This window comes from Dromiciops gliroides, chromosome 1 (assembly GCF_019393635.1).
Source record: "Dromiciops gliroides isolate mDroGli1 chromosome 1, mDroGli1.pri, whole genome shotgun sequence".
In the NCBI taxonomy this organism is placed as follows: domain Eukaryota; kingdom Metazoa; phylum Chordata; class Mammalia; order Microbiotheria; family Microbiotheriidae; genus Dromiciops; species Dromiciops gliroides.
Window position 1 is genome coordinate 456,428,161 of NC_057861.1, and position 72,089 is coordinate 456,500,249.

Consider the following 72,089-nt stretch of genomic DNA (forward strand, 5'->3'; position numbering starts at 1 on the left):
ATCTTCACTAAAGTCCCTCCACCAAACCCCACAATCTTCCGATGGGACCATCTGATCTATTAGGGGTTTATAATATAACATCCCAGAAAGAAAATAAGGATGGAGGTTGCCAATAGAGGCGCATCACCTGAACTGATAGAGTATAGTCTCTTCGTCCCTATTTGTGGCTCGGACAAAATACCATCTACCCAAGGACACACACGTAATATGTAGTGTGAATTGGACAGCTTTGCATATATGTGCATAGAAAGATATATAAGACAGATGGAAAGGGGTATAGCTCTACATTCGTAATAGGAGTCTACTCCTATACATTTATTCACTTCTAGGGGTAAAGGCTTTTTCGTCGCTCCATAGGTTTCTTTCCATTAAGAGCGATTAGATGGTGTCTATTCAAAGTTGCTGATCCAGAGAGAAAATAGGAGTGGATAAAAAGGAGATTTCAAGTGACCCTCCTCGCCCTTTCACACCAACCTGAGCCCCAGAATAGCCAAGGATCAGCTAACACAAAAAGCTTTTCCCCTTTTCCTTTCAGCCTCAGAAGATTCCGTGCAAGGGGTTAACAATAAAACATAGAACTCTCCCCTAGTTTGGTTAGATCATGCCATTGGAATACTTTATCTAACTGCCCCGTTGAGAGGCTGTTTTTTTTTTCTAACCTCTTCTGAACGGGTAATAAAATATACGTTAGCATGGTAAAATTACATAATTATTTACAGCTGTCTATGGGTTTGCATGAGCTATTTGTAATGTTCAATCTATTCCATTGAAACTTTATCTATAGCATCTAACCTGCTTCGCAATGGTAGAAGACGCTGTAATAAACATATCTTACTGCTGACAGTTTAAAAGAAAATGTTAAGGTTTATTCTTTAGATCAACCCTTATGATGAAGTAAACTGGGTTGCATCACTGCTGTAGCAGACTTGCTGGGTTTGAGAACCCAACACTTTTGCACTGGTTTATCTCATAGGCAGAGAAGAAAGTGATATGCAACACTTAAAACATATTCTAGCGATCTTTAGTCGGGGAAATGTCCAACTCAAATTTACTCATGATGGACTAATCCCTGTAGTAAAAGAAATAGGAGCTGTGACAGGTAACTATTAAGGGAAATGATTATATAGTAGAGTTGATTGTATTGTCAGAACAATCTAACAACCTTCAAACTCATTTCAAAACTTCAACTTTTCATCCAAAACCAGCCCATTTTCCTTGAAAAGAATAACCAGGCAGTCATTTTTCACAAGTCAGGCATTTTCAAATGTAAGAGCCTGAAGGGTTTTCTTGGGGGGTGGGAAAGAGAGGTGTTTTTTATTCTATAAACAAGCTTTGGGGAAATGGCTTGATTTTTTTTAACTTTTATTCTACTCCAAAGTAAATATTTGGTTCTAGATTTATGAATATGCTAGAAATGACTGTCACTGATTTCTAGTGGAAAGTTTGATTTGCATGAAAAGGTCATAGCTGTGCCCTCTTGCAAGTCACCCCCAGAATGGCACTGATCCTCTGTTCTCTAAGGGAGGTGGGGAGGGGCAGTATTTCACTTATCCTGCTTGTTCCCAAACACTTATTTTAAATGCCTTGTTTGGGGTAGAAAATGAAGTTGTTTATTAAGTTAAAGCAGGTCTGCACTCAATCTCTGGATGTTGAAACTTAAAGGTGACAAAGAATAAAGGGTCAGGTTGACAGATAGATCTATGCTCAAACTGCTCAGACAGAATTCGTGGCTAGACTAATAGGAGCAAAGCTCCCAAGTTGTTCATTACACCTCTATTTTCCCGATGACAATATAAGGGAGAACTTTTTTGTAGCTCCAGAACTACAAGCTCAGCTTAGTCTCAGAGACTAAGGTTCCTTCTGAAAGAGAATAGTATTTTTTAAATAATAAAACCATAGACATTTATATGTCTTTCTTCCTTTTGTCTCCAAAAGTACTAAACCTAATACATAATTGTAAATATGTCTTCCTCATCTCCATTCACTTCTGGCATTAATTCCATGCTAAGAGAGACTAATTGATTCAACATCTTTAAAATAAGCCCTTTCATAAAGGTCTGCAGTGGGATCAGAGAGACTGACCTTTTTCTTTCTTTCTTTCCTTTTCTTTTTTCTTTCTTTCTTTCTTTCTTTTTTTTTTTTTTGCAGTGGTTGCCAGTATGTTCATTTCTCCAGATGTACTTGATAACACACAATTCTTCCTGTTATCTGGTCTCCCAAACTAAATAATGTAGCTTTTTAACTATATGAGAGGAATGGAATAGGAGAGAATTTTTCACAAGTATCTATTCTCCTAAAGGGCATCAAAGCTCTTGAAATGGATTTAGAAACTGTTCTTACAAGGCCAGCTTTATTAGTATGTTTTACCAAAAGGCCAAAATTAACGATTTGACTGGGTAGGTTGCAGGAGAGGAAAATAACAATATCAAAACATTCACAAGTATTAGTGGAAAATGATTCAACAGTCAGTTAACTGTAAGAAAGATTTTAGGAAAACAGTTAATCCTATTTTACTGTGTTTAGAAGTCGGGAACCAATCTCCTGGGGGAAAAAAATGTAAATCTTCCTGTGTAAATATATTGTGCATTCTCTCTCTCTCTCTCTCTCTCTCTCTCTCTCTCTCTCTCTCTCTCTCTCTCTCTCTCTCTCTCTCTCTCTCTCTCATCTCTCTCTCCATGTTCATCTATCATATACACTTTCTCTAACACATGCTATTTACTGGGATCCTGATAGGGGGGATTTGCTATTCTCTAGAAGGTTTGGGGTTTGTTTGTTTTATTTTAATCGATTAACACTCTGTGGTGATACCAGCAGAACAAATGTTGGGGGGGAGCACTAGGTATATTGACCACTTAGGTACTATCTTCTACCTCACCACTGGAAAGGGAGATCCACTTTTCCTTTGGCCTTGGAATTGACCACACAGACGGCCACCTCTTGCCTCAGCTGAGTTCAGAGGAAAGGCCTATAGGGAACTGGAAAGAAGGCAAGGGCATCATGGATGATGAAGTTCAAAGGAAATTCAGGCCAAGAATGGGTCTACTTCTGCAGAGAGGCCTAACTTGGCAGAACTCATAGTTTAAGTTCCATGTGAGGTCAAGCAATGCCCCCACAGCTAACCTAGTTGAGAGACAGAGTAATTTCACAGTAGCAATGAGATAGATGGCAGAGGACTATGGAGAAGGGAATATAGGGGTGGGAAGAAGCAATCATGTTCAACTGAACACAGAAGTTAGTCTGGACAGGAGAAAGGAGGGAGACAAAGGACACACAGCTGTGACTCAGTTTAAGCCTCTGGGTGAAAAGAATGACTGGAAACTCAGCTTGACGGGAGACTTCAGGGGAAGAGGAATATAGGAAAGTGGATGATTGAGAAACTGGGGGCCTATGTAAATAAACCCAACTGGAGAGGTGTTTGGAGTTCTGCAGTTTATTAACATAGTTGCATTCTTAAAATAATGGCTTCCACTGTATGACATAGACAGGTCTTATTGCCTTTAGTGTAACTACTGTGATTATATGGTTAAAACCAACAGACGCAGGACTATGGGGATGTTAAGTTGAAAAAGTCACATCGAATTGGGTTTCAAAAACCCCAGCACCGCTGCCTCTCCCCAGGACCTAAGCCACTGCTTTTATCTTACATCAGCTGGTGTCCTTGTTTGAGAGAGGCAGGGGCTTTATGAGGGCGGGTGGAAAGTGCTTCTGTATGGGGAAAATGGAGAGGAGCAGGTGAAGTCTAGGACAAAGGGTGCTAGAAAACAGAATTAAGGGGTCAGTTGAAGTGGGCCTGCCTGGCTGAGCCAGGCTTGGCTGGAGCACGCTAGGAGAAAATCAGTGCCTCTGCTTGCCAGGCCTCCTTATCTCTCCCATCTCGACCCCCAACCTCACACTGAAGGGCTTTTAATAAGTTGATGCAGATGTAACTCTGAGAATGAGGATGGTATGATGCTTCACTTCTCTTGGAAGGAGGGAAGTGCAAACAGCTGCTGAGAAACAGGGCTGTAGCCCTGGGGGCCAGTTTCCTGTCTGACACACAAGTAGAGGCCAGCCTTGGGCTAGGAAAGTCTTTAAAATTGCTTCCAAGGATAGTCAAAGCAAAATAAAATAAGATAAAATAAAAGTAATGTCAGATCTAGGATTTGACCCCACCAGCCATGGGTACATTTCCACTCACTCCCACCCTCATCTCCAGTTCTTTTTAAAACTATGAAAGGCCCCAAGTCCTTAATAGTTATCTCCTTAGTTCTGGAGCAAAAGCCAATCTGAAGGAGAGTGAGAAATGTCATATTTCATGAGTCAACCTGGCCCCTTGGAGGGCTGTATCCTTCCTGGGCCCTTCCTGTTGTTTTTTTTTTTTTTTTCTCTAGTGATTCTGGGTAAGGAGATCAGGTTGACAAGGGTTGTCCCAACCCTTACCAAGTGAAACATTGAAATACTGTCACCAAACCAATCCTCTATCTTACTGAGTGCTTGTTTTGCCATTGCAAACAACATTAGCAAAACAACCATTCTCCCCTCTCTGCCTTCTCCTCTGACCCAAGTCTGTGCTTCTAAGGCTAGAAAATGTACTTAAAATTTTTAATTGATGATATTCCCTTTTCCATTCAATTCCTCCATACCTTTTTCCATTTTCCACCTTAGCCTTAATATCCCTTTCAACCTTCCCACCCTTCATTACAACTTTAAGAAAGGAAGAATGCAGAAGGGGTTTCTGATTCTGACACAGGATAGTCAGAGTTTCTCTCCCCCACTGCTCATTGCAGCTCTTTTCTCAGTTCCTGGGGGTCGGTTTGATAGAGGTTCCTTTAATTTGCTGACACTATCACCCAGATAAAAGCAAGCTACCATCGATCTCTTCCATTAGATGATCACGCAACAACAGGACAGGTGACGACCAGAACATTCTCTTGTTTATCGCTCTTTGCTGGCGACCTGGCACCCTCTTAGTCACCGCTGCAAATCCTACTCAGTAAATCCGTGGAAGTGTATATCTATCTTAATTGCATCTGTATGTATAGCAAAACGTATGGTTCTACCTGTATAATGCATCAGCAGATGTTGTATAGGGTATGTGTCTGTATCTGTTTTAGTGTTTTGAATCTGGGCAGATGCTACCATAACATTCTCACATCTAGAGGACCGATAAGTGGAGCTTTACCTTAATATCCATTAAATTACACAGACTGAAAGCAGTAAGAAATACTATATAACTGAGTGACTCCCCACCATTCCAGCTTCCCCACACAGTGACGGGAGACAAGGGCAACCCTACTTGATACCGAGAGAAAAAAATAAAAAGTTCCCTCTTCGGTCCTTCTACAGTCTGAAGGCAGTGGTATTCTAAGGAAATAGAGATATATGATGCAGCCCTCTCATTCCCCCCCCCACCCCACCCCCCCGCCATTAGCAACATTGAGTTTAAGGGGGTGGGGTGAGAAGCAGTACTTGCCTGGTGCGGGGCAGGGCTTGGCCGGGTCTCTCTGGTGCCAGCTGTGAGCGATCCAGGATTCTGGGGAACGTCGGCAAGTAGAAGGACCGGCGCTTGCCGGATCTGTTCACCACTCTTCTCTCTCTCTCTCTCTCTCTCTCTCTCTCTCTCTCTCTCTCTCTCTCTCTCTCTCTCTCTCTCTCTCTCTCTCTCTCTCTCTCTCTCTCTCTCTCTCTCTCTCTCTCTCTCTCTCTCTGTCCCCCCCTTCCTCCCTCCCACCCCTTCTTTTTCTTCTCCTCTCCCCTCTCTCACACACACTCTCTCCCCCTCTCCATCTCCTCTATGTGAATTCTATCTTGCTCTGCTTCTCACTCTCAGGCTCTTCACAGTCTGAGTAAAATCTAGATCGTATACATCGAGCCTGCCTTTTTTTTTGTCTGATTTAATCTTGTTCGTTTCACCTTTTCACTGACCAGGAGACATGAGTGAGAGTTTATTTGGGGAGAGGGAGAGAGAGGAAAGGAGCCCACTGTTGCATAGTCAATAACATCCTTTTTATCAATGCAATATACAATAGGGGCGGCTTGGCCCAGAAAACCCATTGAAAATCTCCTCATTATCCGGGTTGGGGGGCTTGTGGGGACAGACAAATAAAACCGTTTATTCTGTTATTAAGAGTGATCGGTTCTGCTCATTGTCAGACCATCCCACGCTTCCACTATTTCAGGTTTGAAGGAAAGCAGAAACATTAAGCTCCCATCATACCATTAAACATCACAAATACACCTCTGCTGGGAATTTAAAGAGAAAACAAGTGTAAAAGAAAAATCCACTTTTATCAATAAAGCGTGGATACTTTACATCGACTTTTACCTGAGATGGTGTTGGATTTCAGAAGCTTTGGCCTCTGAGACCAAACTTTTACGTCTATCCCGCGTGGAGCGCCTACTCTTCTGCTGCTGCTTTGTCAGACACATAAATACACCAGAGTCTCTTTGAGCATGTTCTCAAAGGTGAGGGGCTGGGACTGAGGTATTGGAGAATATTCAACTAATAGAAATATTCTATTCTCCAGTACCAATCTCTCAAGTAAAAAAAAATTCCATTGAAAGAAATTTCAAAGTACTGTCTTCTGTTGCTGTAAAGGCACAGGCCTCGATGCGAGAAGGGGGTGGGGGGGGTGGGGGAGGGGTGGCATAAGTGAACGAAGCTGCCCTTCCTAGGCTCGATGTCTGTCCCGCTAGATGGCAGGCGAGCTCCAGCTATTCTTCCAGGCAAAGGCGCAGGGGGAGAGCCGAGCTTCCCCTTTCTCCTCTAACCAATCCAAATCACCACTTTTCTCTCTCCCTCTCCTTCCCCAACATCTCACTCCCTTTCTCCCTCCCACCCCACCGTCTCTCTCTCTCTCTCTCTCTCTCTCTCTCTCTCTCTCCTCTCTCTCTCTCGCTCTCGCTCTCTCGCTCGCTCTCTCTCTCGCTCTCTCGCTCGCTCTCACTCTCTCTCTATCTCTCTCTCTCTCTCTCTCGCTCGCTCTCTCTCTCTCTCTCGCTCGCTCTCTCGCTCGCTCTCTCGCTCGCTCTCCCCCTTTTCTATTTTCCTGGGAATCACTCACTTGAGCGCATTGATCCTTCCAAACAACAATTCGAGAAACTTACTTTTGTTTTATTAATAATTATTGAAGTGTTGCCGTTTGGCAGCGCCTAGGAACAAAAAAAAAGGAAAGAAAGAAAGAAAAAGAAAAAAATAGGGAGAGCGAAAAAAGAAACTCGATTGAAAGCGTAAAAAAAATTTTTAACCATATACATTTTAAGAAGAAAAGGTTGTAAATGAAAAGTGGATTTCGGATAGCATTTTGTGGCAAGGAGAATTCCAAGAGTGTGATTTATCGTAATTAAAGCCTATAAAACCAAGGCAGCACTTTGGGCAATAAATGGGGCACTCTCCTCATTGCAGCTGAGGAAAAAATAAAATGAGCAAGGGCTGAATTGGAACCTATTTCTTAGGTCATGCATATAGAGGGGAGGGGAATCAAAAATTCACTTTATTACGCAAATCATTAAAATGGTAGGTTTGTTCACTCCCAATTAAAATATTCTCTTAGTATTTTCCCCCATTGGCACTCTCATCACACTCTTAAAATCTAATATTAAAAAAAACTTTTCAGACGAAATCAAAATAATTTCCTTCTAATTCTCCTTTCCCCCTAACGCAGTGCCTTCTCCCCACCCCCTCGATTGTGTGTGTGTGTGTGTGTGTGTGTGTGTGTGACCATAGACGACCCATACTAATCAGGTCTCAAAGTAAATAGCAGCGCAGGGCGATCTCAATGTAAATTGCGCTTGTCAGAAGAACACCCCCTCCCCCCCAACCCCCCCCCCGCCCCTCTCTCTCACTTTCTCTCCTCCTCCCTTCCCCATCCCAGTCAGTAGGTAGCAAAGGAAAAAAAGGGGGGAGGGCGCGGAGGAGGGAGGGGGAGGGATATTCAACCAATGGAGTGAAGGAGGCTTGGCTAACCTTAGCCTCCCATTTTCTCTCCCCCCACCAATTCAGGCTCTGACCAGTCGTCGCCTTTGATTATCAGTTTGCCAGCAGCCCTTCTCTTGGCTCCCTTGACATGAGCTCCATATAAGGCAGCGATTCCATAGAAACGTGTCAGTTTCAATAGTAGTGTCAAAGTTCACTATATACAGACATTCGCGCAGATCCCCTTTCGGAAACATTGCTCAGCTAGTCCTCCCGTATAAACGCATTCAATTTTTGGGTCTTCTCTCTCCTCTCTCTCTCTCTCTCCTCTCTCTCTCTCTCTCTCTCTCTCTCTCTCTCCTCTCTCTCTCTCTCTCTCCCTCTCCCTCTCCCTCTCCGTCTCCCTCTCTCCTGTCTCTCTCTCCTCTCTCTCTTTCTCCCCTTTCATCTCTTCTCTCTCCCCCCTCTCTCCTCCCTGTCTCTCCCCTTTCTCCTTTCTTGCATATTCTATTAGTTTTTTTCTTATTCTTCTTCTCTCTCTTTCTCCTTCTTTTTTCCCTCCTCCTAGTCTCTTTTACTCCATTCTGGTTGGAAGAGAGAGGGTGAAACTTTAAAAAAAGAGAGAGAGAGAGACTCTCCCTTCGTAATCTTATTGTTATTATTATATAAATATATATATATATACATACATATATATTTAGAGGGAGGGTGTTGGTTGCCGGCTGAAGAGGACTTATTTAAAATACTAAAAAAGAACATTTTTGGGCGATCTCCAGTGTTTTTTTAATCAGCTCTGTGTGTTATAGCAGAAGAAACAGAAAGAAGAAGCAAGAAAGAGGAAAAGAAGAGGATTATTTATTCGACCTACTTTGGATGTCTCTTTTTTTTGTAAATTCTTATTCCTCATTTTAATTTTTTTTAACTTCGCTGTGAAGTCGTCTACGGCGTGAATTTATACTGTTTTTCTTCTTCTTCCATTACCTTCCCCCCCCCCCAAAAAAAAGGGCAGAATCACCAGCACCGCCACCACAACAAAAAAAGAGCAAACTGTGTAATCTTCATCTCCTGAATCCCGCTTTCCAGGACTGGTTTCCTGAATGGCTGGCTGCGTTTTGCCCTGGACCTGGCCCCCGGACACTTTCACGCCTTGATCATCCTGAGGCTTTTCCTCTCTTCCATCCTTCTGCTCTCCAGTTTACGCACCTCCACAGCCCAGAGCACCCGCCCCGGCAGCAGCAGCGGCAGCGGCGGCGGCGGCGGCGGCGGCGGCGGCAGCGGCAGCGGCTGCACCAGCGGCGGCAGCTACAGCAGCACCACCGGCCCCAGCCTGGGCAGCGGCGGCGGCGGCGGCGGCGGCGGCAGCGGCGGCGGCAGCAGCAACAGCGGCGGCGGCGGCGGCGGCGGCGGCAGCCCCGACCTCCTCCTCCTCCTCCACCACCACCTCCTCCTCCACCTCCTCCTTCCCCTGCTTCCTCTATGTCTGCACATCCTTTGCACTCCTAGCACTCGGCCGGTGGGGTGTGTGTGTGTGTGTGTGTCTCTGTGTGTCTGTGTGTGAGAAAGAGAGGGAGAGTGTGTATGTGTGTGCGTGTGTGTGTTGTGTCCGATGTTCGTCTTCCCCCCGGTGTAGCTCTGAATGCCTCTCCCCATAGCCTTATTTGCCGTTTCTGAATTTCAACTTGAAGAAGAAAAAAAAGCCAAGGGGGGGTGGGGGAGGGGGGAAGGAGAATCAACCCCCAAAACGAGAACGGAGGGGGGGGGAAGGGGAGAGAGAGGAGGGGAAAGACGGGGGAGGGGGGGCTGCAAAGAGAGAGAGAGAAAGAAAGAAAGAAAACGGCAGGAACAACAAACCGCACCAGGGCAGCAGCGGCAGCGGCACCCGGAGCCGCCGAGGCAGCAGCAGCAGCATCGCCCAGGTCCCTCGCTCCGGCTCCCTCCTCCCCCAAACCCGAGCTACCCACCTCCCCCTCCCCTTCCCCCTTCCCCCTCCCCCCTCCCCTTCCCCTCCCTCCTCTCTCTCCCCGGCAGCCCTCTGCGAGAAGCTCCGCTCCCCCAGCACTTTCTGGGCCCTGAGATATGGCAATGGTAGTTAGCAGCTGGCGAGATCCGCAGGAAGACGTGGCCGGGGGGGAACCCAGGCGGCCCCAACCCCGCAGCCCAGCCCGCCCGGGAACAGCAGCAGCAGGCGGGTTCGGCGGCCCCGCACACCCCCCAGACCCCGAGCCAGCCGGGACCTCCGTCCACCCCAGGCACGGCGGGGGACAAGGGGCAAGGCCAGCCCGGCTCGGGCCAAAGCCAGCAACACATTGAGTGTGTGGTGTGCGGGACAAATCGAGCGGGGAAACACTACGGCCAATTCACTGCGAGGGCTGCAAAGTTTCTTCAAGAGAAGCGTCCGCAGGAACCTTAACTACACATGCCGTGCCAACAGGAACTGTCCCATAGACCAGCATCACCGCAATCAGTGCCACTATTGCCGCCTCAAGAAAGTGTCTCAAAGTGGGCATGAGGGCGGAAGGTGAATATTTCTTCTTTTTACTTTTAGCTTTGCTGTGTTTTTCTTTTGCTTTCTCTTGTTTTTACCTCTCCTTCATTCGAAAGTATCACTCTATTCTCCATTCTAACACTCCCCCCCTTTCCCTCACCATCTCCCCCAGCTTTGCAACCCAGGCTTTGACTTCTGCTGACACCCCCTTTCTCTAACGACCCCCTTCTCCACCACCCCCCGCCTCGCAATCCTCTTCCTGTACACCCCTCCTTCCTACTTATTCTGATGAGGATTTGTTTTTTTTATGATGAGGATTGGAAGGAAAAAAAAAAAACCCTCACCTCATCTCTTAAGCTCTGCGATGTGTCTCTCCCCCCATGCGTGTGTGTGGCCTGCTTCTAGTATCTGTTGGCATGATGTTTGGGGGGGGAGTGATTTTTTTTTTTGCAAAGCTAAGTTTTCTCCATTCCCCCCCTTTAACCCCTTTATTACATAGGGGAGGATAGAAAGGTGGAAGGGAGACACTTTACAGTAGATTCATTGCTGTCATCATCTTTTCTGAAGCCTGGCTTGGAAAAAGAGGATCGAGATTTATTGCACTTGTAGGTCTAATGGGGGGGGAGGGGGGGGAAGGAAATCTGCTCGTATTTAATGGTTCCCTCTCCTATTCAGTGTGCTGCAGTGTGCTTCTCTTCAGATCTGTGGCCTTGTTTCATTCCTTCTACTTTGAAAGGAAAGTTTGTAACTGATCCCTGATTTTATAGTTGTGTCATTTTTAAAAGCATGTTACTTATTTTATTTCTTCACCAAACTCCACCCTCTGCTTAAATACTCATACAAATGACAATTTACAGCATATTTACCGTTCCTTCTTATTTCACCATAATGCCTAGTCTGCAGCTGGCATAAGCTTCAACACCATTTAAAGCCTGGTTTTGTCAGCACAAGTTTGGATGTTGGATATGCCTCAATTTCATATGGAAAGATATGCTGCACTCCTTTTATAAGAGATTTAGCAGTTTACAGTTAAAAGTTTATCTTCTTACTATCGTTAAAGATGTCTTATAGTCAAAATAGATAACCAGTCCAATTTTGCAGAGGTGAAAATTACTCTTTTAAATTGGTTTTAAAATTATATTTTATATGCCACAAGAAAAGAAATTGAATTCCCTCAGATCTGGAAGAGCTGGCAAATATGACGACTTCATTTTGTAGCTCCAGGGAGCTTTTTGTAGGCATTTAAAGAAGAGGGGAAAAAAACTTTGAATTGTGCTCTCATTTAATTGAAAATAAACTGCCAAGTTCAAAACTATACTGGAGTGGGGAACTACTTCTTGTCCCATTAGATTTTAAGGGCTCATATTGCATTTATTACTTGCATTAAAATTGGGATAAAAGTCAAAATTAAGAAAATATGAATTGTTAAATGGGAAAATAAATTATAAACTAAGTATATATAAATATTACACAAGAGCATATCAAAATGAATGTGAAGAGGGGGGGCAAAAGCCTCAACTTTACTAAGTTGCCTTTGTTTACTTGAAAATTCTCAAACGCTGAGGCTGTCGAAGTCAAACATACACATACTTTAAAAAAAAAAACCTTTGGTCAGCTTTAGGAACTCAAAGCATGCTTACGTTTTGCATTCAGATGGTTAATGAATCCAGGGTTTTTGCAGTTGCACGCTAGTGCATTCACTGGGCAAAAGCTGTCTGCAGGGTTTTTGCAGTGGGAGCGCACAGGACAGATATTACTTATATTTCCCCTTTTTCAATAATGTTTGGCTACTGTAAGTTCGAACATTATTATTTTCATTGAAAATATTCAGTCTTTTTGTTTTTAACAGTAAGAACTTTGTGTGCAGTTGGTGGGGGAAGAGGGCGACAGAGTGGTATAGAGACTGCTTAAAGTTGAAGTGTTTAGTAAGGGTATATAACATGTATCTATTTTAAAGACAATTTTGTATTATTTTGAGGATGCTGTGGAAACACTTATGAGCAAAACACTGATAGTTTGGTAAATCAGTGTACTCACGGCGCGTGCCTTAGACCACAAAGCATTTCGCCTGTTTTTAAACCCTGGTTTGTTGAAGTCAAGGGGTGAGTGGGGTTTTCTTTTCTATGCATATTTCTTGGTTATCTTTTCTGGGGTTTAGACAAGTGGTGGTTGAGGTGTGGGGCAGGACGATGGCTCTTCTCTGAGGCTCTTCTTCGGGAGGGTCTGAACTGAGCCTGCAGAGAGAAGAGAGCAGAACGATTGCCGCACTCATCAAGATTCTGCAGCTGGAATGGATTGATACCTATTTGGATCTATAGACCCCTGTGTGGAACTGCGTGTTTGTGTGTGAGTCTGAGAGTACATGTGTATGTGGTGTGTGTGTGTGTGTGTGTGTGTGTGTGTAAGTGTGCGCCTGGGCGTGTGTGTGTCTGCGGGGAGAGGCACTTGCATTGTCTCGGGACCCGCAGCACCGCGTTGAGAAGATGTTTGCAAGCCCCTTGGATGCACATTTCCTCTTCTTTTCTCTCTCTTTTGTCAGCGGTCAGCGAGGAAGAATGCTCCAACCCAACCCAACCCAGGGCCAGTATGCCCTCACCAATGGGGATCCCTTGAACGGTCACTGCTATCTGTCTGGATAATCTCACTGCTGCTGCGGGCCGAGCCCTACCCTACCTCCCGCTACGGCAGCCAGTGTATGCAGCCCAACAAATCATGGGCATAGAGAACATCTGCGAGCTGGCCGCCCGCCTACTCTTCAGCGCCGTCGAGTGGGCCCGCAACATTCCCTTCTTCCCGGACCTGCAGATCACAGACCAGGTGGCCCTACTGCGGCTCACGTGGAGCGAGCTGTTTGTCCTCAACGCTGCGCAGTGCTCCATGCCCCTCCACGTGGCCCCGCTGCTGGCCGCAGCGGGCCTGCACGCCTCGCCCCATGTCCGCCGACCGGGTCGTGGCCTTCATGGATCACATCCGTATCTTCAGGAGCAGGTGGAGAAGCTCAAGGCCTGCACGTCGGACTCCGCGGAGTACAGCTGGCCTCAAAGCCATCGTCCTCTTCACATCAGGTGAGGGGTGGAAGAGCGAGGGGAGGAGGGAGAGGAGGAAGGGGTGGAGGGGAGATGCACAGAGGGAGGGTTGGAGAGGCGGGGGAGCTGCAATGGGGAGAAGGGAGCGCAAGTGCTTGGTAAGAGCTAGAACCAGCCTGATGCCCCCCCTCCCCTGTCACCTCCTCTTCCTCCCAACCTCCTCACTCCTCACCTCCGGTCCGACAACCAGATTGTTGGGGGGGGGAGTGGGGAGGGGGTGTCGCTGCTGCCAGGTTTGGAGTAGATTTAGGGTGGGTGGGCCTCTGCTGCTGCTACTGCTGCTGCTGCTGCTGCTTTCCTCAGTTCTGCCGCAGCTTAGTCCTAACCAGCCGGATCTGGGATGGAACAGAGGATGTGGTGGCCTGGTTAGGGGGTGAAACAAACCAGGCTGACTCTCTCTACCTCTGCTCTGTCTGTGTCTGGGTGAGCTCAGGGATCTGAGGGAGGAGAAGAAAGGAAGAGGACTTGAGAACGTTGCTTTCTCTTGTATTGTACTTTCAGTGGAAGAATTTTTCGACTGAGATTGTTTCGCTCGCTCGCTCGCACACACACACACACACACACACACGAATTAAAATTAAAAATAAGAAGCTAGAAAGAAGGTAAACAATCCAAATGAATCATAAACAGCATCGCTTTGTTGCTGTCAGATTTCCCCTGATCGGAAATCATTCCGATATTTACAGTTGCGGCTGTTATAGAGATCATTAAAAAAAGAAAGAAATTAAGAAAGAAAGAATTCGATCTAAACAAGAAAAATTATTTTAAAAATAAAAAATCAAAGCAATACTTGTAGAACTCTCAAGGAAAGTAAGCGTCGGGCCCAAAGATGAATCTTTTTACTATGCAAACCCCAACAATATTGTAAATTTAACAGATTGCTGGGGGAAAATATCAAATTAAGTGTAGGCGGTGGTTACTTGAATGTTAACAATTCCTCTTATGATAGATGGTTCAAATTAACTTGTAAGAAAGTGCATTAATATGGCTTTGAAGTGTTCTCACTTTAGCCTATGCGAATTCTATACATCTCTGATTATTATATACATCTGAGACAGCAGGTAATAGGGGAAAATGTAAACAAAGCCAGAAAAGAAGTCACATAAGTGCATGCAGGGCTGTATAGAGCTGATGCACTCTTTTTCCACTTATGTATCTGGTAGAAGTAGTATCACTATTATTCGTGTTAGTGTTTAATTCTTCCATATAGAGAAAAATAGAGTCCTAATAAACCTACCCTAGAGTCAGAAGGGGCTAAATGAAAACCATTCTGTAGCAAAGATGGCAAAACCCCTCCTAAGGCCTTGTTGAACAGGGAGCAATTTATAATCTATCAATATTTGTTGCCTTTCATGCGTGAAAAATAGTATTTACATTGTATTAAAATGACTCTTAAATTTGCACAATATTGTAATGTAGCAAATGTAGTATTAATATCGATTTGAACAACAGATAATTTATTTAGACAGGAGCACCTAATTTGTATGCAGGGTGGCCAGAGCCGTGTACTTTGACTGCCCCCTTTTACTTTCAGTGCAAATGCAGGTCTGCTAGTGGGAGAGGAGTTATTCTTTGCAGGAGGAGAAAGTGCAGACCTTAAAACAAATGGAAGATTTATTGAATAGCCACCTCAATGGTTTGAATGCATTTTATCTTAATAAGTCTTCTTGATGGAAACATGTTTTTCAAAAGTGACAAAGAGGCTTGAAAGCATAGATCAGGCTGATTTAACTGTGGAGCATGCCTGTAGACTTACCTACTTTTTACACTCATTCACTGTGGAGGTTCCATCAATAAATAGGCCAATCACAGTGAAGTTGATTTTTTTAACCCTATCTAGTGAGGTCCTAGGAAATAGAAATGTGACACTGTAGTGTAGAATGGTCTACTCAAGAGAGCTCTCCCCTCCCTTCTACCCCAAAGGTGTTGGTTCTACCCACTTTCCAGCTCCCTTGAAATTTCTGTTCACATGCCCCTTCTCCATGTAGTCTAGAGAACCATAGGGTCTACAATGCAGTTCCCGTAATTTTTAACTCTTTTTTAAATTTTATATTCCTAAACAGCAGTGTTAAAGTCCTTTTTTGCAAAACAAAACAAAACAAAAGTTTCCCAAAGAGCTTTTTTGGAAGATCACTTAAAGACACAAAGGGTGTCTAGTAAGTTAACAATAACATTATTTTGTTAAGAAAATGAAAGCAGAATATCTGAAAATGGAAATAAAGCTGTCAGGAGCAATTCATCCCCACCCCCATACACACATTTCCACTTTTGACTAAACTTGTTTTGATTGCTAGCCAGAAGGGAATTCATGGGAAACCTTTCTCAAAGTCATCCAACTTTTAAGCAAACTTTGAATGATGGAAAAAAACATTTTTAGACATATTGTCCAAAGAAATTTGCTAAGGCTAAGTACTTAACGATGGTTGGGGGGGGGTCCCCTGTTGTGGTTTTTACATTTGGGCCCTGGATGGTTTGTTTAATCCTTAATATTCTGGACATCATCCAAGGACTGGGTCATGACCTGAACTTACTTTTTAAAAGTCTATTAATTCACACACCTAAATATTTCTCCAGATAAATGGGAGCTTCTCTGAAAGCTGTCGTCTAGTTAACATAAATACAATAAATCCATTTCAGCACAATAATAACTTTGATTTCTAGTTATGGCAGCTGATAACATCTATATTTTCTAAACACTAAACTCTCCTGAATGCACCACATGAAATACATTCTCTACACGACAAAGGCTAAGGCTGTAGAGCCCTGAACAGTAATGGTTATTTATTTACATAATTTCTTTTCCATACAGTGTAGAAGAAATATTGAGCGTCCCCATATTGACACTGCCATATAAAAAGAGAGACACGGATTTTGCACATTATGCCTCCTTTTCTTATCTGAGATATAATTCATGTAGTGTAAATATGTATTGCATTACACTTGCCCCAGCTATCCAAGAGCTGTAGATGCAATAACCTAATCGATCTAAAAGCCCATTCCTGCCTGTTCACCATTGGTGAAACCCTCTTTCCAGTGAGAAAAGGGAAATTAACTTCCAGAGTCCTAGCCCAAGCCCTGATCAAGCCAAATCCGTTTTTCTGGAGGAATAGGAGTGGATATCTAAATGGCAACCCCAGCCTTCAAAGAAAAGAAAGCAAAATCGAAACCTGGTTGAGGGGAGGATGCAGGGTTCAATGCCCAGACTTTCCACTCCCTTCAGTCAAGGGTAATAGATGTAGGTTAGCGTCCAGTGACCCTGCACTTTCTCGGGCACTTATCGTAAATATCTGATAAATATTTTACAGACCTTAAGGGGATGACATATGGGTCTTTAAAAAAATCTGCTACGGTGTTAGGGGGAACCTTTTTATATCGTATTGTCTGGACTTGAATAGGGTCCTGGGGCATAATAGGGAGATAATACATGTATTGCAAGATATATGTAAATATGAGCCTGCATGGTGGCCATCCCTGTACCCGTTAGATTCAAGGCCAAGAACAGACCTATGCATTCTTTAGCTAAACAGGGTGCATGTGTGGGGTTTTTTGTTTGTTTGCTTGCTTTCAGTAAATCAACTCTACCCTGGATTTTGCAGTTAAAGAATATCATTGTATTAACAATGTAGTATGGATTAGCAAAGCAGTCTGGCTTGGGTAATTATATATCTGAGAGCAACCTAGTCTGGATCTCAGGTCAGAGGATTCCTTTCTCAGAAGTTCTTGAATTACAGCTTGTTTTATTTGTATTTTTTGCTCGAAGCCATAGTCTTGTAGATGAAGGTGCTCAAAAATCTTTGTTTCCAGTTCTTGAAATATAAAGACAAAAACTACAAAAATACAGTCACACCCCACCTCACCCCACCCCCATTCTGATTTGAATCATTTATTGTGCCTTTTCAGGGTCATTCTTCTCCAGTCACAATTTCCCAATGTCCTTTTGGGGCCATTACCATGCATTAAGATACACATAGATCTATATAGATAGAGTATTAGCAAAGTCTAGCTTTGATCTCTATTAAATCTCCCCACTTAGCAATGGTTCTTCTATGATTCTTGTGCTTTTAAAATATTTATTATTACAATAAGAAACAGTGTGGATATTTGAACTATAGGAGTGATTGTGACTTTCCTTGAACCCACTTTTCTCTACTAACCAGTCGACATGCAGAACATGCTGTTTTGCAATTTTATTATTGAAATAAGGACTCTAGTTGTTGTGAGATAAGTAGTGTTTGAGATCATATCATTCTGCAGAGTATTTTCCTCCCTTCTTCTCTTCTTCAATAAGAAGCTTCTCTATGTCTGGCCACATTTAGCTGGTGTTTAGGCACCGCAGCGTTCCTAGCTTTGTGTCTGATAGCTGCAGATGTCTCCTTAGCGCACAGCCTGGAGTAACTGAGCCATATTCCTCTAGATTATTATACAGTTTACAAAGATGTGACCAATTTTCAATTACTTGATTGAAGATACAGATAGAAGTGTGAGCTTTTGCCTAGGAATTGCACTGCGAATTCCTTACATAGGAACCTTAAACCCTATATTGCTAAAGCATTGGACTTGATCTAATTCCCAGCATATCAACAAACGACTGCCTTCCCTCCCCACCCCCCAACCTCTAGCCCTCTACGTGTTTATTTGTTACTCAGTCTAGGTTTGGGTCTAGGATCTTGGCGGCTGTTGTTTTGGCTTCTATTGGCTCCAAGATCCACTTAGTTCTTTTTCTGACTGAATATTTCGCCAGGGTCCTTTAAACCCAGCGAAATCAACGGCTAAAGCAATTATTTTAATGAACTGAATACCCTGAAAGATCCTGCCCTTCAGGCTGAGGACAGGTTGTTGTGCGTAGAAAACATGGCTTCGGAGTCTTACATTATTTAATCCAAAGGTGAAGGAGGAAAAACAAAGAGAGGGAGAGGTTGATGCGTGTGTGTGTGTGTGTGTGTGTGTGTGTGTGTGTGTAGCTATCTAGATTCTCTAGGCTTGGTGGGGGTTTGATTTATTTTCATTTTGTTGGAGGTGAAAAAAGGGAATAAGGGAGTTGGAGAAGGAATAAGGGGGAAGGATTTTTTTTTTTTGCTTCTGTTTGTGACTCTGCTGCTCACTGTCCTAACTGTTTGCACCCCCCCTCCCCCCCCCACTTGTCTCCTCCCTGTGTGTGGCTGCTCGGGCAGACGCCTGTGGCCTGTCAGATGCCGCCCATATCGAGAGCCTGCAGGAGAAGTCTCAATGCGCCCTGGAGGAGTACGTGAGAAGCCAATACCCCAACCAACCAAGCCGCTTCGGCAAACTGCTGCTGCGGCTGCCATCTCTGCGCACTGTCTCATCCTCAGTCATTGAACAGCTCTTCTTCGTTCGCTTGGTAGGTAAAACCCCCATTGAAACTCTCATCAGAGATATGTTACTGTCTGGGAGCAGCTTCAACTGGCCTTACATGTCCATCCAGTGTTCCTAGACCCGAGACAACACCGCCCCTGGTCCCTGAGCCCCCAGTAGAGACACAGAGGACGAGGCTTTGGCCAAGGACACCAAACACAGACAGAAACGGTCGAATTTGTTAACGCCGGGGTGCAAATGGTGGAAGGTCGGGAGCGAGGGAGGGGAGAGAGGTGAGGGATCGGAGCAAAACCAACCCAGCAGAAATATATATATATATATATATATGTATATATATATATATATTAAAAAAGAAAGAAGGAAAGAAAAGAAAAGGAAAAAGACTCATTTAGGATCAGATCTGTGAACACATTGAAAAGGAAATGAAAAGGACCTTGTGTCTATGGGGGGAAAATGAAGAAAGGACCGTGGGGATTTTAATAAAACAGAAGGCGAATAATGGACCTTCCAGGATTTATTGTGGACTGATGTGTGGATATATTCTGTACAGAAAAACAAAACAAACATCGAAGAGAACTGAAGCCTATGTAGAAATACACAAAAACACTTACCACGAACATTGTTATTCATTTTGTAAAATATTAGTCTTTATTTTCATTTTTGTAAAAATTTAAAACATCGTATGCGCATAAAGAAAAACAAGAATTAGGGGAAAATAACATTTTCCAAATAATTATAAAAAATTGTCCTGTGTCTATGTATCTATATCTGTTTTGTATTTTTTTCTGGTTCCAAACCAGGTTTCCTGTGATTCTATACTAATAATTTTTGATATAACCCTTTGCTTCTTATAATGAGTGCGATATATGTTGTCGAAGCTGTTCTTCAAGAATTAAAATTGAAGTGAGAATTTAAACAAAAATAAAAGATTTAGCAAAAACACGTGTCTTGTTGCTTGACACATTTCAAAAGATAGAGACAAACTCAAAATTACTTTCGAATCTAATGTCATTAGAATAGAAAAGGGGGTGGGGTGGAGGGGGTGGACTTTCTTAAAGACCCCAGCGAAGTTAAATGGAGACTATACAACTGAAATAAAATCCCCTCGGTTGTGTAGATTCTAGGAAGTATGCACCAAGGTTCGACAAGTGACTTCAAGGCTGGTGTAAGCTTTTTTCACTGTAGTGAGATGGATTTATTCTCTTCATGATTAGCTTATGTTGGTGCCTGGAGGTTTGTAGGCTCAGGGAAGCAGAGATCGCCCTGTTCACAGCATATTTCCATACAGGGTGCCTTGAAATTGATCTTCGTTTATTGTCCTTTGGCTTGGTGGCAAACTATTGGTAGTTCTACTACTATTGGTGGTGGAATTCATGGTTATTCTGGGGGGGTCGTAAGAGGTTGTGTATTGATTTCTGGGAAGGATGGTTTCTCAGCAAGACAGATGGTGGTCCTAGTGCCTTTGAGAAAGAGAACCTCGAAGAGCTTCAGAAGAGTTAGGGGACTCAATGCTGTGTGCTCCGTTTCTGCTACTTTTCTGCTCAAAAGATAGGCAGTATTTGTTTTCCTATATAGTCACGAGTATTGTCATAAAATTATTCCCAGTCTGTTCCTAGGAAAATCTAACTGGAGGATTTCTCTTTGGGTGGCATAGGAGGACCCTTCCTGGCTTTCTCTCATGGCCGCTCTATGAAATGAGAATTGGAGAGGTGTGCCAAAGCCCCGTTTTTAATTTAAAAACCATTTCCATCATGGTGCCCCTTTGAAGGTAAAGGCTTCACAATGCTGCTTGCTGGTGGTGCAGATCTCTGTAACAGCTTTCAGAGCATGAATGTTTTATAGGATCTGAGACAGAGCTGTAAGAACACATACTGCCAAGGGAGCTCTTGCTTAACGTATTAATAAAGCCAGATCTTTAAAAATAACACCCCTCCCCCACCCCCATACCCATTCCCAAACATACCCCGATGAGGCAAGAGCTTTCATTTCAGGAGCCAGTAGCAGTGTTTTGCTTTCAATTTACTGTCTATAGTCTCCAGATTTCTTTTTCTTTTTCTTTTTTTATGCATTAACGAGATCCTTCACACACTTCAACCCACTTGGGGTGTTTAATATTCTAGGTGCAGTAAAGGCTGGGCAAGTGCAGCTCTATACAGTAACCAGCTGCCAGAATGCCACAGATCAACATCTGGGGGTAAATGTTCTTTAGGCCTGTATTCAGTGTAGAGAATCAGAGTATCAACTCAGGAGCAGTTGTGGGTATATGTAGGTTTGTGATTATAAACCAGAACCAACCCAATGGAAATTAAGCACAACTGCCTCCCCCTCCCACTCTACTCCCACCCTAGGCCTTAGTCTTCAGCTCAGATACAAGGACAGTAGCTTTGTCCTTGAATTGACTATCAAGGAAGAATGAGGAGAAATGGAAGAATTGGGCAGAGGGAAGAGGAGAGATTTAATTCATAAATTCTGCTCCAAGAGATTTTTAAGAAATTTTTAAGAAATGGTCCTAGGCATGTGTTTAAGGGTAAAGAAGAAATGGAGAAGGGGTGGGGGTGGATATTAGGGAATTGGTCTGACTGTAAGCACATACACCTATATCTCTTCCTTTTAAAAATGAGATGTAAATATATTCATTACAATGTGATCCCTCTGGTGAAAACAGATAAACATTTTTGTAGTTCAAAATGTATTTTTCCATTAATTTAAATATGGAGGTTTAACAACTATGTACCCATTATGAGGTAAAGCAGGAGGGAGGTTTCTGAGTTGTGATATGGACAGCAGTGGCCTTCACCTTCTCTTAGGGAGGGTGAAGAAGACACCCTGACAGTGCTGGAAATTGGCTCTTCTATAAGGGTTAAGTTCCAAAGTATTGGAGATCAATATATATTGTACCCTCAACACTTTCTAAACTCTACTTTGTGTATACATAGACACACATGCTATTTACCTATGGAAAGAAAGTTTTCCTTTGAGACCATTTATCCCTTAAATGATGAGTTTCCTAGATGGAAAGAGAGTCATGGGCCTTCAGAAGCTTGTGAGCATCTCCTTAGTCATACACAGTCTGGCATAGGGCCATTGGAAAATGGAGAATAAAGTGGGAGAGCCATAGGGCATGGGACTATCGATTTGTCTCCATTGCTGGGCAGGGAAATCTTGGTCAGGCCCTCTCTTTCTCATGTGAGATGCTTCTCACTATCCTCTCCCCTTTCCACCATGGAAATGAATGGTTTAAACTTTATGCTAGAACAAAAGTCCAGAAATTATTTATAATGGTTAAATCTGTTCAAAGCCTCTTGCAAAAACTCCTCTTTCCAGGGAAGAGGAAAGAGAGGAGATAGATCCTTTGTGTGTGTGTGTGTGTGATATTTATATTTATCAAGCTTTGTTTTGAAAGTTTTTCAACCATCAAGTAATTGAGAACATAGAACCCCCTTGTACTACTTTAAGATCTGAGAAAATGATGATCTAAATAGGAGGAAAAGTCCATTAAATAGAGGGGTTATGCCTTTTGACTTCCTATAAACTGCTTGATCTTCTTCCCTCCTATTCCAATTAAATCTGACCTAGTCGATCTAAATACATACTGAGAGGAGCTGCCCAATAAAAGGTCTTCATCCTCAGTTCCTAGTTCTTGTCTTTTCAGACTGGCAATAGGGAGAGAGAGAAGGGAGTGCACTGGCAGTTGGTGTTAGAAAGGTGGGGATGAAGTGAGGGACAAGATGGATTTATAGCCGCTTAACAGCAGGGAAAGGTCGAAGCAGATCTTTTAAATTATTGGTCAAAACTGCTGGGGTTGTCCTCTTTCATTTCCCTCCCCTTGTTTCCGCCACTCCTCATTTCACTGTCTACCTCCCTATTTCTCCGTCCTCTCTGCCTTCACTGGCTAGCTTTCTCAGGGTCCAGCTAATTCCTGTTTTCATAATTTCTGGGACAAACCCAGCAGTTCCCAGCAGGTGACTGGGCAGAGCAGGTGGAAAGCTCTGCTCAGTCAGCCTGGCATATTTGGGAAACATTAGGGGAGTTCTCATCTCCTTTGCCTAGTCAACCTCTCTAGTGGGTCTTGAGACATATTGATGTCTGGGATAGAGTGTGAGTGTGTGTGTGGGGGGAATGGGAGGTAAAATAAGGGGAAGGGGTCTGCTTGCCCTTCTGAACAAAACACTGAAATAAATAAAGGAAAATTATCTTACTGGAATGGGGCTTCCTGGGAGGTTGTGAACTCAAATCAATGCAAACAGATAAAATAAAGGTAATCTAATGTAAAGCAAAATCCACTTGTATCCCTCTAGAAGAAAGGAGGAAATGCATCTCCACAGCTGCAAAACACTCAGACTAGGTGGCAACTTCTCCTTTTAAATAATGTGACATGAGAAGGAAGTCAAACATCTTCCTTTCTAACCGAGGATTTGCATAGAACTTTTGTGCCTTTGAAATAATTTTAAATTGCTAGAACTACAAGCTTCACGTAAACATTTTTTTTAAATGTTGCCAGGAAATGAAGGAGCTTTGCCTCATACTTCTGGCAGTCAGAGCAATCCTACCCTAAAGGTAAGATGCACAGATTTCTCCTCCCCCACCCCCCCCCAATAACTTCTCTTTTGAGGATAAGGAGAATTTTTAAAGCTTGCCCTCCCATAAATTTAGGAATAGCCAAAGACTTCTTTGACTCCCAGCTCCCTTTCCAACATGAGGCATCAAGCTCACCAGGCTTATCAATATACCCTCTCGCAAACCGCTACAGAATGGTCCTTGAGTAATACACTTTCTAGGGCGGAGGCAATCCTTAACTGCTCGGTGTTTTTCGGGTTAAAAAAAAAAGCTTATTTTAAAAATCATCATCTTCGTCATTATCGTGTCACCTTTTTGTTTTTTAAGACTGTGATTTTATACTCATGCTTGCGGTGGGGAAAAGGCTATAGGACTAATGATCTGATGATTTCTGCTATAGGAAACTGATGATAAGGAGCGAAAAAAGTATGTGTGTTGGGGAGGGGGCTGGAATCTGGGAACACAAGTGGAAACTAATAAAACTCTTGTTAGAGTGCTTGCTCAGGATCTATGGCGTCACCGGGTCTTTTACTTAGGAAGCCAAAGAGTTTTATTCTTAAATGAGTTAAAGAGCCATTTACCTCTGTCGTGTTCTATTCATCAAGCCACAAGTTGAGGGTTCCTAACATGAAACTATTTGTTTGCTTACACAACCAGCTGGGCGCAATTTCACGTCTGAGATATCTATCTGAAAGCGCCTCTCATTTATTATCCCTCCTTGTCAGCGAATCCATTTTCCAACTTCCCCCTCCCTCTTTTTGTTTTTTTTTTTAATTTATTTATTGTGGGGCTTGTTTGCCTGTAAGGACCTGGGGCTGAAATCCTCCCTAGAGAGTGTTGGTTCCCCTTCCTCAGGACCTTGAGCACCCACATCTGGAGAAAGGAGGAAGCCGCTGGCAAGATCACAAGAGCCACCGCTGACCAAGGTGAAGTAATATTGAAGCTCTTTCTGCAACAAGAACCTCGTGCGATGGATTCCTGGGCGTGTACATGTTTCTGCCTGGGCATTTTCCCACTCTCTAACTCTGTGTAAGGGGCAACCACCTGTACGGAAAGGAGGGAGAGGAAGAAGGAAGCAGAAAGGGAATTCAGGAAAGGATGAGTGTTGGGGAGGGTATGTTCCATGTGTTTAAGAATGTTTTTTAAAAGGCTTGAGGAATCTTGACCTATTAGATTCACTTCAATACAATTGATTTTTATGGGGTCTGTAGACTTGTGTATCTAAGATGTAAACAGTTATAAGACTGGAGGTGGGGGAGGGAGCTCTACATGTCTGTGTGTGAAGAGGGAAAAAGAAGGCTGCGTATGATTTCAAATTTTAAGCACAAAGAAATAACAATGTAGAAATAGATTTATAAATATAATTATGAGTAAAGAAAACAATTAACATGGCAGAAGGTTACAAATCCTTTCCCCCCTCCCTTTCTTTCCCCAATCTAAATTTTGAGAAATACGTATAATGTGAATACTGTTTCTATGTGGTGGATCAGACTGACAAGAGAACCACTGTTAGTAATCTCAATGATGGTTGTATAATAGCGTATATACATCTACTTGTCTACAGAACCCCTCCATCAAGCTTAAAGCAATGAATCAACCCCCAAACTACAGGGTATAAAATACCCCCAGTTGTAAAGAAGGGAGGGAAAGAGGGAGGGCTAGGAGGGAGGAGGAGTGCGGTGTGGGGGGGGGGCGGGGGTGGAGAGATTGTGAGGCATTTCTTTTAGAAACACCAGACTGGTCGCTGCAAGCTATCCTATTTTGGTGATTTAGGAAGACACCCGCCATATATAACGTTTAAGACTGATAATATCATTGCGCGGCCAGATAAATAAAGCTCTGGCCAAATTGTGGAGTCAGCTATCGATCTCTATACTCACAGAGGAAAGGGGAGAGAGTGTGATTGTCCGGGTGTATGTCTCAGTGTGTTAGCAGGGTAGCATGTGAGTGTGTGTATGCACGGGTCCCTGTGTATGAGTATAAGGGTCTACCAGAGAGATCCAGTCTTCAGCTGCGCAAAGGCTCATTAGCATTCCCTGCCCATGGACCTGCACTGACAACTAACAGAGATATCCAGCTCACCACTAGGCCTCCTCTCCTTTTGTCTTCAGATCTCGAGGAGAAGCAGATTTATGTGGGGAAGCTGTAAAGTGAAGTTCCATGTGGTTTTTGGAGATTCCGCAGCAGAGAAAGACGTTGCCAGCATCTCCTCCTCGGGTTGTTGGTTTTTTTTTTAATTTTCTTTAAAACTTCACTTCTAGAGAAGAAACTTTGATTCCTCCCTATCATATATATATATGTGTGTATATATATGTGTGTGTATATATACATACACACATACATACATATATATGCGCTTAAACTGTAAAGAACATATTAGAAAATTTCATGCCACCTTTACTTGATGACATGCAGAGAGGCAGATATTTTGTGTATTTTCTGCATATGTACCTGTTTCGATGTACTTAAATTTTTATAGCAACTAGAATTGGAGCTCTTTATTTCACTTTCTTTTATTGTTAGTGTTATTGTTAATAATAATATTACATCCTTTCCACCTTAAAACTATATACTGGCTATTATTATGGTGGTGGTGTGTTCCCTTTACTAATTTTCCCATAAAAAACAATAGTTAGAAAGGAAACATTTTATACCAAGTTTTAGAAGTAGATTCTATTAGCTTGACACATTTTGTAAATCCTCATTAGTGTACGTGTTTTTAAAATATGAATTATACCCTTCTATAAGAAAATATATTTTGACAATATTTCAAAGGTGTAAAATTTGAATTCTCCTTGCAGTACTAGGTCGTGCTCCTTGAACTTGTATAAAACTAGTTAGTTTTACACTGAGTATACAAATTATCCCATGTTGACAGATGTTTGTCACTTAGTAACTTCTTTCCAAGTTTTTCTCCCCCTCCCCTAAGCCTTCTTTCCAGCGTGCTTTGTTGTTTTAAAATATGCATGTCTCTCACTGGAATGCCAGTCACGAGTGCAAACTTTGTGTCCAACCTCCCACATGAAATGATCCTTTTATAGGGAACTCGATATGTCTCAATCTGCACTTCACTCAAAGCCTCTGGATATGGGGCACTCACTGGTCTCAGCTCCAAAATAACTCAGCAGAAAAGAGTTTTCACCTAAAAAAAATCCCCACGAATGTCTCCCAGGGAAGAAATATAGCTCCCATAATTAAAGGAGGCAGCGGCCAGAGGGGGAATGCAGCCGGCAACCAAAAAAAGTAAGAGTTTTATTTATTTGCTGATTGAACTTGGGTTGTCATTAACAGCAGGTTCAGCCACATGAAGCACTTGGAGTTAAGCGTTATGTGTTTGCAGGATAAAGGTGTGAGTCTGTGAAGGAAAGGGAGGAGTATGACATGTGAGAAGAAAGAATGAAAGAACCCACTGAAACTTCGTGAGAGAAAAAGTGATCTCTGTAAGACAATTCAGGGAAGTTTCCTTGGATTGGTTTTGAATAAGGAGTTGTAACTCAGGAATTGGCAGGTGGTGGTGGTGGTGGTGGTGGTGGTGGAGAGAGCATTGAAAGGAGGGGTGGAGAAATGGGAACAATGATTCCATGTGATCCCTACAAGGAAAACTAAAACTTTCTGCTTCTCAGAAGAAATATGACAGCAGGAAGATTCTAAGTGTGTGTGTGGGATGGGGGGAGGGTGTTGAGGGGCGGAAGCGTTGGTGTAGATCTCCACTTGGAGAGAACTCTAAGAGAAGAAAAGTTAAAGACTGACAGAAGAATTTCACTTAGTTTAGGAGACCTACACCCACGTTGGTAAAAGTTGCCAGTTGGATGGAAACGTGAACTCGGAGACATCTTTTTTTTTTGCCGTATTTTAATGAGTTTCATAAATTTAAATCGAGTATGGCACGGGATGCACATTTCTGGATTAGGGAGAGATACTGCAGGCTGCTGAACGACTCACAACCTAAAGGCGTTATAGAGAACTAAATAAGAGTACGCGCGCCGCAGTGTATTTCTATTAAAAAGGCGAAACTTTACAACTGATGGAAAACAGATGAATTTTTTTCTCCCTCTCTGAAACAGTTACTCTCTTTTACTGATGCGGAGTGACGTCACCAATTGCTTGACCTATCATCTTCGGATAGCGAGAGAGGAGGAGGAGTGAGGAAAGAGGGGGAGGGGGAGTGATGGAGGAGAAAGCAGAGAAAGAAAGAGAGGAAGAGAGAGGGGGGAGAAAAAGACAGTCAAGAGACAGACTGACAGAGAGACAGAGAACACGAGAAGAGACTTATTAAGAGAGAATGTCCTGTCACTGGGTTTTTGGTGGGCTGGGTTTTTTTCCCTTTTCTTTTCTGGCCGAACTTCCATAAGAAGTGTGCAAAACAATGCTTGAAAAGCTCATGATTGATATGACACCTTTCCCCACTTTCCACTCTATCTACATATTCTAACATATGGAAAGCTTGCAGGCCCTGTGCACTTATAGAAGCTGATAATGCATTAGCTTTCAGCAATATTTACAGCACCACTTTTAATACACACCAGATGGTTTTCGACTGTGCCACCCCAGCCAGCTCGCTCCTAGATTTTACTCAGCAGCATTTTGTTGCAATTATACTCCATGCTGAGACCAATTTTATTGGTGACCTATTTTTCATATTTGCAGTATTTGTGTTTAAAATCCACTCCATGGCCTTTTGGAAAAGGGCAATGCTCAGAGACGAACAGTCTAGGAGTGGTGATCGGCAAATAGTTTTAGTGATACAAATTATACTTACATTTCTCCTAGTATGAACAATTATGCATACGTTAATTTTGATCACATAAGACACACATGATTTTAAGCAGGAAAAACACTTTGAACATTGTATGTATATATGTGTGTATGTGTTTATATGTGTGTATATGTGTATGTATACATATATGTTTGTGGTCCTTATATTTGATTAACATCTTTTTTTTTATATCTCTACTGGCTTCATTTGTTTTCCTGCATGTAAATAAGTTGGACCATAAATATTGAATACAACTAATTGTTATGCTACTGACTTAGTCTAGGCACCTGGATTACTCAAACAACTTAAGGCAAAAAGAAAAAATAAGAAATTTTCCAGTTATATTTCTATGATGGGAAAGTAGCTACAAATATTTTTATTGAGTTGAAATTTCTACAAACTGGGTATTTACATCAAACTAGGTATGATATAGATATTCAAAAGGAACTATGTGTTTTCTAAAGAAGGTTTGCATGAAGAAAAATCATCCCAAAGACAGAAAATAATGCTCAGTACCTGATATCTTCCTATGCAGAAGGCCACAATGAGAATCATATTTGGCATGGAGAGGCAGGCTTTCAACTTTATTTCACTCAAGGTAAATAATCTCTAATGTACTACAGAGAGACTTTGTTTTGCATGGAACAATATAAATGCCCAATTTACTACATTGCAGGTGTGTTCTTCCTGCACAAACTCTTTTTCCACTTTAATAGGAACTCTTTAATTTTTCCTCTCTCCTGGTAAAACCACAGATGTTTATTTTATTGATATAACCTATACCATAGTTATGCTGAGAATAATATGCCTCAACTAACAGTCATTTAGCAAATAATAGAGGCGTTCTGGATGCTTTCCAATGTTACACATGTACTTGGTCATAAAATGATACGTGAAAAAAAATTAACATCTGCTTTCCTAAAATAAAGTGTGCCAAGCAGCTTTTTATGAATGCTTCCCTCATTTTCAAAAGAAATATGTAGAGATAAACTGGCATCCATATGTATAGCATATTTATAATGGTTTTAGGATTTTAAGGTAGCTATTCATTGCATAAGCTATTTAAAACTGACGTTTTAAAAGGTACTTAACCTTAGACATCCTTGAGTGTTGAAGAAGTATTTCAAATGATATTATTTAAAGAAGAATTTTCTGTAATTTAATTGCATATCCAGGCAGAACTGTGCACGAGCCATATACCTTCTCCTGAGCTTAATAGCATTCTAACTTACATTTTATTTACCTCATTTCTCAGCACGGTTCCCAGGCCCTTCAGAAGGCAGAGCTGGAAAGTTTAGTTGGGATTTTTTTTTTGTTGTTGCTGTTTAATTCCACCATTAGGAAATGAGGCATACCTTTGAATTATTTCATTAAGCTTTGGCCTTTTGGGGGAAGGGGTGGGAACTATAATCATTAGTGCCTTTTTATTATTTCTACAATAAATGGCTGGATTCTTTGCTGAATAAGCTGCTTGAATGTTTTGCAGATGTTCCACTTAGACCAGATCTGACCCTCTATTTCCTCCCAAATAAGTCTTTTAAACTCTCCCATCAGTGCCCCTACTCCAAGGCATCCCACCCCAATTTCACTCCCCCCAACTTTGACAGGTTTCTAAGTGTGAGACATAGTTAGGAACTCTATAATATATCTACACACACACACACACACACACAAAACCTCCCACCCACTGAGTATGACAGAGCAAGGGAGGGAGGGAGAAACAAAGTGAAGACATGAGGAAGAAGAAACCGGGATAGAAGGGGCAAGCTGGGAAGAACTATATAGTGTGATGATTAATAACTCTGGTGTGAGAACTGAGCCTTAACTTGTGCTTTCATTCCAATTCTGATTTTAAACTTATTAAGCCTCTTGGTATCTTAGAATCCTTTTCTACAGACTGGGAATGCTAATGTTTATTTGCAAATTGGTCTGAGCATCTTTGATAAAAGACATTAGTTATGTGGCTTTTCCATGACAAGGCAAGTTTGACTGGAATAGTTGTGTGGGATACACATATATTTATAGATTCTGTTAAATACCTAAACTACCCACCCACTCTTGTAAATATACATGGGCGTGGGCTTGTGTGTAGCATAGTCTTCATTAACAAAGGACTCTCCTAATAGCGAGATATGTAGCCACGTGACTATACCATACATTGAAGGAAGACCATTTGTGTCACCTTTTCGAACTCCCCCACATCTCCAAACTGGTGAACTGTTAAGACTCCATGGATGGAGGCCATCTATTTTTAATGTGAAGTGTAGCTTCTTGACTTAAAAAGAATGGTCCTGGCCAGGCGGATCCTTCAGTCAAGAACTCGCTCAGCTTCATCTGGAAAGGGAAGACATTGCGGGTTGCATGTTGCCGCTTTGTGGCCTACTCTTGCTCTGATTAAAGAAGTACTTGTTAGAGAATCAACATCTCTAATCTTGGTATTGGTGACTTAAAAACATCTTGGCTAGAAATGTGGATTTGGTAGGGAGGGGCGCTTGCAGAGAGAGAGAGAGAGAGAGAGAGAGAGAGAGAGAGAGAGAGAGAGAGAGAGAGAGAGAGAAGGAAAGAGGGGAGGGAAATCTGCGTGTATTTGTGAGAGCTCTCTTGTGGGTGTATAGGAAAGAGGTTAAAGAAATGGCCCCTTTCTGAATGACAGGACCCCTTTTCAAAGGGCAAACGGGGAAAAAATGTTCCTGATATGAATAGGAGAATTTTCAAGGTTTCACAGATTTTTCTGAAAGACCATTTTTAATAGGAAGGACGCGACAGTATGTGTATATGTATTTTCATGGGAAGTAAGAAAAGTATTGTCCATTAACTTGCCCCCCCCCATCCACCCAGGTTGGTAAAATCAATTAAAATATGTTAAGTGACTCGAGGTTTGGATTTGTATGGAGGCTCTGGACAAACAGCGGACAGGGCATTTGGGGAGTAATCTTGCTTTAAGATAGGGAGTCTTTATTTAAAAGGGGTGTATTTGTGGGGAAAGAAAGGGAATATCTTACAGTGCTTTCACTATGTCCTGATAACAAACCTGTCACATTTTTACTTCTTTCTAGAAAAGAGATAGTGTCCTCATCTGAACATCTCTAAAGTGATTCTTCTCTAAGAAATCAGTTTTGAGAAAGTAAAGCACATGACACATATTTAAAAAAACACCCTGCCCATGTCTTAAGTTGGAGAGATTTTATGATATCTTTACCCAAAATTGATCTTGTGGAATATATATTGATTGTTAATTGTGTCGTTTAAAATTTAATCCCATAGAGTAAGTAAAATTATTATATTATCATGATTCCTCTTGGTTTTTTGCACTTGATCAAAAATTTTTGTAAAAGAATGTGAAATGAAGAACACAAAGATAGTCAATGAAAAGAAGTAGCTCTTTTGCTGGCAATTAAAGAAAAACAAAATGCATGTGAATTGTATTGTAAAAGCTGTTTAAAAGTCCATCCTAATTCCCTTGGGCTCAAATATCACTTATATTTGATAATTGGAAGTTTACTGCACAGAGAGAGGTAAGGCAAACTGAGAGCCACCCAGATTTTCTCCCCCTTCGCTAAAACTGCAGATAGCCTTGGAGATGGACTCAGCAGAAAACTTATCGGTTTCGCAGACTTTAGACTTAGTAGAAATACAGCCTTTTTGAGTCTAGAATGTTTCCTGCCCATGCAAAGCTAGAGATAACTTTTCTCTGCCCTCCCTTGGGGACTACACCAGGCATCAGAAAGGGTTTCAGATGAGGTGTTCAGCAAGCAACTGTATGACAGGCCACATTCGGAGATTTTCCTGCTATTTTCGAGTCTGTGTATGTTTCATTTGGTATTTACTTTCTGACCTTAGCCTTTCTGGATTACAAAAGTCCCCACAAGTAACAGTAATAAATCCAAACAAAAATAAGACAGATTTCCTCATCGATGTGTAATGAAGTTAAAGGACATTGTTTGTCAGACAAGCGCTAAGTAGAAAATAAATCTCAGGGTCTAGGGAAACAAAACGGAGCGCTGTTGGCATGTGTGTAAATTTACTTTTAAAAGCAATAAATCAATGTTAAATTAAACAGCTGGGTACCCTATCATGGAGGAGGTTTCGTGTTTAAGAAGTCCTTGATGGGGAAACGTGCTATTTAACAAGTCACCGAAAAAAGCTAAACCTTTACTGGGATCCCAGGCGATGCACGCCTGTGAACTTCTTCAATGAACTTTAGAGGGAAAGGGGTGGGGGTGGGTGGGTGAGGGGAGTGTTCGGTGCTGGACGGATGGTATGCACAATCCAACTTCAACTCTTTACACGTTTCCCAGGCATAAGCAGGCATGGGAGACTTCACAAAAATGCCTTAGATGTTTTCCAAGGTGGCGTTTGTGCAAGCTCTGAAGTCTCTTTCTTTTATTGGCTTAGTTTTGGTTGGGTGTCTTTATTTTTGTAAATACTAAAACCAGTGGAGATGTTTTAATGAGCATGTTGGGCATGTTATTATATGGAGACTCCTTTCTTCTGAGACATTGTGCTGTGCAGGAAAATACCAAACTGTGACTACAAAGAGATCTGCTATTTCATATTTATTTCACTGACATTGGAATATCTGTTAACCTCAACTAAGATATGCCGATATTTCCTTTCCTAGGAGTTTATTTAAGCGCTTGTTTTCTAATGGGGAGGAGAACCCCAAAACAATAGGAAATCCAATGCTCTGGAATTGTATGTGAGCAATATTCACCAATAAGTTATCTCATAGGTGATCTTGAATAGTAGGGAATCATAAACCATTTTAAGATGCATCTAGGTAGAAAGAATTTCTGGCATATAAAATGGAATTTTAGATGGGTCTGACACAAAGATTTTAGGAAATAGGTGTAAAGTATGATGAGTTATTTTCCTTTTTCCTATGCAAATCAGCTGGCCAGAGGGAAATGATGGGAAACTCCTTTAGAGAAAGTATTGGAAAAAGAAGCATATTTTACCATCATTTAATTCACAAACACAATTGTTTTATTTGTAGACACATAATTAACATAGTTGTAAACAATATTCCTATCTTGAAGAAAAGTTTCCAGGGAAGGTTTTCTCCTCCTCCCCCTACCCCAAGCTACAAAATAATAGAATTTGGACCCTGTCCTTGGCTTCCCTTCAACAAAAGGTAGTAAGGATCTAAAGGGAAATTTCCTGAGAAGACAGAAGTAATGTCATTTATGTTTAGAGCATAATATTTTGTGTTTGCTCATTTTAAAATAAGTAACCAAGTGCCTCCTGCCCAGAAGACAGACTGGGCTACCTTGTAAATGTAGAATTATCTCTCTAAGTTAGAAAGTCCATCTAATTTGTCCCTGCTGCCCCCCAATCCTATCCCTATGCATGCGCATATAAATGTATATGTATATACATATATAGATATATATTTAATATCCACACAAATATATATGAGTACAGATATATAGATATAGATATAATGGGGAAAATCCAAAGATAAATTATTTTAATTTGGCTTTTTTTTCAAAGCAAAGGACAATGGTTAGAGGTTGTTTAGGGAAACATCAAAGAGGATATGATATCGTCACCAAAGTGAAGTTTATCAGAAAGGGCTTGGAGAAAAAGAATATAAATGCGAGGAGTGAACCCAGGTGAGGCCGGGCAGAGAGTGCGTTTCCAACAACTGAGTATTAAGTCACCCCCCCTCCCCCTTCTCTTTATCCCCAGTTCTCTCGGTACTCAACTTTTCTTTGGTACACTTTGATTCTAAATTTGTTTGCTAGATGGCGCTCTGTGTCTCAGGACTTTTCAATTCAGAATTAAAGCAGCTTTTTTAGCATCCTTGCTCTCAACCAGTTGTGGGCATTCTATTATCACAGCATTATTATTATTGTCATTGTTTTTGCTGTCCTTATTATCATTTTAATCCAAGGGGAATATAGAATACAGGCCGGAGAAGCCCTTGCTAATCATAATAATACAAGTCCCTTACAATACCAAAGTTATATAAAATATTTTTTATGGCTCAGCTAACATTTTGATGCATTTCAGAAGGCATTTTGGTAACTTTTCCTCAAATAACCTATTTGCGTTTCAGAGGAAAGAGGCCAGTACTGTCAGATTTTCTTCATAATCCTTGTATTTCATCACAACAGTCCCTTCCATTCCTCTTACCCCACCCTAGCCCCATTTTCATTTCAGGAAGAATTGAGCATGTGTTAGAGAAGTGTCTTTTATTCTTAAATTTGACTCATTAATTGATCCAAATTCATATGGTTAGTTAGGAGCCTAAAAACTAATATCTCCACCTTATCCTTTAAGTATGCAGAGAGATTAGAAGGAAAATACCCATACCATAAAAAATAAAACCCCACAGCAAAGCTTGTTTTACATGGGAGAAGAAATATGGTTTATAGATTATATTTTCTTTAATCACTGTGATTTTTCTCTTTGGAATTCAACACCCATTTTCTTTAAGGACCTAGAGAAATTACAATGAAAGTTATAAGCTTCTTTTGGAAAAATAAGAATGAACAATGTGAACCAGTAAGCTGTTTTGTCTGAGGAAGATGCCAGTTTCATAAAACACACCACTTTTATTCATATTTCTTTAAAGGGAAGGTTAGGAATGGGTGCTGTTAAGCACCTATTCAATATCAGTCTACAATTATACAAAATAGGATTTTACAAGTTATTCAGGTTTAGGTTTTTTTGTTTTTTGTTTTTAACTGGAGGATGAGTACTACCTTTAGAGGAGAGAGAGAGAGAGAGAGAGAGAGAGAGAGAGAGAGAGAGAGAGAGAGAGAGAGAGAGAGTTTCAGAGTTTGGTGTGTTTGGAAATCTTTTCTTAAAACCTAGCTGCTGAGACTACGATCTCCTTAAAGTTGCTCTCTAGGTGTTAGGCTGAAACTAGGAGGCGCTGAAAACCTAAGGCGGAAAATTTACAACTTGATCAGCCCCAGCCACACACCAAAAACCTGCTACTGTTGCTAACATATGTTCTGGATTAAGTTAAGCAAATGGCTCTCGTTTTCGCGGGGTTGAAAGTTGATCAGGAAAACTTAAATCCGAGGGAGTCTTGCTTTGGTTGGAGCTCCAGACCCTCAAACACTTACAAATCCCTTTCAACTCTCGAATAAAATATGCGTTTACTTAAGAGATTTCCCGCATTTGTTGCATTTCAGTATGATCCCAGTTTACAACCTTTCACGAATTAAATACTATTAGGTATTAAATTCTGGAAACCCATATGAAAAGGCTATGTATGCCATATCTAAAATTGACTTCTAAGTTGAAAATTGGCGTGTATTTTTTCCATCTGATTTTGATTCTACTAAGTAGAATGCTCTTTAACATGAGTTGATCCAATATTTTTCTTTTTTACACTTGCCCATATCCCCTCCAACCTATATGTAGAATTTACCTTAATGTTTTTTTAAAGTTTTAAGCACCAGAAGACCAGGTTATTAATTTTTTTCACAGCATGAAACAAAATGGAGAGTGTTATTCAAGCCTTAATTATGTCAAAAAATGAAAGTTCTTCTTTTACTAAGGGTAAATTAGCTGTCTTTCCAAATCTCACTTCAGTTGTCCTTCAGTCTCCCAACTCCTTTTATCCTCACACCATTTTGGAATCTAGTTTCTACAAACTGCGAAAGTGATATACAAGTTAAAAATTAATCTTCCATTCCCAACAATGCTAATAAGATTCGCTTGTTAGAAACTGGAGCGACTCTTCTTGATATTAATTGGTGGAGTTTTCCCCATATTTTTGCGGGTTAAGATGCTCATCTGGCAGATTTTAGCCAAAATTGTCATATTGAAATTTCATATTAGTATTTACACCTCATTTTTCTACTAAATAATCTTCGAAAATGTTGGAGAGATTATTGATTTCCAAGAAACCAAATAAAGAAATCGGTTTCTTGATAAGATATGAAATCCACACTTTTCTTTGACTAAATAGGCAGTGTACATGTGACATTGACAAACGACCGAAGGGCGAGGAAAATCATTTAGAGAGACTTTGAAGGGTTACTTGGTAGGGGACGGGGCGGGGGGGAGGGGGGGAGAGAACGGAATGGAAAGGATTTCACAATCCTATATCAGAATAGGAAAATAAAAGTTATCTTTGAACTGGAAAATTGTGGTTTTTAAAATCACTTTAAATTAACATGCTCCCCCGAAGAGGCACAACATGGATAATTATAGCAAAGAAGTTCCGCTAGAATATTCTGTATATTTGAAATTATTTGAGAAAAAAGAAGCCTCACCAACTTCCTTTCTCGATATTTACACGGGGTAAATACCAGTATGCTGATACTGTAATATCTACTGAAGCGAAGACATGTCTGGTTCTTATTGAAACTTATTCATTCACCTATCTGGGACTCAATTTCTCTTTTTGAATAAGATATTCCTAAGAAAATAATTAAACAAACAAAGGTATAGAAAAGGACCTTCATTCCGCCTTCCAGCCCCGAAGAGATAAGTGAACTCTTTAAGCAGAAAAGATTCAAGAAAGCTCGAGTAACAGTAGCTTGAGAAGGAATTCAGGAACGATTTACCTGTGTAGCCCCAAATACACTCGTTCGCCCTTATCGTTAGCAAAATACAATAGCCAGATACCGAATAAATCATCTTCTCATTCCTCCGTCTTCACTTTTTAAAGTTAACTCTCCCTCCAGTAATGTCAAATATCTAAAACAATTATTTCATTACTGGAGAGGAAGAACTATACCGGATGGAATAAAATGTTTCCAAACAGATTCCCTACGCTAAAGAGTACAGTTGTATCGTGCTAAGCGATCTAGTCTTAACCTACCAAGTATACCAGTTTGCTATGCAACAGGTTCGATTTACTGTCCTGAAAACTTTAAGCTGCCTGAGCTGCAGACTTGAATCAACTATTTAAATGCGAGGACTGACATAGCTCCTGTTTTGGCTACTTTCTGAGTAGTTAAGTGAAACAATTTTAGCTATTTGTGAACAACAAAAGGAGTGATTCTCAAAAACCTAAAGTTTTTCCCCAAAATATAAGCATATTCTTCTTTAGAAAGAACCTTTGGGTAGGATATGGGGGTGAAGGGTGAAATGAGGAGAAAATGGTTAGATGGGAAACATTTTAGTGTGATGGGCTAGAAGGAAAAGTGCCTGATGTTTAGCCTTTAAATCTGGACAGAAACTTGAAAAGGAAAACTAATGAAACATGGTTACTAGTAAGCCATAGGACCATTGTATTTATAGTAAAATTTCGCCCAAACCAGGAAAAACTTTAAAAGTCATCACTTTCACAAATGCCTTGTTTGCAGTAATATGCCCAATCAGTTCATTAAGAGCTGCATTAGGATATCAGAATATCGAGTCAATTTTGAGAGCTCGCAAAAGTTTTATTTCCCAGAAGCTAGTTGGATTAAGGAAGCAAAGTTCTGTTCCCTGACTTTTCCTACCAAAGTTTTGCGATAAAATTAGTATGAAATACTTTTGAACAATCAACTAGTCTGCCACGTTTAGGAGTTTTATGGTCATCTCACCTACCTCTAAGTTTTTCCTTTTTGTCCACAAAGTAGGTACAAGAGGGAGGGAGTGCTGAAGTGAATTAGGGGTGGAGAGTTGGGGGGTGGGGTGAGGAATGGGTTGGGAGAGTATAGAATTACTGAAGGTACACCAAGGGAAACCAGATCCGATAGAACAAGGTGCGGTTTATTTTATTTGAAATCCTTTAGAAGTAGCAAGGCAACTCAGGTGTTGCCAGGGCGACAGTGATATGATAGGAGATAAGGCTATGATCTTCCCTTTGTATGATTTACATAAATCGAATTGCAACAGCATTGGAAAAAAATAAACGAGCAGTTAAAGAAGTGCAGGAAAAGACAACTGGGGCTTGAGTAGAAGAAAAAGTAGGGGATTGAAGTAAATACTTCAACTTTTTGGTGCTGTCAGTAAGTTCCTGTCAGGCTCTTTAGCGCTGTTGGGCTCAAACCTCCGAGCCTCCTCTCCAGGGGCTGTAATTAACAAGCTGTCTAGGAGCACCAGAGCTCATCAGACAGCTCTGGCCAAGAGCAAATCCGCTTTGCAACAGGACAGGTGGACTTGGAGGTGCGTCTTTGGAAAAATAATTCACTTTGGGATTCTCTGGCAAGTGAGACCCAGTGACAAGGGAGAAAGTGCTCACAGCCCATATTTCTAAATCAGGCGGTTTCGAGAGATGCTAAGTAATAGGGTAGAAAGGAAAATTTTCTCAAAGAAAAGTTGCAATATCCTAGAACTGGGAAAATAATCGAGAAAGGCAATGTTTTGACCAAGTGATCAAAGTAGAGACGAGATGTGTAGACAGAGGAAACGAGTCAGGGGAAGCGATTTCTAAAGGCTGGCATAATACCGTGTTGGGGAAATCTCACATTAAAGAGGACTAAGAAATGTCACCCACAAATAACAGGATTTGAAACTGAATATAGCGTTAGATGCCAAAATTCTTAAGGGATAAGGTAGGGGGAAAGTGAGGGACAGGAACGGAGACTTGGTGTAAGGAAGCTAAAAGTTGCTAGGGCTTCAAGGCAAAGTGTAAGAAAGTGAACTAAGGACTAGGCGCTGTCCATGGTACTGGGGAGGGAAGCTTGGCTTGGCTTGGCTTGGCTTGATTTTACTTTCTCCAAATTGAGTTAAGGGAGATTTTTTTTTAATTGCAGGGTTTTTAGGATTGCAATCAGCTTCTTTTCTCCCCCATAAGTAAATGTTATTTTGTTAGTTTTACCATTTAGAAGCCTTGCCTATGAGAGCCTGATCTTTCTTATTCTCTCCAGCCAAGTCAACTTTAATTCAACATTATAAAATAGCTAGTTTTGTAATTACATGACCATCAATTCTTTATGGTCATTCAAATCTAAGTGGGGTGTGGGAGAGGAGGAAGAGAGAAGTGAAAATTTTAGAATCTAAAGATTCACAAAATAAATTAATGTCATAATTTTGTGTGAAATGTAGCCACATCAGAAATTTATCTGTTAAAGAGCATAATTATTTATATTTTGAAAAAGAATTTTCTTTAAAATATCGATTAAATTTTCTCCATTATACCCACAAAAATTCTCGTTGTAACTAATTCCTCACTGCTAATGTTGTTCTGTTCTAGGGGTAAGCAGAATAAAAAATGATTTTTTTCAAGTATGTAAAAATGAATATAAACACATATAATTATTCTCAAGGATGATTATTCGTTGAGAATGACTACAATCTTACTATCAGTACTAAAAAAAGACATACTGATAAATGCATTTCCTTTTCTAAGAGAATTTGGTTTTTGTTTTAAAAAGTAGATTACAGAGTGCTTTCAAAATATAAGGGAGGGAAATTAATTGTACTATCAAAAATACCTAATAAGTGAATTAGTCTCCCCACTGGCCCCAAACCACTTATTTTTAAAGGGGACACATCTTGAAAATGTTCCACATAGCACTTTACTATTTATCCCAAACACAGTTAAAAGGATCAATCTTAATTGAATTAATCAGGAAATCTTGCTTATCTCTGGGAACTAGAATTCATGTTAAAATGAAGGAAAAGGACAAGAATTCAAACAGCTGGCACAATGATCAGCAACTGGCAGCATCTCATTTGATATTTGATATCAAGCACTAGATCAATATTTGTAAGATCAATGCAATTTTAATGGTTTTCTTTCAAAACTGTATGAAAGCCAAAACGTTGCATTGATGTGCTGGGGCTATTTTTAGAGCTGGTTATTCTAGGGGATGATATCAAGTAATTTGCTGAAGTAAAGGGAAAAAAAACCAATGATATTTTTTCATTTGATAAATCCTGATTAGCTAAGTTCCCAGAGAAGGTGTGAAACTGAACTGGAGAAAAGCCACTTATTTAACTGTGCTCAGAGAAAAAAAAAAGCCTTGAAGAAGTCATTTGGAGGTATGAGAAGATGGACTGACTTAGAGATACTTTTTCCAGACACAAGGGGATTAGGTGACACTTGAGCAAAAAGAAATGGAATGATAAAAGAAGAAAACCCAGGCCTTTAGGGTGCAGGGTCAATCCCCTCATGCACAGAATTTAGTGGAAAATAATTCAGATTTTTGTCTCTCTCCCAAAACAAGAATCGAAGAAATAAATATATATATATATATATATATGGAGTTCTATTAGTGTTCTCATATAGGACAAAAGCAGAGGAAATAAAATAATTATATCTACCTTGGAAATATTTTCTGTCGGTTTTTCTATAAAGACAAACTTTTAAAAAGACAATAGCTCAATTTTGTATTCTAATAAAGAAACAAATAGGCACAAAGGCTGCTTATTCATACAACATGCCCCTCCCACACCAGTTCATTAAATTTAGTTTAAACATTAACTTGAATTATTTTTATTTTACAGGTATACTTTGAAGCAATTTTTACCCAGAGGAGTGAAAGACCTTCAGACCAAACTCCCTCCCATTTATTGGGAGGTGAAAGGAATGGGCTTAGGGTGGTGTTAGTAGATGATCAAAACCAAATACACAGAGAGGTGAGACACCGTGTTCTGGCATGGAGGTTGTAAAAAGCAGGGGCTTAACATTTTCAGAACTGGAGAAAAGACAGTTCTAAGTTTTCTTTGAATAAAAACTTTAGATAAATCACTTTGAAAGAGATCAAGACTTTCTTCCTCCCTCCCCCCCCCCCCCGACTTTTCCTTTAACTTACTAAGAGTTCACAATCCTATAGTGCTTTAAGGTGCACAAATGGTTTCTCTCAACAGCTCTGTGAGACAGTGCAAGTGTTATCCCCAAGAGTAAACTGAGGCTCAGAGAGAGTGACTCACCTAAAGTCAAACAGGTAGTGGGTCATCTTAACTACAAGCAACAGTGAGTGCTTTTTCTCCCTTATGAGGCTGCCTTTTCTAAAATAATAGGGATGGTCTAGGGAATTTCGGATCCTTTATCCAAAGTTCTTTCATCTTCATATGGAGATTGAAGCACTTCACAACTACACAACTTTTAAAATTTCTTCTCAATTTGTCATTGACAATCAATTGATGAAAAATAAGGGTGCCATACTTTTAAAAGCAAAAGGCAATACACCAATATTGCTAAATGAAATTCACATACAAATGCTTTCCTGGTAAATGTGATACATGCATTATAAGAGAAAAAGTGAATTCTCCAAAGACCAGAAGTAAATGCATATCTTCTAGGATTTCACTAACATCATAAAAATAGTCATCGTTTCGGTGAGCCTTTATATGCTGGCTATTGTAATCCAAAACTGGCAGATCGCCTACAAATAAAAATACCAATAGTTAATAAATGAAATAAAGCCAATTGCACACATTCATTTTCTATAAACACAGAGACTTTAGAGGTATTTATTTAAAAAAAGGACTTTTTGGTACTCTGCTACAATATATTTTGGTAAATTGAAAATTATGGAGCATGTAATTATTATGCAGTTAAAAATCTCATTACTAAAAATTGGTGTAAATATAAGTTGATAATGTATATTCATAAAATGCATGTATTCTATTATATTGTATACATATATGGGTATGTATCCACAGATATCAACACGAATAGGCAAAGATGTGCCACATATATACAAGGGTCTATGTAATTATAGGGCATTTAAATACCCCCTCCAACTCCTCCAATTCTTGCCCATTTAAAACAAGGAATGAAACTTCAGGTTCAATTATAACTAATTCTGATGCCTTTTTGTTTACCCACGTTTTGAAAAGCAGTTTTTCCTCCATACACATGAAGTACAGTATTTATAATGTAAAATTTCAGTTATGCATCGCTGTGCTTCTTAAGCCACTTTGAAGTGATGCTAGTGGCTCTAAAATCCAAATCTACATGTTAATCTCTGGTTTTGCCTTCAAACAGAATTCAGTTACAAAGAGCTTGGAAAGATTTTGAATCTATTCAAGAGAGGAAAACTCTTTAATTTTCCGAGGAGTAAAAACTCCCCAAGAAACTTCATATAGCTTCTTAGATTTTGCTTAGCATACGTGATAAAACATTGATTGTCACAGTTTGGTGACCCATGAAATTTGGGGGTTAGTTTTCTCTTCAGACCAGAGCATATAATTATGCAAATAAAGAGCTGTCACTGATCTAGTGAAATACTCACAAACACATGCAATCTGAAATTGGACAGAAAAGTGAAAATGGTTGTTGGTGATACGATGGTGCCATGTTTTGTTGTTTGGGGGGAGTTGGGGCAAGTTTCTTATCGAGTTCCTAATTGAAGGTGCACAGTATCTAAACTCTTAAGGTATACCTATGAGTAGTGAATATATGTATGCATGTGTGTGTGTGTGTGTAGTTATCTTTTCATTTCAAGCTCTTTGCAATATTACAGTGGGATGGAAAACACAGTGCAGCATTATTTTGCAGCTTTCCACAAGTCCCAAAGTAATTAAAGAAAATTCAGAAAGATTGTGGAAGGAAAAAGACCCCAAATCTTCCTAGATTTACACCTAGAAAAATCTAGATTAAGTCAAAATTTCTCTTTAAAAGTGATTTAAATGGGGTGGAAGGTATACTGCTTAAAGTGTGACTGCTCAACTTTGTTTATGCAATAAGGGGACTTGTTCTCTCCCATCTAGCATTTAACACCAACTATGTAATATTTAGAAATTTAAATATTTATGGTTCTTTATAAGTTGTATTCCTCTGAGGCTCTTGTGCCAGAAATTAACAAGAGTTCTTCACATCTAATCTTGTTCTTTGGCACTGGGTCTCCCAATCATAGATACTATTCTACAGAATGTTGCCTAATTTCAGATGTCATGAAGAGTCCCACTGATGAAATCTGAGAAGGCTTACATCAGACCACTCACTGCTAAAGACATCACTACATAAAAGATCAGTGGTGTGAAACTTTAAAAACATCGATCCAAATGAATCAATTAAATCAACATTCATCCCTCCTAAGTGTGTGGTTTAAGACTATCATTGTTGCGTTTTTTACATGACATAGATTTCAGGATAAACGGTGGAATGCTTTGATGGCTATTTCTGTTCTCAAATCACTGTTAATTGACTTTGTATTATTTTCCTCTTTTCAACATTTTCTACTCGGTGCACATTCTTTACTTGTAGTATAGTGTATGACACTTGCATTTCTTTAAATCTAAAACCATCTAACAAAGCTGATGCTTTAGGTAGATTGGCTTTAAACTCTGTGAAGTGTTGATTAAAACGCCTTTCCAGATCCAAACTGATCTTTTTTGGAGATTAATAGAATATCAGTGAAAAAGAAGATGAACAATTCAAGAGATTCCCATTCACTCAAACTATACAAGGAAGGAAGGAAAGAAAAAAGGAAGGGGAGGAGTGAAAAGAGAAGAAGGGAGGAAAGGAGGAAGGGAGGGAAAGAAAACATGATTTCAGTTTAAAAGTAAACAGCTCCCAAGGTTTTTATTTTGCTATTACATTCCTAATAGATAATAATACTAATAATAGCCACCACTATTAGCCTTTCTTTTTGCCATCCATTTATATTCAACATCAAGCATTTTTCACACATTTAATTAAAGGAACCTTCTTCAAAGGTGTGGGGAAATTTTTTACTTCAACAGAAACAGCACACATCCATCTGATTGGGTTGGGACCCTGGATATTCCATCGAATTCCACTGAATGCCAAGAAACTTCAGTGACCTCATCTAACATCTATTAACTATAATCACTAATATTTACCAACATTAATAAAAATAACACATTTTGCCACCTGAAGTCTTCTCTGGAGAGTTATGGAGACTAGCCTCCAAAAATACAAAATGTACAGAAATTCTACATAATACTGTAGATATGATTTTTATAACATAACATTAATTTTCCTTAATTTTTTCTATCAGCCCCAAAGATATTTTCAGTGCATATAATAAACCAACAGACCACATCTAGAAGTTCTGGATCATTGGAAACCCCACCATCACCACCACCACCACCACCACCTACCCATACCCACACCCACACCCACAATCTCTTTTCAAGAGGAATGCAGAAATGTGTATGCAAACAACATCTAATTTTAAAAGCAGTTAAGTATATTAAGTTTTAAAATCCCTAGATATTTGAACTACATAAGATACTTCAGTGATACAAAACTATACACTCATCTTTTTTAAAAAAGATGTTTTCTTGTGAAGGCTCCAGAGCAAATCATCACTGATTTTAGTCACCAATTCAATAGTCAGAAAATCAGTGGCAGTATTTAAAATATTAACATGTATGTATTTGTGTGCATGTGTGTATACACATATATTATACATACACATGCATGAATATATATTCTTCAGTTCTTGCTTTATTAACCTTTACAGAGGTAATGAATAAGTAAGCAGAGCATAAGAAATCTACCACTGAACATGGAGGGGGAACCCCTTTATTTTAAAATTGTAAGCAGAAATATATAATTCATAGGCAATCCCCTTGCTTTACAGCTCTTTGTATAAGCAATAGTACAACTGAGGAACTTGAGGAAGCGGTAGTTAACACAATTAGAGGCATATGTGTATTTCCACTAAAACTTGTAAAGATGTACTGAATTTCAGGGTTAGGCACTCTTAGAGAATCACAAAACCATCATATGCTTTCTTAGTTTCAACACACAGGATCTAACAGCTTCTATTTTTCCAGTGTTACTCTTGGAACTGAGCATATAACTAATAATATAAAGACCACATTTTAAATTTAAACCCCCTCCCACTTAAACCTCCAATTAACAAAAGCAAAACAAGGAAAGACTTAGGAGCTGAAAGAGCTACTTGGCCCAGGCAGGTGAGCTAGAATAACTAGGGTTGTAGATCTGGGATAAAAGAGTTGAACAATATTATTACATTTACACCACAAACTCATAATCATAATCATAACTCATAAAGTCAGGAGAGCTGGATTTACCCAGCAAGTTTAGTCAATTCAAATGCCTTGTTTCCTCTTCGAGTCTCTAACCCAGACCTACATAAGGAAGCAAAAGTTTCCAAATATCTCTTCATAGATATTGAAACAAACTCCAACAACCCAAAGCCTTCAAGGCAATTATGCAGTGATTGACTCCAGTTACAAGTCAAAAGGAAGGTGAGAATGAAGAAGAGCAGGACAAGAGTGATTGGGAAGAGGCACTGACAAGAGAGCTATTGCTCTTCCCTAATTTGGTTGCAGGAGCTTTCAGAATATAGCACCCCACAAGCTTTATTTAAGAAAAAAAAAAGATATAAAATCACATGTTTCTGTGAACATTTTCATATGTTGAAAAAGTAACAGTTTAAAACATTTAAAAATATATTCAGTTTATATTAACTTTTAAAATCATCTCACTGGAGGCTGCCACCATTTTCTGGAGTTCTTCCATTAATTCTAAAAACTGGAAAGTATCAGATAAAAAGGGTCAATATCACAGACCAGTGTGTTGGACAGTGTTGGGCAGTGTGTTCTGAAGCTACACAGCAGTTGGATAAAACACCATTTTGATTTTTCCCCCTGCTCTGTCTTTGCTCTAATAACATCAGAGGATATGCAGACATGACCACTGAAGAAAAGATCACTTTAATTTGCCATCATCAAAAACATAAGAATTAATTAGTGTACGTGCATTCCAAACATGGTATCAGACAGCAGCAGTTTCAAAATTTGCTGATATGAGCACATAATGTATAAATGCTTATTATGAGGTGGATGATTCAATTGATTTTTGACCAGTTATTTCTATGACATTTTTGGTGCATTTCATGATGTCATCAAATAAGACAGATATTTCCATAGTAGCACATTTTTAAAAAGGTGACAAAATATTAAATTCATCTGTCATCTATCATAAATGGAACCTTCATTAGGTAACGGAGCTTTTTACAACAATTATAAACTCAATAGGTTACAATGCAATATTTGAATCAAAAGTATCAGAAAAATCATGACTTGTTTTAGTTCTGATATTTCACAGTGTTGTAGAGATCTCAACTGGATCTGATTACAGAGCAATTGGAATTTTAGAGAATATACTCAAAAACAAGTGGAGAGCTAAAAATAATACTATTGGTCCAAGAGGAGAAAATCTTTCACTCTAATTCTTCACTTTTCAGTCAGAGCAGTATTCTTTAACTCTAAGTAGACTAAAAGAATAGTGTTGGCCTCATTTAGTCCTATTAAAGACAAATACTTGAGTGCACAGATTAATTTTTGAAACCATCCAAAAATTTTGCCTCAAAAAAGTCAGATTCATATGTTCCATGAAATTTCAAAATAAACTATTTTTTTAGAATTAAAATCTTCCATAGTGAAGTTTTAAAAGTGAAACTTAAGTCCATACCCTAAATTAGAATTCAATTAAGCATGTTATCTCTAAAAAGATAAATATCTTAATGATGAGTTGACAGGTTTCATTAAAAAACAAGGGAAACCAAAACATATATCTACACATACATCTAAACATACATTCACACATACACTCAAAATACACCCAAAGGGATTATCCATTTGTTTTGGTTTATATTTTCAAACTTTCTCTTTTCCTTGCTTCTCTATCTAGACTTGATTGAAATTTTATTTTCAAGTCCAGAGTTCTTCTAGTAGAATAAAGTGGATTTAAGGAATTGACAGGTCTTCAACCAGTTTTCTCTGGTCTCCTAAGGAAAAATAGATTTTTAATGTTCTTAATGAAGGTGTAGTTCACACTTACAAATCTACACAATGCATAGCATTTGTGCTATTAATTTAAAGAGTTTAAAATTCATCCCGAAAGTAAAACCAATAACATGTTGTCAGAAATATTTAAAGTAATTATACATGGAGAAAAATCTCCCTAAAATTTTAAGTTTATAAAATAAAGTTTGAGCCTGTCCAAAAGAAAAGGGGTGAAAATACATACATACATATATATGTACACACATATGTATATGTGTATATATTTTTCTTTTTCCAGAGCAGCAGGAAATACTGCAGGCGATAGGACCACGAAGAAACTGTTAAGCTCTGCCATCAACTCGGTGCAGGGCTATGTCAGGGCAATTAGAGCTGCACCACGCTGCACTGTGCAGTACCGCTGTCAGCCTTAATCTGCGCACTGATGGGCAGCACGAAATCCAAGCTACAGCCCACAGGAAGCACAACCAGTGAACCCATATTGCTTTGACAGTTGCACTCATCTAGAAATAATGCAAAACGCTATTTAGATGTATACATCACGACCCTGTGCTCTGGGAAGAAAACAATCTAATGAGGGGCTGGGAGTCGGCTTGCCGAAAATAAGCAGTTAAGGGATGCCTATGTGAGCTCGCGGGTGTGTTTGCGGGTGTGTACGTGTGAATGCACGGATGTGTATGGTTGTATGTCCTTTCTCTTTCTCTCACTCCTCTTAAATCTCTTCATGTTTTATCCTGTGAGAGCGCCGAGTTAGAGCTGCTTTGAGTGAACTGTTCTTGGCTTCCGAAGCTTCAGTAAAGAATTTGAAAATAGATGGGAGACTCTTCCACGAAGTGAGCTCGTGCCGTTCAGTACCTGCAAGAGAGAGATTTTGGTTACGGTCAGTTCTCCGGGTATGAATTCACAAAGAAAGAGAAAGAAAAAAGCCACCGAGTGGCGCTGGGCCGGGGAGCGGGCTCTAAGAGCCGCAGCTCCAGCGCCGGTGGCGGGCTGGCAAGTGAGCCCACCCTGGAGGAGGCGACGTGTTCGCCCTCCCGGCACCCAGCGGGTTACGTACTTAGGGCCAAAGCGGCGCGGAGTTGCCTCCCCCTAATCCCTGCCAGCAGCTGGGAGCCCCCCACCTCCCCGCCCCCAGCAGCCGGCCGAAGAGCAGGCCCTCCCGGGGCAGGCGCCTCCCTCCTCACCCGCCCCTTCCCAACTGCCCGCCCTGTCACGGGAGCGGAGACCACCCGGAAAAAGAGGTCAGGGTTGTGAACACGGACGGAATCCTACATACTTCGATGTCGCGCAAAACTCCCCTTTGGCGTGGGGGTGGTGGTCGTCGGGGGGAGGGGGGGCGGTGAGGGGAAGGAAGAATTGAACCTTCAAAGCCGAGACCCGCCCCACCCCCCACGAAAAGAACAAATTCCTGAGGATTCGGTCAATCGTCCCCCCTGGGGAGATGAGTTACAGTTTCCACCAAAATAAGGGACCGGTGAGGAGCCCGGGGAGCTGCTTAGGACTGGGCACGGAGGAGGGGAGAAGGACCCTGCCACACCCGAGGGCGGCTCCTGCGCTGCAGCTCCTGAAGCTTCGGCCCGCCCGCCAGTCAGTCAGTCCATCGGCCGGGCAGTCCACCCTCCAGGCGAAGGCTCCCGGCTTCACCATAGTCCTCCTGACCCCGCTGGGAGATGGCTAGAGGATGGAGGCAGGACAGCCCTTCACCCCGACCCGCCCCCTCAGGCCAATCAAGCAGCTAGGCGGGAAGGGAAACTCCCAGGCTGCTTGGAAACCTCCCACCTCACCTCAGGCTCCACAGCAGCCTCCGTCTGAGGGCTTGGTTTCTCCTGCAGGCGGGAACTAGATTCCCTCCGCCCTCCCTAGAGCACCAGAGGCATTCCCGTGCTTCCCAAGAGAAAGACTACACTTCTCGCTAGTTCTGGGAGAAAAAGGACTGTTCTCGCCTGTCCCGGAGCTCGGCAGCTGAAGGGACTCCCACCCGAGCTCCCTCTATTCTCTTTTGTACTGAGTACGGATATATAGGAAGGGAAGCCGGCCGAAGAGCTGGCTCTACAGGAGACCACACCTCTGTATTGACAGCTTATTCACAGGGTCAAGTTTTTAGAAAGTTGTTCTCCCGACCCTCCACTAAACCACCTACTTTTCTTTAAAAAAAAAAAAAAAACCAAGCTGTGTCTACATCTGCACGTAGATCAACTTAGAAGACGCATATTTATTTGTCAGGAATTAATTTTTAAATTAAAAAAAATTTTTATTGCAATTCCCTCTTCTTTGGCTTTAAATTAGGTACAATCATATCACTATAGCATTTTTCAAATCATACTGCACCGCGAGCCAAACACAGGCCGGAAATATTGATTTAGGAAAGGGAAATACTTTTATCAAGATTTTCACCTGATAGAATTCATGTAGTTTTGGTGGGTTACATTAATTTACCCACATCATCCTAGCAGAAGCCCCATAACTCCTTGGCAAATTTGTTTTTATTTAAAAAAATTAAAATAATAATTAAAAACACTCTCCCATAGAGATAATGAGTGAATGCCTTTGAAAGAGTTTAAATCTCTTCCTAGATAACCCAATTATGCAGAGATGCTGCCTGGAAATCTCCAGATTCAGGGCCTCTGTTTGATACTTTAACATTGTTAATGATAATTCTTTAGTCTGTAATAGTAGGTCATTGCTATGGTTACTCTACAATGGTGCAACACTTTGCTTTCCCCTTCAGCTATTCGCTGAGACCGGGTAACCACATTTGTTGCCTAGCAACAGTTTTGTGACAGTATCACAATCTGGGAGTTACAACAATAAGGATGTGATGGCTTCGGTTGGCCAGAGAGCAGAAAGCTACAGTCTGTGTATATGACTTAGCTGTGGGAGTTAGGCCCTATTTGAACAAGTATAGAGCCGAAAACCCCAACTTTACAGGTACCCACACAAAGGCTATAACCTATTCCCCACCTCTGGACACTTCCCTTAATGAATGTGATTTAGAATGGAGAACCCCTTACATTCCCAGATAACTTCAAAAAAATATTTACCAACACGAGAGCATACTAATCCAGAAACAAGGACACTTCTGGATATGCTTGATCATTTGGAGCAAATCTTTTCATTGTCAATGGGTTGGAGGCCATTAAATTATAGATACTTATCCAGTCAAATACAGATGTACCTGATTGAATTTGGCCAAATTATAAATAAATAATATATTTTTCTCTTTTTTTATCGTAGTGAAATTGAACAACTGAACTGAACAGTTCTTTGCCTGAAGTTTTTCTTACCATATCTGAAAACTGAACTGATCTGAGTTCTTCTCTAGTATATATAATGATTACAGAATAGGCACACACACCCCTATATAATGGATTGGCCTGTTATATGTCAATTTTAGTATTATTTCTGGGCAGACTGAGCTTTTTCCAAACCAAGGCAGTTCTGCATATGCCTAATTTTAACACAGGACATAACCAGGGGTGTCTGGTTTCTGGATTGGTCTACAAAATATCTGTGTTTCTATGTCTATATTTCTATAGCACCCATCATTTTAGCTCCATTCACGTTACACATTGTTTCAGACAACTGAACAATTAACTTCTGTTCTAGGCCTTGATTTAGATGAATACATACTACAATAGCAGCTACTAATTGCATTTACCACACTAAAAGATTTTAAAATCTATTATATTTTTGCCTCTTTGTGAAAGACCATTCTTAAATTAGTATGGGGGGGGGAGAGATCCAAAACACAATAAGCTAAAGAAAATAGATGTTAATTGTCTTTTTCCTTTCCCATTTCTCTTCTTTTAGTCACATTTAGAATTTTTTCTATAGTGATCACACTTATAGCCACTAGTGTTATCAAGACTATGATCAATTTGTGAGCTTTCTTGGAGCTATCCTTCTGTACCTCTTCCCCTTGAAAACCAATTCAAGCTATGAATCTAGAGGGACCTAACAAGGCAATGGTATAAAGCAATTTTAACTCCCTCTTTATTTTTTCTTTCCTAGTGACAATCTTTCTGAAGGATGGACAATTTCCCTGGTGATAAAATCACTACAAAGGCTGTTTAGTTTGAGGTTATGATGACTCTTTGCTTGCTTAGTACTGTGCTGAAAAGACACAAGCCCCTTAGATAGCTGAGTGTCTGCACTGGTCCTCAACATTTACTTTTGCAATTTAAGGGTATAAAGAATGAGAATTTGTGTTTGTCAGAGGAAGGAAAATTGCCAGGAGTAAGAGGAAATAAGCAAGAGGTGTCTAGAAGTGACACTGAATTGCAGAGAGTAGAGGCTAATGTAATGATAACATGAAGATGTATAGAGGGAATGGAGAAAGTTGTTTCTTTTCCCTTTTTTGGCATTGGAGTTTTTATATAATACAAAATTAATAAATAGAAATTGGGTAATTACAAATCTATATGGACTGGATGTGCACATGTTTCAGAAACAAATTTTTGAAACTACTTTAGAAAATGAAGACAAAAGTTCAGTAAAATATTTATATTTGAATACCATAAAGGAAGAAAAATAAAATACTTTTTGAACTGACATGAACATTTGCAAACAAAATATGAATCTGCCAATTGGAAATATTAACAAATGAAAATTTCTTAGATCAGCTTTCCAGGACAACTGTAGAAATTAGCAACCAAAATTTAAATTTTGTTGTAAATACTTAGATATCATATTTAAGCATTCAAAAACATTCCCTAATGGAGTGACTATATAAGGTACAATGTTCAAACTAATCAAAAGACTAGTAATTTACTAATATGGAGCAATGGCATGAGAGGTAAATGTTCCCAGTCTGGTTTCCACAAGACTTGTCTGTTATCAATTAACTGAGAAAATGCATACTGAAGATCAGGAGAGCTCATTCTTGTTCCATCACTATCTTATCCACCCGGACTAAAAGCTTCTTTATTTAAAGACTAATATTACTCCCCACTTACCCACCTGACATTTCCCCTAATTCCAATGGGCCTCCCACTTAGGAGGAAGAGAAGGGTTCTTCCACCATGGATAGATACCTCCTGAGACCCCAGTTGTCTTCCTTTACCCTTTCAGGTTGACATTTGGGTTTACTGAATGATATGCCTTTTTGTTTCACAGTTTATCTATAAAATTAGGTTAGCCACACAATGTAATATAAAGAACTATTTCTTGAAAAATTTAATGGACACGAGCAACTAAAAACTCACTTTAACTATTACTTTCTTCTTTCTACCCATGATTATAAGAGAGGAGAAAAATGTTTTTCATTTTACTTTAATTTATTCCCTTAGTAGTAGTCTTTGGTAAAAGTACAGTTAGCAATAAAACAAAGAAAAATAAAAATGAGAAAGAAAAAAGGAGGGATACAACCTCACTTGATCAATTTGGATTTTGTCCTTTTAAGTCTTTTATTCATTCTTTTATTCATTTATTTATTTATTCATTCATTTATCTATCTATCTATTCATTCATTCATTTATTTATTTGTTGGTTTGTTCATTCATTCAAACTGATCATTTGATTTTAGAACATTTTTTAATTCATAAAAGGAGCAAAAATGAATTAATTTGAGGGGAAAAATTTTAAGCCCCAAGTACTAGGCAAATATATATAACAATTTTAAAATCCTAGTCTGTAGAGCCTTGGGGGGGGGGGGGAAGGAGGGGGGACGAGACGGTGTGGAGGAGAGGAACTCACGGCTTTTGTCTTTTTTGCCCCATTCACTGTTGGGATGGGTAAAATCGGATGAAATTTGATAAGAATGGAGTGTATTTCTGCTCCCAAGAGAGTGCTGTGGGACCTAACCTAGTTTCACCAACAGATACCCATTACTTCATGTCTGGGTTCTAGCACATCTGGATAGTTCCTTTTCTGTATAGTAGAGCCTCAGACAGCTCTGGCTGCTTTAGTCCATGCCAGGGAAGAAGTAGCCCCTCAGTCCTTTGCTAACACCTGGTCAATTTGCAAGAATATTTCAATATAACAAGAATTTGTTGAGTTTTTATTACATGGCTAGTTCTGGTTTAAAATTTCAAAAGCACATAAAGCTGGCATGATGCTAAAGAACTTCAACATTTTAAAATAATGAAGCTATAATTCTATAAGATAAAAAATTAAATAGATAAAATGCATAATTTTCCTCAAATATTATTAAAACATATTAGCTAGAAAATATTGATAATGTAAATGATTTGAGTAAGATCAAACCAGATAAAACATTTTCATATTTAAAAAAAACATAATGACTGACAATAAATAGTATAGAGAGTTGAATGCTTAGAAAATAAAGAAATTTTATGAGCTTGGGGATTTATTATTTATATATATTTTAGCATATCCCTCTCCTCTTTCTGTGATTACTTTCCAAGCTTGCCACTTCCCTTCCATTTTTCTTGATGCTTGGATTTTTTTCAGGTATAAACTAATCCAAACTCAAATACTAAGTAGCTAAGATCTTGATGCTTTCTCCCATTGTCTTTATTTGGTTTTTTTGTTTGTTTGTTTGTTTGTTTTTTAGTGAGGCAATTGGGGTTAAGTGACTTGCCCAGGGTCACACAGCTAGTAAGTGTTAAGTGTCTGAGGCCAGACTTGAACTCAGGTACTCCTGACTCCAGGGCCAGTGCTCTATCCACTGCGCCACCTAGCTGCCCCTCTCCCATTGTCTTTAACAGTACCTTAGGAAGTAGACGTGTTCTTGAAAAGTTGTATTTAAATTTTTGCAAATGATCTTTGTCAATTCCTAAGAGAAGTGAAGACTCCTTTTGTATTTTAGCAATAAATAATCAATCCTTTTCCATTTCTCTTTTGTTTAATCTAAATTTTATATAACAAATTTGTTTAAAGTAAGGCGTGCCTAATGAAGTGGCAGAAGCAGTGATGTACCATCACCATAGAAATGATTTAGAGAAATGTGTTGGTCAGAATTAATTTGCCACTCTAAGTGCAAAAGTATGGATCCTGCCTACAAGCATCAAGTCCACAATGATTTATGCCATGTTACCACAATCAAGAAGGTAGGGCATTAGTGTGTGAGGATGGAAGGGCAGCAGTTCCTGACAGAGGACAACATATATAAGAAGGGAGAACCTAGGTCTTTAGGCTGGAATTGTGTTGGAATGAAAGAACTAAGTGAGACCTCATCAAAGAACAGTTTGACTATGGAAAGTATGGTTACCTTTTTTTTTTTTTTGGTGGGGCAATGGGGTTAAGTGACTTGCCCAAGGTCACACAGCTAGTGTCAAGAGTCTGAGGCCGGATTTGAACTCAGGTGCTCCTGAATCCAGGGCTAGTGCTTTATCCACTGTATACCTACCTGCCCCAGTATGGTTACTTTTATAGCTTATTGTATGTCTATTTTATGTCATATGCCTCAGGAAATAAAAAAATATTTTTCAACATAGATGTTGATATTGATAAAAAGTAGTATGGGAATTCTTATGAAAAATATAATAAATTAAATCAGTATGTGTGATATATAGTATTTTGTTCTGGTGGAATTATTTAATTAACATGGATCCTTATCAATTATTTTTAGAAAATTACAAAGAAAGAATATTTAATATTTTCAAAATATCTCTTCTCCTACAAAATAAACAACTGACTATTTAGACAGCTATTCAACCAATCAATCAACCAATCAGTAGTTAATATGTACACTTTCACTGGCTGCCTCTGTCCCCCTCCATGCCTGGAATTCTCTCCCTCCTCTATCTCTCTGGCTTCCTTCAAGTCTGTACTAAAGTTGCTTTTTTTTTTTTGGCAGGGCAATGAGGTTTAAGTGACCTGCCCAGGGTCACAAGGCTAGTAAGTGTCAAGTGTCTGAGGCTGAATTTGAAGTCAGGTTATCTACTGCACCACCTAGCTGCCCTAAAATTGCATTTTCTACAAGAAGTCTGGATTCCTCTTAATACTAGTTATTGCCCTTTGATGATTATCTCCAGTGAGGGAGATATCTCCTCTGATGATTATCTGCAGTTTATACAGTATATACCTTGTTTGTACATAGTTCTTTTCATGATGTCTTCTCATTAGCCTGTGAACTCCTTGAGAGGAGGAACTACCTTTTGCCCTTTGTACTTCCAGGCACAGTGCCCCTTAGTGCTTAATAAATGCTTGTTTACTGAATAACTACTGTTTGCTAGGAGTGGTGGTAAGGCACAAGGGATATAAGTATAAAGAATGAAACAATTCTTACTCTTGATGAACTTACGTTCCAAAGGGGAAGTATATATAAAATAAATGCTGCACAAATAGAAAGTTAATAAATAAATATTCTTACCTTTGTAAGAATAAGTAGTTAAATACGGGGCAGCTAGGTGGCGCAGTGGATACAGCACTGGCCCTGGATTCAGGAGGACCTGAGTTCAAATCCGGCCTCAGACACTTGACACTTACTAGCTGTGTGACCCTGGGCAAGTCATTTAACCCCAATTGCCTCACCAAAAAACAAAAAACACAAAAAACAAACCAAAGTAGTTAAATACAATACAAGATAGTTTGGCAGTAGGAATAAGGGCACTAGCAGTTAAGGGATCCGGAAAAGTTTTATGCAAAAGATGGTGCCTAAGCTAACATAAAATAAAGGAAAATGGGGACTATATGAGGTAGAGCTATATCAGGGAATGTTGCTTGGTCAATTTAGGAATGAGGATAGTGGGCTCCTTACTTCAGCATTTCTTTTGCTTTGCTGAGCTTAACCTATAACAAAAATATTCTTCTCTTGACTGACTGCAAGTCACTTCTCACTGCACATGGGGCAGTAAGGTACATAATTTTGCTATACTGGAGACTCTGGGGATGGGTTAGAGGAAGGATCTTCCCTTTCTTAAAATAAAGGGTAAATAAAGTTCAGATAGTCTTAGAGATACTGCACCTCATTTGTTGGCTTATAGAAACAAATTTGTGGGGCATCTAGGTGGCGCAGTGGTTAGAGCACCAGCCCTAGATTCAGAAGGACCTGAGTTCAAATCCGACCTCAGACACCTGACACTTACTAGCTATGTGACCTTGGGCAAGTCACTTAACCCTCATTGCCCGCCCCCCCCCCAAAAAAAAAGAAGGAAAAAAAGAAAGAAAAAAAAATTGTCTTGTACAGCAGATATTAGCTAATGGAGATGGGAAAATATAGATGGTGAGGTAATCCAGATGCTTCTGTTGTCAAACAATACTGTGCTGCCATCAGGTCCCTTAACATTATATGGACTTCTTAATAAAACTTATGATTACTTTAAAGACTAATAACACCTAGCAATAAATACATGGGGAAAATGAAATGTATAAAAAATGCTATTATCTAAACTAAGGATTCCTAACCTTTTTTGTTTCATTCCTCCCCTCCCCCCTGGCAGTATAGGAAAGCCTACGAATCCCTTAGAATATTTTTAATTGAACAAAATACATAGTCCCCAAACCCACCTCAACCTAACATTTATGAAAATAAAGATGCAATTTTTCCCATCCAAGTTAATGGGAAGCCTACCCCCTCCTCCACTGAAATATTTTTCTTTTTTTTCTTTCTTTTTTTTTTTTTTTGAGGGGCAATGAGGGTTAAGTGACTTGCCCAGGGTCACACAGCTAAGTGTCAAGTATCTGAGACAGGATTTGAACTCTGGTCCTTCTGCATTCAGGGCAGGTGATTTATCCACTGCGCCACCTAGCTGCCCCTTCCACTGAATCTAAGAACCCCGGGGTTCTTATGATATGCAGTTGAATGACTAGTTCATTAAATGAGTACATAAATACCTCTATCTGGGATAGGCAATACAGATGAACAATAAACTGGGCCCAGAATTGAATAGGAGGAAAAGAATGTGGTAGATTGCATCTGGCAAACTGTCTTGCTTTTTGATGGTCTTAAACTTCTCAAAAACCAGTTTTCTAATGCAAATGTTCCACAAATGATGGTGATTGGCTATGAATTTTAGGATATTATAATCTCTGAAGAATCAATATTGTAGGTGAACAAAGATTAATGGAGAGATATATGGTGCATGAAAATAAGCCAGAAAAAAATGTCCAGTAGCAATGTATGCTGAAGAAGTGGTGTGGTGTATATTGCTTAAGCAAGTGTTCATGATCAGAGAAGGGTGTGGGCTGGTCATTGCAGTGAGAATGAAGGACAGCAGATAGACAACCAAAGTGCTCCACAAAATGTAAAAAGACCTAGATGGATGGCTCCAGCACACTGGATGAATCCTCTGGGGATAAACTTTGAGAAAATATAGACAAAAGCAACACAGAAGGCATGGATGGTTTGTGGTTTTCAGATTTGTAGCAATGGAGTAAAATATATTTAATGAGATCTTAAATCCACTGAAATACTGAAATAGAAGTTAATATTTTCAGGTTATAAAAACCTCTAGAAGTTCTGTAAGAAGGGTATATCAGCACCTCACCCTGGCTCTTAGTAGTCAAAGGAAATAGCATTTCCTCCCTACCTCACCCATACTAATGGGCTCAGCTGATTACCCATTAGCAGCTAGTTGAAGAACAATTGAGATACCTTATTTTCTAGTCCACTTGTACAAAAATGTGTCTTGTTCATCAAGCAAATTATATTTGGTTCAACTATCATGAGTAATATATAGAACATTAGGACCCTCAGTCAAATTCTCTCTCTTTTCCTCCCCTCCTCCCTCTCTTCTCTCTTCTATTTAGAGAAATAGACATAGAATTATATATACACACACACACACATATATATATAAATATATAAACATATACTCAAATGCACATGTGCATATGCATGCATAACTGAAAAATATAGATCCTTCAATAGGAGTTCCATATATCTTTTTTTTTTTTTTTTTTGTGGGGCAATGAGGGTTAAGTGCCTTGCCCAGGGTCACACAGCCAGTGTCAAGTGTCTGAGGCTGGATTTGAACTCAGGTCCTCCTGAATCCAAGGCCAGTGCTTTATCCACTGTGCCACCTAGCTGCCCCTTCCATATATCATTTGAAGCATAGGTCTAGTAAAAAAAAATTCCAAAGTCTTCAATATTTACAAATTCCTTTGGTACTGTGATACTAAATTTCTCAGGAAAGACCCAAGTGTCTACATTATGATAAAACACCCCACACTATATATTTTTTTTGTTTTTTTTGGTGGGGGGCGGGGCATAGGGGTATCCCTAGAACCAAGTATAGGACCTTGCACAAAGTAGGTTTATTGAATTGAATTGCATTGAACCACAAAGTAGGTTTATTGAATTGAATTGCACTGAACGAAATCAATTCATTCAAACAACTGGTCATAGTTGTTTAAAGAAATCACAGTAGATTTTTTAAATTACCATTAAAAAAAACTTCTTAATTGATTGTTACTGTATCATCAAAGTCCTGTGATTTTCATCAGTATAAGAAATTTCTCCACTTACTGGGATAGTTTACAAACCTCTCTAACTCCTTCCTTCCTGCCCCCTCCTTCGCCCCCCTCCTTCGCCCCCTCCCAGCCCTCAGGCAACATCCTCCTCCTAGTTCCTCAGACTTGAAACCAAAGAGTCAAGGTGTATTCTTTATTCTCTCTCACTCTATATTTAATCTGTTACCAAGGCCTGTCAATCTCATCTTTGCAGCATCTCTCTAATATGGCCCCTTCTCTCCTCAGACACTGCTACAACTTGAGCACAGGCCCTCATCACCTCATGCATGCTGGGGGCGGGGGAGGGGGGGGTGGTGGCTCGGGGATCTGCTTGCCTCAATTTTCTCTCGCACTCCTCCATTCAAAGTGATGTTCCTAAAGCACAGGTCCAACTACGTCATCCTCCTACTCAATAAATTCCAGTGGTTCATTATGGCATCCAGGATGAAATACAAAATCTCTCTGGTGTTCAAGGCCCTTCATACCACGCCCCCCCCCCTCCCAGTTTTCTTATACTTTATACCTTCCCAAGTAATCTTCCATTCAGTGACACTGGCCTCCTTTCTGTTCTTCAAACAGGACACTATCCTCAAACTCCTGGCATTCTCTATTTCCCCTATGCCTGGAATTCTCTTCTTCCTTGTCTCTATCTAACAACTTAAAGGTTTCCTTTAAGTTCAAATTAAAATTCCATCTTTTAATAGAAAATCTTTCCCAATATTTCTTAATTCTAGTGCTTTCCCTCTGTTAATCTTTTCCTATTTATTCTGCATATAACTTGTTTGTACATTTGTTTCCCGCCCCCCAAACCTCCACCCCCTTAGACTGTAAGCTCCTCCAGGACAGGGAGTGTCTTTTGTCTCCATTTGTATGCTCAATGTTCAACAGGAAGTCTAATAAACAGTAGGTGCTTAATGAATGTTTATTGACTCAACTGACAAACTATAACTTTTTTTTAAACTGAATTTTACAGAGTTGCTTGAGGTTTGGAAAGGTTAAGTGACCTGCCTTTGATCAGACAGCTGGTAGGTGTCACCAGGCTTTTTGGTCAGATCTTCTGTCATGTATAGGTAATTCAACTTCTTCAAGATGTGCCTCATTGTTTACTTTTTTACTCCAAGAAGCTTTCCCTAAACTAACCCTACACATACTAACCTTAACCAACAGCATTTCATCACTCTTTCCCCTCAGCTCCTTAGAAAATCATTCTTCTTATTACATGTACCATGTGTGTGGGGGTTGTCTTCTCAACTCAATATAAGCTCCAAGTCCAAGATATGTCTTCTACATCAGAATGCCCCATTGTGCTTAGTACCATATGCTCAGTAGCAGTTTAATGAATCCTCATTGAAAAAGTGACTCTTATGAACATTTACTTGTAAACTAGTTACTGACACTCAATGGGTGTTCATATAAACAACACAGATTTTTGCTATTTTTAAAATATCTACTTTTGTGTTTATGATAATTTCAGAAAGTCTCAGTAAAGACAGAGGTCATGGTACTACAGAATCATAGATTTAGAGTTAAAAGGGTGCTCAGAAGTCATCAAATCCAAACCTCTCATTTTATAAAGACCTAGAAAAGTCAAATGGCTTGCAGAGCTAGTGACTAAAGCAGGATTTAAATTTAAGTCTTCCTGACTTTGTCCTGGACTGAGTTCAGTTCCAAACTTTGGTGCCTCTCTAATTTTGTAAATGAAACAAAGATGGATCATTTACTTTCCACATTTATTATATATTGTAATTATGAATTTGCCTTCAATCAGCAATAATTTATTAAGTACTTACTATGTGCCAGATGTTACTCCAGGTGATATGGATAAAGGACAGGACTGAAATAGTTCTTCTTATAGAGTTTACATTTTATCAAAGAAGACATGTTGAGAGTAGAGAATAAACAAAAATAAATACAAGGTAGTAAAGAAGGGATGGAAGGAGGTCAATAGCAATTGGGGATCAGGAGAGGCATCACATAAAAGATACTGTTTAAGTTGCCTCTTGACATAAATGAAGGATTCTGTACCACACATACAAGGAGGAAGTGCTTAAGAATAGAGGAGAGCCAATACAGTCATGGAAATGGGAGATGGCGTGCCATGTGTGAGAAACAAAGAGAAGACCAGTTTGCCTGGACCACAGAGAACAGAAAGGGTAGTAATATATAATGAATCTGGAAAGAGAGGTTTGGGCCAAGTTATGAGGTTGTTTATTTTTTAATTTTTTTTTTTATTTTAAGTGAGACAATTGGGGTTAAGTGACTTGCCCAGGGTCACACAGCTAGTAAGTGTTAAGTGTCTGAGGCCGGATTTGAACTCAGGTACTCCTGACTTCAGGGCCGGTGCTCTATCCACTGCACCACCTAGCTGCCCCCAAGTTATGAGGTTTTTAATAGCCAAATAAGGGAATTTATAGTTTGTTCTAGTAGCAATAGAAAGCCTCTGGAATTTCTTGAGTAGAGGAGTAACATAGATCTTAAGGAAAATCACTTTGGCAACTATGTGCAGACGAGGGTGAAGTGGGGAGAGACTTGAGGCAGGAAGACCAGTTAGGAGGCTATTGTTGATTCTGAGTTTATGGAGTAAATTTTTGGGGGAGACATTTATGATGCTACTTAAAAATTGTTATGAGGTTTTTGTGGAAGAAGTATCCTAGATCTTGCTAAGAATATTAGGCCCCTTCAGTTTCCCTACCACTAGGTGCTGGCAGGAGCCAGGTTTCTGGTAATTGACTGAGCAACCTAAATGTTTGAGAATTTGCTTGAACTAGACACAAAGGAAAGATATAAATTATAGAGAGAAAACATATAACATAAATAAAATTTACATCATTTCCTTACAAAGTAATAGCCTCATATGTAATACTAAGAATGAATAAATGAAATTAACTAGAAATACCTAGTACAACAAATGATTGACCAAATCATTAAAACGGCCCTCGAATACATAGCCTCTTCTGTTTTGAACCAATTTCTTAAGGATATGTTTCTTTTAAAATCCTAGCTTTGTCAGCCACTGTCATTCAGTCTCTGACTCCCTGTCATGAACTCTTCCTGTCACCTCCTGACAAGGCTCTGACAGCTTCCAGTGTCAGTTTTGCCCCTAACACTCTGATTTCTTTTCAATTTAGTTAAGCTTACATTAACCTAATAAGGCTAGAAATATTCTCTTTTGGTTATAATCAGCCTCCAGCCCAGAGTTCTGTCTGATATTGCAGTCATTTTCCTTCCAGATCCTTCCAAATCATCACCTCTCTCAGCTTCCCAGTTAGAATGTCCCTTTCTCTGCTATAAAATGTTACTGCTTTATAAAAGGCTAGAACTCTTAAATAAGAGTCTCACACCTTTTTACACTACATAACTCATGTAAATATTAGAACATATTATGCACAATACAAATAGCATACAGTTTTCAATTATAGTAAAATTATGAGGTGGGGAGGAGATTGTATCACAAAATATCCCCAAACCCTATTTGATTACTGGTGAAAAACAAACTGCCTACTAGACTGTACGAGTCTAGAAAATGCTTCTCATGTAGCAAGTACTTAATGTTTGTTGAATTGAATTGAAATGGCATGAGAGCAATTAATTCAGTAGTGCTGGCTACTTCAATATCAGAAGTACCAGCAACTATTAAAAGAGGGCATTTATGGTGGATTAAAATGAATAATGAATCTCCAACATAGGAGCCAATTTATAACAAAAATCTAACAGAACCATATATAGCTAAATTATTACTACAAAGAGGATATGATAATTATTTACAATAATAATCCTTACTGCTCATATGTTACTTTTCATCCTCAAAACACTAATTAAGCTTTTTCTTACAGGCTTTTCAGTGATTACCCAGACTGACACAGCTTGAAATCTTCAATAGAAGCCTAAGGTAATCACTTAGGAAAAATCACTGATTTCTGTTGGGCTTATACTTGGTTCTGAGAGTGTGAATTTCTATGATGAATAGGTTATTTAGGTCCTAATGGAACTTCACTGGACTCTAGAAGGTGTCAGATATAGCAGGTTAAGTGACTTGGTCAGTCCCTTCCCCTCTCCTGACCCATTTTCCTGCCAATTTAAAATCATATTTAGAGCAGTTGAATACTATGAATGATAGATACCACAACTCACAAATTAATTCTTTGGGTACAAAAGTTCCTTTTTCTATGAAGAGTTTTAGAAACAAGGGGGGGGGAGAGAAGAGGTGGTTGTATTTCCTATCAAAACAAAGTGAAAACTTCATATAGTATGACTGGTAAACACTTTTTTAAGAAAAAAATCTACATACAAGGTTAATGTGAAAGATTAATTGTGATTTTAAAAATTATCTAAGTAGGATTAATGAAACTAACATAATGATGGTAACTATTGCAGAGAAATACTCCATCAGGTGATTATAATTTACTGCTTTTAACCATGAGCCACTGCAAATCAGTGTGGTGCAGAAGAGGACCCAGGTTCATATCCTATTTCGGTCATTTATTAGATATGTGGCTGAGGGCAAGCCACTTAACTTTTCTGGGTCTGTTTTCTTACCTGTAAGATGAGATGCCTAGACTAGATATACTCTAACATTCCTTCCAGTTTGTTATCTATGATCTTATGATCCAAAGAGCAGTCATTAATGGACCAATGTCAACTCAAATGGAGATGCCAATAGAGTGACTGAGAGAGCATTCAAATATATTGGAACTGAAAAGTCTACCAAGAAGAAGTGGTAAATTATGGAAAATGATGTTGGACAAATTCAGACAAAGGTCTCAGAGAAATATTAAAAATTATATAACTTCCTTAAAATAAGAAATATAGACTATATTCACATATAGTGAAAATTGTGATGTCATATCAGTTATGGATAGATTGTTGACGAAAGTGGGAAAATGACCACCAGATTCTCTGTGCCAATTTAGACCTTTAAGATGTTAGTTTAAGGGCAGCTAGGTAGTGAAGAGGATAAAGCACTGGCCCTGGATTCAGGAGGACCTGAGTTCAAATCCAGCCTCAGACACTTGACACTTACTAGTTGTGTGACCCTGGACAAGTCACTTAGCCTCACGGCCCCACAAAAAATTTTTTTCAATGTTATTTTAGTATAATTTTTTCTTCCACAGTAGTTCAGCCATCAAATTTTTACACCAGCTGTCCCTATTCGGCTTATCTCTATTGTATCCTGTCATGTCATAGGCCATACTTTCTATTCCAGAGGTCGCAGTTATAGAGTCAGTCTCTGCATGGATCTGTTAGGTTTGCAATTAGAAGATCTCTATTTCAGTGCTATAATCTACACACCTAATTTCAGGGCAATAATCTACACACAGCTAATTACATAAAAGCTTGCTGTTCATAACAAGGGAAATTAGGTTTGAGAATATAAATAGCTCAGCACAAATCACCAATACTGCAAACCATGTCCTACAAATATCAATAGAATAATATATTGTATGTAAAAGCCAATTCCCAAATATCCAGTTTACCTTCTTTAGCTACTTAATTTCTGTAATTTATCCCTGAATCCTTTATTTTCCCCATTTTGATCAGAGGATTTCTATTTGGAAGGGACTTTAAGAGGTCATGTAGTAAACCCTCTTCAATTCACAGATATGAAACCTGCATGGGTTAGTGCATAGTTATTAAGCAGAATTAATATTTAAATCCAGGTCTCTGAATCTAAGACCAGTGCTCATGCCAGAGCAACATTGCTTCTTTCAAAAAGTTCCCAATTTTCAGAATGAAGCAAATAATCTTACTATACTGTAGGATGCAAATTCCTCTTTGTGGGTAACTATACTCAAACTGTCTGTAGAACACAATAGTTAGCATAGTACCACATATAATTGGATGCCTAATAAAATGCTTTTTAATTATGCTGACATAGGGACACGAAGGATTTTTTTGTGTTTGTTTTTTTTTTGAAGTCATTTCAGTTGTGTCTGACACTTTATGACCCCATTTTGGGTTTTCTTGGCAAATATGCTGAAGTGGTTTGCCATTTCTTTTCTCAGCTCATTTTACACGAGGAAACCAAGGGAAACAGCGTGAAGTGACTTGCCCAGGGTTACATAGCTAGTAAAAGTCTGAGGCCAGATTTGAACTCAGTAAATTGAGCTTTCCTGGCTCCAGACCTAGTACTCTATCTACCGTGCCACTTAACTGCCTTCCCCCCATCCCTCCTAACACTTTGGTTTGGCTTACAGTCTGTCAAATTTTATTGTATGAATCAAGTAGAGAGGTACTATGTACAGAAGAGATAAAGGACAATCATTCTTGGTCTTCTCCTTGGACAAAATCTTTATGGTCTCCTCTTTCTTAGGCTGTAGATGCTCTTCCTGATGCTTTAGAGTTTCCTTAGTCCTGGACCATCGAGCTTTGGCCTGGTCAGTCAGGAGCTTCTTTGGGCCTTGTCTGCCTTCGACTTATGAATGTGCTTCATGAGGATCTGTTTATTTTTTTATTTATTTTTTTTTTTAGTGAGGCAATTGGGGTTAAGTGACTTGCCCAGGGTCACACAGCTGGTAAGTGTTAAGTGTCTGAGGCCGGATTTGAACTCAGGGAGTCCTGAATCCAGGGCCGGTGCTCTATCCACTGCGCCATCTAGCTGCCCCTGATCTGTTTATTTTTTAACACATTTTCCTTCACCTTCAAGTACAGGCTATGGTACATATGGTGGTCAATATTTTTGGATTCAAGATATCTCTGTAGTAGATGGCACAGAATCCTCAGTCTCTTCATTCAGGTCACTTTTTTCCTTTCATTTTTTCCTCCATTTTTTGGACACACAAAGTGACCAATAACCTCACAGATTAACATTAGAATTCTAAGAAATATGTTTACTTTTCCCCTTAGGCATTATGTTTGTTCCTGGCACTGATTCAATTAAACTAACCAACTAACATCTTTATCATTGTGTGAAGGCAGTGTCTTCATTTTATCTTGAATCTGGTAAAGATGAGTCTGTGCTCTAAGCTGGCCAAGGCATTCTTTGACAAGGTATAAATGAAAGCCTAATGGAGGGAAGTCATAAGGTTAATGTTTCTAACTCTAGGTGGTCAGGCAAAAGGTCTCTTTTGAACGTAAGGTTTGTGTGTGACTGTTCCAAAGCAATTTTCACAGTACAATAGTACTGCAAAAAGATAGCACAATACACTTGTTATAAACCTTAACATGGAAGGTAATATTTGGTCTTTAATGTAACTTGGAACCCTCACTTGTATCAATGAGCATTCAAAAAGATGAAACGTGGTAACCCATGAAAAAAACTAAATGGTAAAAACTTTATTGCATATACTTAAAAGTCAAATATAGATAAACTTAGCAGTTTGGCATGATAAAACTTGAGCACACTGCAGTATGATATGTAAATCAATTATAAAACAAAGTTTGTTGGAATTTTTAACTTAAATTTTATATATTTACATATCCCACAGTATGTCACTTAAACTTACTGTAATTCCCCAAACCTAGTTATAAATGCATTATAAATAGTCCAGACATAGAAGTTCTAGTAAGTTGGAGAAATTAGTCACTGACAACTTCAGTTCTTGCTATAGTGAACCATGCATAGGATAAAATTGTTGGGAAAAAAGTTTCATTAAAGTCTTCATTGTGCAGGAAAGTTTGTTATAGCTCATTGTAGTGCTACGGTCAGCATATCTTTTTTAAATTTATTTTTATGTACTATTATTTATTTGATCCTCACCGAATCATACAGAAAGGTCAAATAAAGTTATTTGGTATGAAACTTCATTGTGTGGTGTTAAACACATTAAAAACTAGAGTGGGCTAATCATAAGGCAAATGGCATTTTTCAAATTGAGGATATTTTATATTTGCATAAAGCAAAAATATTTAAAAATTTAAATACCTCCTTTAAAATGTGTGTAACCAAAACAAATATTGTATTACTATTATCATATACTTCCAACCCTTACTTCCAGATCCCTTCTTCTTCAAGAGATCTCTCATGAGAACTTTTAAGCAAAGGAAAGAGGTTTTAGGTAAGCAAGATTCCTTAAGTTGAAAATCCTAGAAATATTGACAGATGCTTTATTACAGTGTCACATATGGTGATAAGTATATATGATTTAAGTGGAGGTATTTTTGCAAGCTATTCTTCCCATATTTAAAACTCAGCTTTGGAATTTTAAAAGGGCTTTGCTAATTATGCCATACATTGCAACAAAAATTTCTCTGTTAATCCAATTTTTCCTATCTTTTCCTTCTAGATACCACCAGAATTAATTCTATGGGACTCATTTTTTGCAGAAAATAACAACAATAACAATAATTTACATTTACAGCAGAAAAAAATGAAGACCTTTTAAACCTAAATATCAAGATCTAAAACTTTGCTTATTTTTTTAAAAATTGCTGGTATCTTATAGACTAAACAACACTTAGTATAACAGAATACAATTAGTGATATAATTCTGGTGTTTCATACTGATATAGGAAAATCTGGCTTCAACATTTTCTGAGGATGTAAGCCAAGATTTAATGATTTAATTTAAGATTTAATGAATATTTACTTTTATTTTCATCTATTTCCATAGGTGTGTTGCTATTTACCTAAAAACAACTAAAACAATGCAAAATATAAGAATGTAGCATACTGTCTATAGGCTCAGTTGAACACCAAATGGGTTGTGGAAATAATACAAATAAAATATATACCTGTCTGACCCATTTCATGAATTATTTTAAGAATGTTTGCAGAGCAAAATTACTTAGTCCTGGTCTTCATATGACTTCACTTCACTTTAAAAAACCTGGACAAAACTCCTAGAAACACATTACACTATCCAAATACTTGATAGGAACAATGAAGTAATTGCCCATTCTTCAACTATAAAATGAGGGGGCTAGACACTTTCTAATGTCCCTTCTAGCTTTAAAACCTATAATCCTGGATACCTCATTGAAGTAGTGATAGAAGACCACAGAACCATAGTTATCTGTGGGTTAATGTGTAACCTTATATCTCTCAGAAAGTAGTTGAGGCATTTGAATAATCTAGCTCATGTTTAGGAGATGATAAATCATTCAAAGCACTGGATAGAGTTCTTACTATTTGATGGTAAAAACGTTGAGCAGATAAAGTCACTTTTTGGGGCCTCTGATTCTTCTGCTCAAAGAAGGGCTCGATAAGATGACTTCTGAGGTCTACTCTAGCTTTAAAGATATGACCCTGTTATCCTATTGAAGAAGATTCACTTCTTTATGGTCATGGATTATTGGGAAATGGGCACATCCTAAGCCCATTTCTATTATCTGGTTCCTACTGTTTTCTTCTGCTTTTGAACAAAATACAAAAGGGAAAAGCTACAGTCTTAATTTAAAATGTGAAATTCATTTATCCATTTATTAAAAATATAATGAATTGAACTGTTTACATGGTTTGTGTATAAAAATAAAGTATAATTAAGAATTTTAGTTCTTCTTGTTCTTGTTCTTCTACTTCTACTTCTTTTTACAAGAGAACTATGCTTTCTTCTTGACCTTGTCCTCTACCTCTACTACTTTATAAAAATATAAAGCTTAAAACTATAAGGGGAGAAAAATTCCTTCTTTCTACTTCAAAGTAGCTAAAAGCCAGGCAATATAACTTATTAGCATGGAAAGACACAAGAAGAATGAAAAACATAGATTTTTTTTCTTTTGATGTGTCATATCAAAAAAAAAAAGCAACATTTGCCCAAATGATGGAGCTGAGCCAAGACTAGCACTATATCACTTCTTGTATTTAGGCTGTATCCAAGGCATTTATCTAATTATGCCACTAATATATAGAATTTTACATCTAGAGAGAACATTAGAGCTCATCTAACCTAAATTCTTCATTTTAAAAAAGGAAACTCAAGCAAGACAAAGTGACTTGCCCAAGGTCACATAGTCATTGGATGATATGTGGCATCCTTACATTTATGTTCTCAGATACCCAAATTTCCTTAGTATGTCATGTACTCTCTGTAAACAAAATGAGTATTTTTTGGAAAGAGTATTGAATTTGGAATCACCAATTCTGGATAAATCAAGGATCCTGTACTCTACCTGCTAATGCTGAAAATTTATTGACTTTAATTTATTTTTCTTCATCTTGGTAGGCCTGGAACAATCTATTCTACTATCAGTGTTGTGTCTGGGTTTCACTATATCAAAACATAATTTTGGGGGCAGCTAGGTGGCACAGTGCATAAAGCACTGGTCCTGGATTCAGGAGGACCTGAGTTCAAATACGACCTCAGGGACTTGACACTTACCAGCTGTGTGACCCTGGACAAGTCACTTAACCCTCATTGCCCTGAGTAAAAAAGTAAAACAAAGAAAGAAACAAAATAATCTTGCTATTCCAAATGTGAACTCCGAAAACATTTTCACTTAAAACTAAGTTCTATACTATAATTCAGTTACAATGTAGTTTAAGTGAGATTTTGTGGGCTACCTGAAAAGCCTAGAGATCATTTATAATATTGCTTCTTGGCAAGTGTTTCAAACTCAGACTTATCAATAAGCTTTTCGAATAAAATCCATTTGGAAGTTAAGAATTATCTGGGGCTTTTTTTGTGAATTTGGTACATCTTTGGCAGATTGGAATGGATGCTCTGGGACCACAGGAAGGCAAGTTTGTGTAGGGAAGAAGGTATGAGCTGTGGTACTGTAAGATTTTTCAGAAAGGATGAATAGAGACAAATGGTTGGGAGGAATTAGAAAAGAAGAGTCATAAGTTTCTATTGGACCAAAAAGATAATACATTGGAGTTTACTTTGAGTTGGGGGTGGGACTAGATGACTTCTGAGGGTCCGTTACAACTTCATCATTTGATGATTCCATGAACCTGAGTTTAAATCTTCACTCTATTACTTTTTGCCTATGTAATTTTGGGAAAATAACCACTCCAGGCTTCAAATTCTTCACGTATAAAATGAGGGGGCTAGACTGGATGCTTTCTAAGGTCTTAGGGGATCATTTTATGCATTGAAGTTATGATAGAAGACCATACAACCATAGTCATCTGTGGGTTAATGTGTAACCATATAACTCCCAGAAAGTAGTTGAGGCATTTGAATAATCTGGCTCATGTTTAGATAGCTGACAATTCATTCATAGCACTGCATATAGTTCTTACTATTTGTTGGTAAAAAGCAAACTAGAATATACCTATATTTTTAACTTCTGATTGCTGGGGAAATCATTTCCAGTTTTTGGATTCTCTTCCTCATCCTTCATGCTATCATTTAGATATTTATTTGCACTATGATCAAAGGGTCAGCTCTAGTGATATTCAATGTTTCCACTTTCAAGTATTTCTAGTACATGACTTGATGGGAAAGAGGATGAAACCAATGACTAAAGTGAGATTTCCAAAATAGCTGTGGATTTTATTCATCCATTCACCTCTGTTTCCCTCTGTCTTGGAAAAGGGAGAGTTAAATATATGTGTTAGTGTTGATAATCTACAAATAGAGCACACAGCTGGATTGAGAGACTGAGATTTGATAACTATTTATGGCATTCCTATCAATTTGCCTGCAGTTCTGTAAAAGTCATTTAACTTCTTTTTGCTTTATGTCTCCATCTCTAAAATTGAGAGTATTACTTAACACAAAGACATATTATTAATATTTCAAATAGTTAATCCTTTGAAATACTAGTATGGAATGTGTCATAAAAGCAAAAACTCATCATGAACAAACCCTATACCTAGGAAAGGCAGAGAAAGATAACTTTATTGCTCTAGCAATGAATTTACTCTGATGTAGTGAGTGTTGACCCAGTATTTATTAAAGTGACCTCTGGTGGTGGGAGCTAATAAACATTACTGGAAAAGGCAGGTGATGGAACAGAATCCACATGATTTTTGGGACCATGATGATTGCTAAGGGGGTTAAGTATTCTAGTTCCACAATCAAAAAGTTAATATAACCTTTAAACCAGCTCTTTTAAATCTGGATGTCTCCAAAGGATGCGATTTTTGTAACTCACTGACTTTAAAACCGTTAGATATAATTTATATCCAATCTGAAGAACAAAGACTTCCTCCCCCTTCCCTTAAGTCATGATAATCAATATAGGTCCTTGCCCATTATCTTCCAATGAGGTGGAGTGGGATGAAATAAGGCATCTACTGACCTGATTGCAGATCAAGCACATACCTTTGCAAATTCATTCTGAAAATGAATGTTTATAGAAGACTGTACTGTACTGGTAAAAATGTGTGTGTTTTTTAAAAGTATCTTATGCTGTTACCATATATCAAAATCTAAATTAAATAAAGATATAATTAACCAGCATTTATATAGTGCTTTATGGCTTGCAAAGAATTCACAAATATTATCTTACATAATCCTTACAACAACACTAATAAAAGCAGGTACATTATGTCCTCATTTTATAATTAAGGAAACTGAGGCAGACAGAGGTTAAATGATTTACCCAGTATCACACATCTGGTCAGTATCTAAGGGCCGATATGAACGCAGGTCTTCCTGACTCCAATCCCAGTGCTCTATCCGGTGTACGACTTAGCTGCCTAGACTCATACTGATGAAATCACAAAGGTTTTCAGCTAGTTAGAAACTTTTTTTTTCATTTTTTTCTGGCTTTTAAAATTTTATATTACAAACATACAAATATAAAGAAAACTACCATAGTCATTCAAAGTCTCTAGGTAAATTAAAAATACATATATTTAAGAATAACATTCAATTATTAAGTTTTATAGATATGAATTATGATTTAATTAAAAGACAATTTTGCACTTAAATTTTGCTCACCTTAATGCATTATTATAGAATATTCAAAATAAATGATGAATTGCACCAATCCCATGACCACTATAGAATGGATAGAGAAACTAAATAGGTTTCTGATATACTCAGTGCTTAACACATAACATTTTGTGGTATTTGCTCTTGTAACATTAAAACATTCCATTTTGCCAAGGGACAAATTCTCTCCAGACATTTTGAGCTCTTTATTCCCCTTTTCTGGCCAACTCTATCCAGGACCTATCACCAGAGCATTTGTTAATTTACTGATTGGCATTATCCTAATAAGTATATCCTACAAGATATAAATATGTTAACAAATGAGTAAAGCACAATATTGGTTTGAAAGGACTAATCAGATGTTGCCAAGGTCTCAAGAGGAATAGAACTTCCATAATGATGTGGTAAAGCTATTCACTCAGAGGTCACTGCCCTGTTTGATGCCAGACCTTGAATTCCAATTGATCCAAAGCTAAATGTGTATCAGTAAATAAGAGGACTGCAGTCTATTGGTGGCTGTAGCAGAATCCCAGATGATGATCCATGGACCACAAGGTAGGAGTAGCCACTTTATAATGCCACATAAACAGCATTTCAATCACTTCAATGTCATAGATGCTTTTCAATGCTACATAACAGGCCTGTGGCTTTTCTTTTCTTTTTTTTTAAATTAAGATTTATTGATACCTTTTGTTTTTATTTCACACTCATTTCCAGATATAATCTCTCCCCAAAATGGGATCTTCCTTGTATCAAAGAAAAAGGGTTAAGCAAACCTAGCTTAAATAGTTACTTAGTCTGAAGGAATGTGAAATACTCCATGTGTAGAATCTGTGGTTTTTCAGTGACACAAAAGTATTATTTTACCAGGGCAGCTAGAGTGGGAAGGGGTGGGGGAAGTGCCTACAGTCAGGAAGACCTGAGTTCAAATCTAACCTCAGATATTTACTACCTAAGTGACCCCATGTAAATCACTTAACTCTGTCTATCTTAGTTTCCTCATCTATAAAATGAGTTGGAGAAGGAAATAGTAAATCACACCAGTATCTTTGCCGAGGATTCCCCAAATGAGGTCACAAAGGGTCAGACATGACTGAACAACATTATATTACCATGACCTAATCCTTGGGAGGGGAAAGGAAAGGAGGAAAGAAGGAAGGAAAGAAGGAAAGAAGGGAGGGAGGGAGGGGGGTAGAAGAGGGAAGATGGATGTGGCACATGAAAACTATCATCCATCTATCTCTCGATCTTCCTAACTTCTACT

The 72,089-nt window shown here is 39.2% G+C and overlaps 2 protein-coding genes and 1 long non-coding RNA gene across 16 annotated transcripts in view; 2 read left to right on the forward strand and 1 right to left on the reverse strand.

Moving 5' to 3' along the window:
- The first annotated feature begins 9,245 nt into the window (after positions 1–9,245).
- NR2F1 (nuclear receptor subfamily 2 group F member 1) lies at positions 9,246–19,138 on the forward strand. The gene is given in 12 exon segments (XM_043970307.1): positions 9,246–10,018; positions 10,020–10,255; positions 10,257–10,380; positions 10,382–10,412; positions 12,293–12,297; positions 12,926–13,013; positions 13,016–13,084; positions 13,087–13,307; positions 13,309–13,357; positions 13,360–13,415; positions 13,417–13,444; positions 18,637–19,138. Coding segments are annotated over 12 exon segments (1,236 nt in total). The 5' UTR covers positions 9,246–9,970; the 3' UTR covers positions 18,918–19,138.
- A 7,307-nt stretch (positions 19,139–26,445) lies between these two features.
- Positions 26,446–40,661, forward strand: LOC122729850. The gene is made up of 3 exons (XR_006353362.1): positions 26,446–26,599; positions 28,648–28,710; positions 40,461–40,661. It is a non-coding gene; the product is annotated as an uncharacterized LOC122729850 (long non-coding RNA).
- A 4,937-nt stretch (positions 40,662–45,598) lies between these two features.
- FAM172A (family with sequence similarity 172 member A) overlaps positions 45,599–72,089 on the reverse strand; it is a 484,252-nt gene continuing 457,761 nt past the window's right edge. For all 14 annotated transcript variants that reach the window (XM_043968907.1, XM_043968841.1, XM_043968848.1 and 11 more), the window contains one exon: positions 45,599–47,561. In XM_043968907.1, coding sequence (XP_043824842.1) covers positions 47,419–47,561 — 143 coding nt within the window. In that variant the 3' untranslated portion in view covers positions 45,599–47,418. The remainder of the gene's footprint in view (positions 47,562–72,089) is intronic.